This window comes from Magnolia sinica, chromosome 7 (assembly GCF_029962835.1).
Source record: "Magnolia sinica isolate HGM2019 chromosome 7, MsV1, whole genome shotgun sequence".
Classification (NCBI taxonomy): Eukaryota; Viridiplantae; Streptophyta; class Magnoliopsida; order Magnoliales; family Magnoliaceae; genus Magnolia; species Magnolia sinica.
The window spans coordinates 22,097,345-22,169,433 of record NC_080579.1 but is presented as its reverse complement, the minus strand read 5'-3'; positions in this window follow the sequence as shown (position 1 = coordinate 22,169,433).

The window sequence follows — 72,089 nt, the reverse complement described above, 5'->3', positions numbered from 1 at the left end:
AGTTTGGATACGCTTGAGTACCCTTTTCACTTCATCGAGAGTTTCAGATTTCTTTCTCATGAAAACTACCTATGTATACCTGGTAAAATCATCTATTATTACTAGAATATATTTCTTACCGCCTTAACTCTCCATTCTAGTCGATCTAACCAGATCCATGTGGAGGAGATCAAGGGGTTTGGATGTTGCATCACTTTCTTGTAAGCACTCCTAGTTTGTTTTCCAATCTGACATTCATCATAAATTTTATTCATTTTCTTTAACTTGGGTAGACCTCTTATTACTTTAGCTTTGCTCAGTCCATAAAGATTACGGTAGTGTACATGTCCTAGGTGTTTATGTTATAGTTCTGTCTCATTGGTTTGGACCATGTAACAAGATAACTTAGACGAGCTTGAATCACTGACTATATAGCAGTTCTCAGATGTTCTATAACAAGTTAATATCACAGAACCATTCTCATTAGAAATCTCAGACTCTTGGTTGGTGAATTTGATGCTATGTTTATTATCACAAATTTGAGCAATGCTTAAGGCCCTCTACAAACAAAATATTCTCAAATGGAGGAAGATTAAAGAGTTGAACCATACCTTGGCCAACAATTCTGCAGTTGTTACCATCACCGAATGTGACTGAGCCATCGGTCATATCTTTAAGATTGGTGAACAAATATTTGTCACCTGTCATGTGTCTAGAATAACTACTGTCTAGGTACCACTTTGATTGACTCGAAGCCTTAAAAGCGGTGTGGGCAACCAGACAAGCAACCTTAGGGACCCATTTCATTACTATTTTGGGTTTTGGAGCATAGTTGGTTTTTCTACACTTGAAGTTATTATATATTCTACCATTCGAGTTAGATTTTAGAAGCTCTTTGAGTAAATCTATAATTTTCTCAGCTACGGGGTTATGATTCTGATTTCTATAATTGATATGGTTGCTTTTAGGTTTCATAGCCTGAAAAGTTTTCTGATTTTTGAAACTATTTTGATTAGACTTTTCCCTTTCGAGTTAGAGGACTCCCCTTTAATAAACTTAGGTCGAGTGGACTTACTTTTAGGAGGTGTATTCTTATCGTATCCCAAACCAGATCTATCGCCACATTTCCTTGATCCGATAAGCAATCTTTCTAGTTTAGGATCACCTTGGGCATACCTCCAAGTATCCTTCAAACTCAAGAGAGAAGAGACTTCCGGTTTTAGTTTTTCATTTTCTGATTTAAGGTTTTTAACTTGGGATGTTTTAAAATCTAAATCACACTTAGCTTTTTCAAAACAACTAGAAAAATGCAATTTTTCTAAAACTAAGTTATCAAAATCTTCTTTTAACTTTCAAAAATTTTCTTTTTGAGGTTTTAGTTTTACAGCTATCTTGCAACTTTCCTTGTATAGGGCATTAATGGCAACTTGTAAATCATCATCATTTCAAGGTTGCTTCTCAGATTTTCATCATAAGTTGAATTACAATTGTCTGAGGAAGTGACCCTGGTTAGAGTCATTAAGGACTTGACCTCATTAGTAGATTCGGGTTCAGAATCATCAGACTCAAAAGAAGCTTCAAAGCAAGATGACTCATCCCATGTGGCCAACATACCTTTCTTCTTAGGTTTGTCCCTGTTTGGACATTTGTTTGTCAGATGCCCATATTCATGGCAATTAAAACATTGGCTGTCTTTAATAGATTTTCAATTTTTAGATCTAGTCCTTTTCTTTTTGGAAGGTTTTTAAAAATCTACCCTCTTTTTACTTTTGAAAATTTTATAAAACTTCTTGGCTAATAATGTCATATCATCTTCAGAATTTTCACAATCAGAATTACTAGCTTTATCATGAGAAATATTTTTAAAAGACTTAAGGGATATGGACTTACCTTTAGGAGCCTTAAAATTTAACTCGTAGGTTTGTAAAGAACCAACAAGCTCTTCAACCCTCATATTATCTGTATCATGAAGTTCATGAATGGCAATGACCTTAAAATTGAACCTATCAGGTAATGAGCGCAATATCTTTACACAGACTTTACTTTCTGGGATATTATCAGCTAGACCCCACATAGAGTTGACTATGTCATTTAACTTAGTATAGAAGTCCATGAAAGTTTTGCTTTGATGATTTGAAGTTTAGATTTCTTGACTATAGTCGTACCGTTATGTGTCATTTCTAGAATCTCTCAGGCCTGCTTTGCAGTATCACAAGATATAATTCTTTTGAATTCATCAAGTGATAATGCGTAAGTGATTGTATTTAAAGCCTTTGCATTAGTACTACTCTCATTTTTCTGAAGTGTGGTCCATAAAAAATAAGGTGTAACTATAAAAAATTTAGTTCTATCAGTGCCTAGAACTTCAGTTGTGGGTGGGTTCCATCTAGTCACTGTTGCTTGCTACATGCTCTCATCTATGGACCTTAAAAATATTCTCATTCTGACTTTCCAATAGGCATAATTGGAGCCATCAAAAGGTGGAGGCCTAGCAATTGAGAGGTTATCAAAATTTGACATCTTATAAGCTCAGATCGGTTAGCTCAGGAAGTGAATCCAAATAATAAAAAAGAGCTATTAGGCTCTAATACCACTTGAAAAGGCCAAGCTTAACGTCCTAGAGAGGGGGGGAGGGTGAATAGGACTATGCTAAATTAAAAATTAAATACGGAATACAAAGATAGATAGCACAATCAAATAATAAAGTAGCACAAGTAAATAGCAACCTCAAATGCACTAGTCTTGAGAGGTTGATACAAATTTAGTTTTAAGGACAACCTAACATCAAAAACCAAAGGCTTATGGCAGGACAATCTTACTAGAACGTTTATAAGTATCAAAAACCCAAACTAATAAAGAGGCAAAGGAAATAAACTAAGTTATTACAACATTCACCACAAATGCATAAAGTAAATTACAACATTCACACACATAAGAAAATCCAACTATCCACCACAACTCAAGGAATTATAGTGGTTCATTTGTGTGTACACTAACTGTTAAAAAATAGCCACACAACTACTCCACTCCCAATATCCACACCCATGGGATATTGGCATTGACAATAAAAAAGGTTTTCTAAGGTTCATCTTAAAACCTTCACAATTGTGTCTTTAGATGGACTTACACAATTACGAAAACCCCACACTCTTGGATTTTCTAGATTACCTCAGACAAAACCAAAAATGAGATTTTCTGGCACAACCTCACAAACCACAAAAGATATACAAAGATTAAATGATCCTAATCTAGAGATTCTCCTTCTAAAGAAGCCTAGTAGAACCAATCCGCTGTAGATGAAGATGTTCAATGTCCAGTCTCACAAAAGAAAAGTTCTAGATCTAAATGATTTTTAGATTAATTCAGCCTGGGCTAGCATGATTTGATTTTGATCTTAAAGAGGGTAAAATCACAATTCCCTTCTTTAATGAAATTGAGTTGAATGGAGATCACAAAATCAAATGCAGAAAGATATTTAAGAGAATTTAAAATGAACACAATATAGCTTAAGAAGTATAGGAATGTATCTCTCAGAGTGATGGTTTGTTATAGTTTGGAATGAATGAAAAACTCTAAGATTCGTCCTCTATTTATATGTGAAAATACAATTCTCTCGACTGGTCTAAGGGTCGGTTCGACTGGTTGAAGGACTAACCAAATTTTAAAATTTCTAGTGCGATAAGATAAGGTCGTTACTCGACTAGTCGAGTGGCCTGCTCGACTAGTCGAGTGGGACCAAAAAACCTTACTGGACTTTGAGTCGAGCCTGCACGACTGGTCAAGTACTGTTCACTCGACTGGTCGAGGGTCTAACAGAAAATTTTAAAAATTTGCTACAACTCTTGGACTGGTCGAAAAACTCTTGGATTGGTCGAGCCAGAGCGTGGACTAGTCGAACAAAGACTATGACTGGTCGAGCCAGAGCGTGGACTAGTCGAACAAAGACTATGACTGGTCGAAGAAATGACCCATAAACTTATGAAATTACCCACATATCATATGCAATGAATATGACCTAACCTATGGTCAATCTAGGGTCATCCATACCTTGTTTGTGAGTTTGAATAATTGAAACATAATTCGCTCTGCTAATTCACACACTTGAAATACTTAAAGCATATCTTCAAATCTTAAACTTGAGCTTGAGTAAAGACTTGAGTTCTTGAGTCTTTAAAGTACTGAGCTTGAAGATTAGACTTGAACTTGAGCCTTGAACTTGTACTTGTACTTGAGCTTGAAATCTTGAACTTTAACAACGCTTCTTCAACTTGAATACGTAGAGAAGTTTGATGAAGACTTGGACAATTTTAAAATGCATGAAGTTGATCTATACATCTCATCAATACATGATATGAATTCTAAATGATTTGGCACAACAAAATTTGACAAGCCTGTGTGCTAGATTTACAATATAACATTTACAAGCTCTCCTCTGGGCTCAGCTACGAACTAGAACTACGGCAAGCCGGGTATACAAAATGTGACAGTCTTCACGGAGCAGTCCAAAACAGCGTGGTACTCAGCAAGCTAATCCATACACAAGATGACGTCGAACTCAGACATCGGCAACACAAACAAGTCGGCAGGCAAGAAAGTCTCCCCTACCAAAATGGGGCAGGATGAACAGAAGTGGCCTAACACAGCGGTCTTCCCTAAGGGTGTCAACACTGACAATCTCTCATAGGAAGACTCTGATGGTAATATAGTTGAACAGCAGAAGTCCTTGGACATAAAAGAATGAGATGCACTAGAATCGAACAGAACTCGAGCAATGCAAGCGGAAACAGGAAGAATACCCTTGACAACTCCTCCTGATGACTGCGGGTCCTGCTAAGCTGCGTATAATCTAGCTTAATTTGGCTGGGGAGGTGCTTGTCCCCTCTGAGGTCTCTAATGCTTTTGCTACTAATGCAGTCGGAACTGCTGCCTCGGCTGCTATGGTGCTCTTGACGGCTGCTGTGAGGGCCTTGGTGGTAGGAACTGTTGTCGCTGTTGCTGTGGTGGAGGTTGTTATGGTGCTCTCGGCTGCTGCTAAGGGTAGGGATACTCCCACCTACGATATCTTATCCCACTGCATCCATAACAGACACTGGGAGCTACCTCGGAGGTGATAATGGAGGAGCCGCTGGTGCTCGACAGGTCGCATGCCTCTGCTGCTGTCAATGCTACTATTGCTGGGAACCACCGGAGGAGCCTGCCTCTTTTGGTCTCTCCTCCGACCACGATCACCCTGTGAACCGGCCCACTCGGCCTCATAAACCTAGGCCCTCTGTACAACCTCCTCGAAGGTCTGAAGCATATGGCCAATAACACAGCCTTTGAGTCCATAATGCAAGACGTTCAAAAAACAGCGGGCCTTCCGCCCCTCATCATCAACTAAACAGCGCGACAAAATGAGCCTTGTACTGAGCCATGGTCATATCTCCCTGTACTAAAGTCTCGAACTCCAGCGCACGCTGCTGACGAATGTGGTCAGGGAAATACTACTGGTCAAACCACTCCACGAAGTCCTCCCAAGTCCAAATGAAATCAGGCCTTTCAATATGAGCTACAAAGGCCCACCAATGTTCAGCAGCACCCTCGAGCAAATAAATTGCCAATGGGACCCACTGCTGGGTTGAACATCTCATGGTCTCAAACATCTTCTCCACTTGGGAGCGCCATCTCTCTGCCACTGATGGATCGGGCTCTCCTTAGAATCGCGGGGGATTGAGCTGAAGAGAATCTCACAATAGGGTGCTAGCGCGTTCTTACTCTACCTGTTCCGGGGTCTTAGCGGGATGCCTGCCCTGCCCATGGAGGGCAGTTGTCATAGTCTGAAGCATCTGCTACAACTGGTCGGCACTAACCAATACGATAGGAGTTGCGCTTGTCTCAGACAAAGGCGAAGGATTTGAAGGAGTCTTAAGTGGGGGAACAGGAGGCTTAGGTGGGGGAACGGGAACTGCGGGTGGTGGAGTGGGAGTCGCTCGGGTCGCTCGGGCGCCTTGGGTGCATCGGGTGCCTCGCCTAGGCGGCATGACTTACGGAAAAGAATAAAGGTGCCTATTATCCTTGGGAACCCATGAAGGCTCAGACGTTAGAGAACTAAATCAGAGGGTTACTCACCGGGGACCTAATCATCCTAAGGTCATAGTAAATATGCGATATGGTTCTCAGTTATTCCCAAGTTATGCTCTAATACCAACTCTTATCACGCCCCAGACTTGGAAATTGAGCTCACAAAATTCTCGATCACTGAATCCAGCTCCGACAGCCTCCATAGTACCCCATTCTCGGCTCCTTGCACCCATATACCAGGTTCCGATCCTAGGATCCTACAAGGAGGATTTTCAACGTACATTTATCTCATAAGAAGCATAACTATAAGCATAACCTACAACAAACATCAAACACCATCACAAAATCTACTATGATAAAAAAACTTTAAGTACAATGCATAAAGGGAAATACAATGTCAATATCAAAAGCTCTAGAAATCAGATGCACGCTCCAAGCTTAGTGCTGATGTGGCGTCCTAGCGTCACTTGCACGCAACGATCGTGCATAAGCTTATAGAAAGCTTATAGGGTGGTGTAAGTGTGTGTAGGGTATATGCCAAGTATGCTATATCAGAGTATGCGGAAGAATGCTGGCAAGTCCATGAATGCTATCAGCCGTACTGAGGTTATACGATGTAAGGCATGAATGTTGTCGGCCATACCAAGGCTATGTGATGTAAGGCATGAATGCTATCAGTCATATCAATGCTATGCATTGTAAGGCCTACGTAACCAATGTCATATGCAAGGTGCAATCACAAGCACACCAGTCCTCAACTGAATCCACATAACAATACGGCTAATCTTCAAAATATCACCAGGGTCTAGTACACTCAACACCAGCTTGTCCCCTCATCTAAGTGCACAAGTAGGTAAGTGGCAGAGACCTCACTATCCGCCTGGCAATATCAGGCTTAGCTGGTCGATAGCGGACCCATTCCTCAAGCTAGGTCAGACCCAACCTAGTCATTGCCCCCTCACTCAGGTGGGTAAGGCCACACCCCCTTCCAACCAACTACAACACAATGGGAGGCGTAGCTTACTAGTGTACGACTCTCATGCGCTCATGTATCCACTCGGTCTTGATGTTGGAGCATCCTCCTGGTATCATAAGGATTTGAGGACTTTCACCCTGGGCCTCTATGGTGCCCCCGTGCTAGTAACAAGTGTTTCTGGTATCCAATCCTGCCATCCATGCTATGCCTGCGGAGGCTACAGCCCCGATGTCATTAGGGCGTATAGTAATCATGTCACACAAATGCGAGATGCATGAGTCACACTATCCAGTCATGCAGTAATCCTGCGCATGCCGCGTGCTCATATGGGGCAACTCCGTCTCTCAGGGAGTCCTATAACAATCCACCCAATGCATATGCTATGAGCAATCACTCCTCATACCAAGCACACATGATACACATGGGCATGAATCATGAAGTTATACTAAGTATGATCTATGGTAATGATGTAGTCTCCTCATAACAAGCATGTGCCTAGTCGGCCTACTCATCTCAAGTATGGGCTTAAGAACAAGGGATGGGCTTCCTCACCCGCTCCATCCCGTAGTAAACTGGGCTTCCCTAAGGGGCCTGATAAGCATAAGGTGGGCCCTACAATGCATCGTGGAAGTATAATCCAAAATGGGGGCCCAACAATTTGGGTTAGCCCAATAAAGTGTAATGAGAATGGACCTAACAATGGGCACTATAGAGGATTACAATGTGGACATTTAACTATCATTGCTCTTACAATGTGGACATTTAGCCACCATTGCTCTCAAGGTGATGCCCATTTAGATCGTATCATATAATGGGGTCCAAGGTCTTTATACTAACTAGAAAAATGGATGGGCATCATAAACATCATCACATACATCAAGGTGGAATCACACATCATAATTAGGCTTCATCACATAGGCCTCATATGCACCACAATGAGCCTCATCACAAGGGTCTCATACACATCACAATGGGCCTCACATAAGGGCCTCATATGCATACATTGGGCCTCACACAAGGGCCTCATACACACCACATTGGGCCTCATTGAAGGGCTTCATACACATCACAATGAGCCTCACACAAGGGTCTCATGTACATTACATTGGGCCTCACAGAAGGGCCTCATATACATTACATTGGGCCTCATGCAAGGGCATCATATACATCACATTGGGCCTCATATAAGGGCCTCAAATACATCACATTGGGCCTCACACAAGGGCCTCATATACACCACCATGGCCTCATACAAGGGCCTCACATACATCATATTGGGTGTCATGAAATAGCCCATGATCTAGGCACAATGGGAGGAGGGTGTGTGTAGCACATGCATCAAAGTGGGGCTAATGGGGCAGCCATGGTTCAGCAAAACAGATGGGAAACATGAATAACATATATATCAAGGTTAGCCTCACAGGCCAGCCCTATGGTCCAGAAAAATAGATGGACAGTGTGCTTACAACACACACATCAAGGTGGGCCTTATGCATCATAAAATGAGCCCCATTATCTGGACAAGGAGGACATCAATGTGGGTTGTCTTGCTAAATGATCAGCCCACTGCTGCTGGCCCTATTGGGCATTAAACAGATGGACAGTCTGGATGAGACACATACATATGGTAGGTCCCACCGTCTGTTGGACTGCATGGATAAAACACTTATATTAGGTGGGGTCCACGTCCTGGAATGGACGACGTGGATAGAAAACCTGCATCATGGTGGGGTCCACGTCCAATGGACTAGACAGCATGGATATACATATCAAGGTGTGTCCCACCATCCCGAAATGCTGGATGCTGTGGATATAGAACACATTCATCAAGGTTGGCTCCACCGTCAAGTGACGGTGGATGGCATGGATGAAATCATACATGGTGGGTCCACACATGTGGCCCACCAGCTTTAAAATCAAAGCTGATATTTGTGTTTTTTGTTCCATCCAAGCGTGCTGGACGTCCAGCTGACGGATGGCCTGGATGGACACATCCTCAAGGTGACCCCAATTCCAGCAAAATGGATAAACGATGTGAATACAACACTTACATCATGTGGGTCCCACTGTCCAGGGACTGGACGGTAGACGGTGTGGATATAAAACACATACATCATGTGGGCTCCACCGTCCCTTGTTGGATGGTGGACAGCATGGATGAAACGCATACATCAAGTGGGGTCCATGTCGGTGTGGCCCACCAAAGTTTGGGATTGAGCTGATACTTATGTTTTCCTTCCTCCAGGCCTGTCCCAATGAACAGGCAGCAAGCCTGCCCACTGGACAGGCAACACGGTTGGCCCAACACGTGGACGACGTGGATATATAATACATATATCATAGTAGAGTCCATCAGGGTGGGCCACATGGACCTAGGATCAAGCCATTATTTGTGTTTTTTCCTCATCATAGCTGACCCGAAATGGACAGCAAGGTGGGCTCCACCAACTAGACGTCTAGTCCATCTGACACTTGTTGGACGTCTAGAAAATTCTGGACGGTGGATTCCCATACATGCATCATCAGGTGAGTCACACATCACCATTTAAAGAAAGGGAGAGAGAGAGAGAGAGAGAGAGAGAGAGAGAGAGAGAGAGAGAGAGAGAGAGAAGACGATGGTGGTGGGTGGAGCTCCGCCATTATGAGCTCCTCACGTGCATGCACATATACATAAAGTGGGCCTGACATAGATGGGTCATACCTCAAAAATTCTGGTGGGGAAATCACATTTCCACCACATGTATCAGGGCATAGGTGGCCATAATAAGTTACATAACATAGAAACTTATGGTGGGATCCATGCAGAATGGTCCCACCATGGATACATACATGCAAGATTTGGTGGGCCATTGGCCACACCTAGGGACCAAGACAGGATCCCCACCATTGATTGGTGGGTCCCACTGGCCCAATGCTAAAAAGGATGAAGATCTATGCAAAGATATAAAGGAAACAAGTGCTAAGAAGTACCCACCCATGATCTTCTCCTTCTTCTTACACCTATAGGTTCTAGAGCTCCAAGAGGGTTGATTTAATGGTTGAGATGGGCTTGGGATGGTTGGATTGAGAGATCTTGGGCTGCAATGAGGGCTGGATTTTCTCTCTAATGGTGGGACATCCAAGCTCTTGATAATTGAGAAATGAAGAAGAAGATAGGGAGGGAGAGAGATAAGAGAGAGAGGGAAATATGTAATCATTGCTAGGCTAGACAATGATTGCACATGTGGTAAAGAGAAACATGCTCTCATCATTACATGTAAGAGGCATGGGGCTAGGGTGACTTCATCCTACCCTAGGTAGGCTAGGGTGATGTCACCATCATGATTACTTGTAAAGATATTTTTCTACCTAGACACCTCGGGTCCCACAACATGTGATCAATGATTGGGATAATGCATAGGCCAGATATCTCAATCTAAGCATCGGATTAGCGCACGAGACGCGACGTTGGAATTGCAGCGACAATACAGTCGCAATGTCATAGGTCTCGAGTTGAGTCAACTCAGGTTTACAGGGTGTGACTTAAGGTCGCGCATAAATACTATATATAGGTTGCGGGTCACCAGAATTCAACAGGAAGGATCGCGAGATCCTAAGGAATGGAATGGTACTAGGATACAGGCCTGACAACATGTCTAACCACCCATCTATTCATATATCCATCTAACCCTTCATTCATTCAACTGTTCACCCATCCCTCCATCCATCGCTCTAATAGTCCATCCGTCCATCCATTCATTTACCCATCAATTCACCCATTCATTTACATTCATCCATCCACATCACACACACAACCCACACACACAACGTACATAAATAGAAATCTGGAGAGGGGGCATGCACAAGTGCATAAAGGGGGGTAGAGGCTATTGTAGTTCAATTAGACACAAGACTAGATGTGTTAACGAATTTCCTGTTCATTCAAACGTGTGTGATTAGGATAACATCGGGTGCTAGAGCCGTACTCAACTCGAGTTTGATTGAATGGTCACAACCCCAGGTGCCAAATCATCCATAGGATCAAACTTGTGAAGGTTGACATGATTGTCCAACCACTAATGTGTAGTGATCGAGTGATTTAAAAGGAGAGGGTTAGTCCTTCAATGCGATTTTTTTGCCTTGAGCTAAGGGCTTTTCTTTCAATGGTGATCGTGGTCCTCATGTTTCTCAGTAATGTAATAATGGATCAAAAGAATTAAAAATAAAGGTTAGATCATTGATTTTATTGATTTTAAATTAAAATCAGTATAATTGGCAGGAATAAACTAAAATAAGCAAAGAAAATAGAATATAAATACCTATGATCGTTTATGCGAACAAACAATTAAGGTGAATAGCCAATAGGATGTGATTGGTGTGATCTTCTATACATGGATTCGGTTGTTGGAGATTCAACGACTAATGTTGTAGCTATTTAAACTACTCTAGGCATACTACAATGATGGCATTGGAGAATAACAAATCTAAACTATGCTACAAGAATAAGATATTTTAGTGATTGAAGCTGTAGATATTTAAAAGATTGACACTTTAATTCTTTTAAAGTGTCAATCTTTCCATCTTACTTATATTAAATCTTTAGAATAGGATATTTATTAAATCTTTCATGATTATTCACTTTTTCAATTTATTAATTAAATTTTAAGAAAACTGAAATTTTAAGGCTTTATTTCTAAAACTTTGAAATTATTTAAGATTTATTGTAGAAATTTGAAAATTATAGATATATACAAGAAACCCTCTCCATAGTAGATTTTTTATATGCATCTCTGAACTTTCAAATTAAATTCCAGAGATTTCAGCGTTTTTGGTATAATTTTTAGGATTCTAACACTATTTTAAATCTCAATTTTCAACTCTAATATGTACAGTTTCTGCAATTTAGCCTCCGATCTACACTTTTTCATAAATTTCAGGACTTCATACGCAATATTCCAAATTTTTAGATTTAACTATATGCATTATATATTCATACTCTTCTTAGATTTTATTATTATTATTATTATTATTATTATTATTATTATTTTAGGATGAAAAAATTATTTGAGTTGATTAAAACATTTTAAAAATCATAATTGCATGGATTTATGAACACGTCATGTCTAATGTTGTTTAGTTTAATCCTGCGATTTTATTTTAGAATTATTTTGATTATAGAAAAATCATGTATCATTTGCATTGTGCGGCATCTAGGTCGAGTGAATTCAAGTGCCAGATACAGGGCATGATGATTTACTTGAGGTTTGACAAATCAAATTTGTTTTATAGTCTAATGGGAAAGTTTTATGTCATGTATGTTAGAAGGAGACTAAAAATTATTATTTGTAGGAGTGCCCTGTAGTGACTGAAACTATTGTTCATATAGGCACTACTGTGACGCTCTGAAAGTGTAGTCCTACTAGTGTACTATCACTAGGGTGTCGGGAATGCATGCTGCCCATCACTATAAAGTGCCAGGCCTCGTTACTATGGCTCAGTTGGGCCACCCCATCACAACATTACTTCACACTCCTACTATTGTGCGCAGCTGCCAAATGTTAGGTGCGAAAGTAACCTTAGAATGAATCAAATGCACAAATAGAGAAACAAAAATCGAGTAATCACAGATAAACACAAAAATTTTATGTGGAAAAACCCTTATGGAAAAAACCCAAGGCACCAAGCGATAAACAATTCACTATGAATCGAGAATTACAAGAGATGGATCACTTATGGATTCAAGACCTTAGCCTATAAAAATGAATTGCCCTTATCAAAACCCTAGTTCTCCCTAGTACAACATTAAGATGCCCTAATCCAATATATAACAAGGCTTAATATAACCCAAATCTAAAATTAGAAACAAAACTGTGCATGTATGCAAAAGTTGCAGGCTACGTCGATCGGACCTTTGATCGATAGTCCGATAGATGACGCAGGGGAGGATGTGAGGTCGAGCACCGTCTTCCTCAAGAGGATAACTATTCCGAATCCACGGAACTTCTCTGGACTCCTCACAGAGACTTCTCGAATCCACGAGGAAAGAAAGCAGAAAATAGAAATAAATTCTAATAAATTCGAAATTGATTGATGAATGATTAAAGCCGAGTTTACAACCCTTTAAATAAGGGTATCAAGCAATGGGAAAGAAATCATAATCAAACTACAACTCAAACTCCTAGAATCCGCGACTTACTATAAATAGTAAACTTACTATTTATAGACGGTCGTGATGTCTACTAGTGCGCAAGGTTTTCGGCCAAAAATAGTAAGTGTCCTATTTGGCTTCACCAAACCGTTCCCCTAATTATTCTAAGCTCTTTTCACGTTGGGCGCAACTCCTAAAGCCCAACGGATGAAGAGTTACAATCAAACTAAAACTTACTATTTATAGTAAAAACGAAATTAAAACAGGGAAACGACCGTCAATCAAGGGGTTTTTCGCAATTCCGGGCGGCGCAACCCGGCGTAGCTGGGTTGGTTGGCTAAAGTAGCTCGTTCTACCCCAAAATCATATATTTTACGTCAGCTAACTCCTTCCGGATTGCGAGATACGCCCGATCTAAGGTCCGATGGTCCGGATTACTTCTGTCGTCGACCGGGCCTTTTCTGATCCATCTTGGCCATGAAACTGTCTGCGACCCGCTCTACATCAGTCCCCTCCACTTCAAAAGAACTCGTCCTCGAGTTCTCATCATGCGCTGGTTCATGATACTCGAACAAGTCCGCGACGTTAAAAGTCCGTGAGATCGCCATGTCATCTGGAAGATCAACAACATAAGCGTTGTCATTGATCTTTCGGATGATTGGTACCGGTCCAATCTTTTTATTCTTCAACTTGTTGTACGTTCCGGTCGGAAATCGTTCTTTGCGCAGATGGACCATTACTTGGTCACCCACTTCGAACACTTTTTGTCGCCGATGCTTGTCGGCTTGCTCCTTGTATTTTTCGTTCGAGGCATGTAACTTGGTTTGTACTTCCACATGAATGCCCATGATCTTGTCAGCCATATGTTCCGCTGCAATGCTCATGCCTGGGAGCTTGGGCAGAGGGACCAAGTCTAGTGTGTGGCGAGGGACTCGTCCATAAATAACTTGGAACGGGGATTTTCCTGTCGAGCGGTTCACCATGTTGTTGAATGCAAACTCCGCTTGAGACAAAGCCAAATCCCACTGCTTCGGTTTTTCTCCTGAAATACATCGAAGGAGGTTTCCCAACGTGCGATTCACAACCTCAGTTTGACCGTCAGTCTGTGGGTGGTAGGCGCTGCTGAACTGAAGTCGTGTATCGAATCGAGTCCACAAAGTCCGCCAAAAGTGGCTTATGAACTTCGTGTCACGGTCGAAAGTAATAGTCTTATGAACCCCATGTAGCCGCACAATTTCTCTGAAGAATAGATTCGCCACGTGTGTTGCATCGAGAGTCTTCTTGCATGGAATAAAGTGCGCCATCTTGGAGAAACGATCTACTACCACGAACACCGAATCCATGCCACGTTGTGTTCGTGGGAGACCAAGCACGAAGTCCATAGATAAATCCTCCCAAGGGCCGTCAGGCACGGGTAACGGAGTGTAAAGGCCTGTATTATGAGATTGCCCCTTAGAGGTCTGACAAATATAACAACGTTGGACTGCCTTTCCCACATCACGTACCAATTGCGGCCAGTAGTACCGTTCTTCCACAAGAGCTCGCGTCTTGTCTCGACGAAGGTTTGATCTGAGGCCACCTCCATGTAGCTCTTGGATTATCTGTTCCCTTAGCGAACTGTTTGGGATGCACAATCGATTTCCCTTGAAAAGGAACCCGTCTTGCATATGTAAGTCATCGGGGTGACCTTCTTGGCATCTAACCCATGCGTCCTTGAAGTCGTCGTCATCGGCATATATGTCTTTGAGGCGCTCGAACCCGACAACCTCATTGCTCATGGTGACTAACAAAGTTGCGCGGCGACTCAGTGCATCAGCTACCTTGTTCTGTTGCCCTGACTTATGTTTTAGTACGAACGTGAATTCCTGCAAAAACGAGATCCATCTAGCATGCACACGGTTAATGTTAGCTTGACTATTAATAAATTTGAGAGCTTGATGGTCCGTATAAAGTATGAATTCCCTTTGAATCAAATAATGTCGTCAATGTCGCAGTGCCTGGACCACCGCGTATAACTCGATCTCATATGTAGACCACTTCTTACGTGCATCGCTAAGTTTCTCGCTGTAGAAGGCTACCGGCCTACCTTCTTGAGACAAAACTCCCCCAATTCCGACATATGAGGCATCACATTCGACTTCAAACAGTTTGTCGAAGTTGGGAAGTACAAGAATCGGGGTCGTGGATAATCTGCGCTTGATTTCGGCAAAGCTCCTGTCGGCTTCGTCAGTCCACTGAAACTGCCCTTTCTTCATGCAATCTGTGATTGGTGACACAATGGTACTGAAATTTTTCACGAACCGACGATAGAATGTCGCCAGTCCATGAAAACTTCGCACTTCGTGAATATTTGTAGGAACCGGCCATTCTCTGATTGCCTTCACCTTTTCCTCATCCACCCGAATGCCCGTGGATGTGACGACAAAACCCAGAAACAATAGGCTATCAGTCATGAAGCTGCACTTTTTAAAATTGAGATACAGTTTATTTTTAGTGAGCACTTGAAGGACCTTCTTGAGGTGTTCCATATGGGTGGTTTCGTCTTGACTGTATATCAAAATATCATCGAAGTAAACCACAACGAACCGCCCAATGAAAGGTTTCAGAACTTGGTTCATCAATCTCATAAATGTGCTAGGCGCATTCGAAAGACCGAAGGGCATGACCATCCATTCGTATAATCCTTCCTTGGTTTTAAAGGCTGTTTTCCACTCATCACCCGACCGTATTCGAATCTGATGGTAGCCGCTCCTTAGGTCCAATTTAGAGAATATTTTTGCACCCTCTAGCATGTCCAGCATATCGTCCAACCGTGGTATAGGAAACCTGTATTTTATGGTGATTTTGTTGATGGCTCGGCTGTTGACACACATGCGCCAACTCCCATCTTTCTTTGGAGTTAATAGAGCTGGTACAGCACATGGACTTATGCTCTCTCGAATAAGACCCTTACGGATAAACTCCTCCACTTGTCCCTGCAGAATCTCGTACTCATTCGATAATGGGGACGATTAGGTAAACTAGACCCAGGGACAGTCGATATGGTGTTGGAAATCCTGCATGGGGGGTAACTCATCGGGCCAGATTTCTTTGAATTCATGTAGCAGGGGCTTTAGTCTTTCAGAGATGTTGGTAGGCTCGAGTTCTTCTCCTTTTATAATTAATGCATAAGTCTGTACTATTTCTTTGGATTCTTCCACGAAGTCCCGTATGGTTAAGAGAAAACGACCCTCCACTTTAGAAGTTTCAAGTGGTCTTTTTAGATCCATAGAGACTAATATGGTCTTCTGGCCGTCCTTGATGAAGATATATATATTATCTCGCCCTTTATGAGTGGCATCACGGTCGGATTGCCAGGGCGACGAGTAGTATGTGACATGCTTCCATGTCAACCACATCGCATACTACTTCATCCTTATAATATTTACCAACTGAAAAGGATATGGTGCATCGTTCAGTTACCTTTGTTTCGCTGACCTTTTTGATCTAACCGATTGTATATGGAGAGGGATGACGCTCCGTTTTCAATTGCAATTTTTCCACCATGACCTTGGAGACGATGTTCTCGCTACTCCCACTATCAATGATCACGTCTACAAACCTTTCGATTCACCGTACACCTAGTGCGGAAGATGTTATGCCGCCGTGGATGCACTTCTTTTCTTGGCGCATATAATAGTCGCCTCACGACAAGCGACTCGCCGTGATCTTCCTGAATTCAACCTGAATCATCTGCCTCGTCCTCGGTGGTATGCTCCTGTTCTTCAATATCCGGATCTTCATAAGCGTTATCAGCACTACCATCATTGATGGCAAGGTTTGCCACTTTTCGCTGGGGACAAGTATTTGATAGGTGGCCCGGTTGGCCACAACGATAGCAATTATCGGGCCTTGGCCGAGCATAGGGGTTCGGGATTCTACTTGGACCAGCAGTCGATACGCCCCTTTGGGGTCTAGCTTGCCCACTTCCATGATCTCGGTTCTCAAACGTAGGAGGTTGAGTGCGTGCTCCTACGGGCTCCTTCCCCTTAGGTTGTGCAGTTCCCTGGGGCAGACCTGCCACAGGGATAGGTCCGTGTGTTAGGACGTTCAAGTTGCACTTCTGCACGAGTAGCCAACTTGATCGCATCATTCATCGTCCAGACGGATTGCATCTGGACCCGATCCTGGATAGCCATACGCAATCCACCGTTGAATCGGGCGACTTCTGCGATTCGGTCTCGACCAAATCGTTACGCCCCAAGCGGTAAAATTCTTCTGCGTATTCTCTCACCGACCGACTACCCTGCGACAATTTTGGTATTGTTGGAATAATACCGATCGTAATCGCTAGGGAGGAATCGGGCACGTAGTACCTGCTTCTCCGTTGCCAGTGCGGATTGGTGCTTTCGTCTGCCTGGTTCGCGCGAGTTGCAGTTGTTCCCACCAAGCCGAAGCTCCTCCTTTCAACTTGTAGGCCACAAGCTTGACCTTCTTTACTTCAGGGATGTCCATGTAGTCAAAAAATCGCTCAACTTCAGAAAGCCAATCGAGGAAGTCCTCAATGTGTAATTGGCCATTGAAGCTAGGAATATCAACCCTCATCTTGAATTCTCGATCCGTTCGATCTACTCGATCGCCGCCATGTCTGGGGTGTTGGAAGAGTATATCGTCGATTTCCTCCTCACTGGAGCCCCCTTCCTCAGGAATGACCCTTGGATGCACTGTCGGTACTATCCTGCGATCAAGGCGATTAATTTGGGGTGGAGGATTGACACCAGGAACACGGAGTTGCCTTAGGTTTTCCGCCAAGAGATCCGCTATGCGGTCGATGGAAGCCTGCAGCCCTTGCATGGCTTGCTTATTCTCTCGTTGCGCTACTTCGAAAGCTGCCGCCGTTAAAGGTAAATTCCCTGGAGCACCGCCCATGGGATTGTTGCCCGACCCGTCGTTAGAAGCCATCAATCCGAGGAGAAACCTCGCTTTGATACCAAACTGACGCAGGGGAGGACGTGAGGTCGAGCACCGTCTTCCTCAAGAGGATAACTATTCCGAATCCACGGAACTTCTCTGGACTCCTCACAGAGACTTCTCGAATCCACGAGGAAAGAAAGCAGAAAATAGAAATAAATTCTAATAAATTCGAAATTGATTGATGAATGATTAAAGCCGAGTTTACAACCCTTTAAATAAGGGTATCAAGCAATGGGAAAGAAATCATAATCAAACTACAACTCAAACTCCTAGAATCCGCGACTTACTATAAATAGTAAACTTACTATTTATAGACGGTCGTGATGTCTACTAGTGCGCAAGGTTTTCGGCCAAAAATAGTAAGTGTCCTATTTGGCTTCACCAAACCGTTCCCCTAATTATTCTAAGCTCTTTTCACGTTGGGCGCAACTCCTAAAGCCCAACGGATGAAGAGTTACAATCAAACTAAAACTTACTATTTATAGTAAAAACGAAATTAAAACAGGGAAACGACCGTCAATCAAGGGGTTTTTCGCAATTCCGGGCGGCGCAACCCGGCGTAGCGGGTTGGTTGGCTAAAGTAGCTCGTTCTACCCCAAAATCATATATTTTACGTCAGCTAACTCCTTCCGGATTGCGAGATACGCCCGATCTAAGGTCCGATGGTCCGGATCACTTCTGTCGTCGACCGGGCCTTTTCTGATCCATCTTGGCCATGAAACTGTCTGCGACCCGCTCTACATCAATAGATGACCTTCAATCAATCGATGCCACATGTTTGATCCGATCGAACATGCACGAAAGTGTCCAAATACCTAAGTTGGGTTTTCCGAATTATTTCGATCGACTAAGCCCTAATGTTCAATTGATCGAACATGACCAAAATTGTCCAGATACTAAACTGATTTATTCGGTTTTTTTGTTTTTTCGATCAACCAAGTTATCGATCAATCGAAGATAGTGAATTTCACCATATTAAAGGCACCTTTGATCAACACCTGCCAGTATGCATTTTGAAAATTTCGTGTTTCTTGTCAACTCTTTGATTTAAAAGCTATGGGGTGAATCTTGGCTGACAGTAATAATGCCAGTGGAGTTTTAGAAGCGGAGCTCATCTCGATTCGTAGGAGTTTCTTCAGTCCATAGTCAGTCTAGTGGTACTCGACTATTCGTATTGGCGATTCACATCTTTCTCCATCGTAGTCAATCTCGGATGTTGTTGGCTCAGATGATGCATAGGCAATATACATGTGCCTTGTGAGGTGTCGCATTTTGGTTGATGATATCAGGTGTATTGCCACATACTACATTAGGGAAATCCCCTTTCATGACAACTTGTTGATGGTTTTCTGAAAATGTTCAAAGACTTGAAAAGTTGTTAATATCCTAACTAATATCTTTTGTCTACATGTTTTAGCTTCTCAGCCTCTATTCCCACATTACATTACTTCGTTTCAACTAAACTATAATAGAACTTCTCCACCACCGACAAATGTCTAGGCCCATTGCAATTATAAATGGTCCACCAAATGTCCGAACGAGCGTGCAGTATTAATTGCTTCCATTTGAATTGAATCTCAGGGAGGTTATTTTGGCTGAATACTTTTTCATGTACCACAACCAATTATAAATTTGAATGGGCAACATCCAAACAAATGGATTTGTAGTGTGTGGGAGTATGGTAGTTGAGTTTTTGCTTGATAAACTGCTTTAAGATGTTGAATGCAAAGGTCACCCAAATGCTTGATTTTTCTTATTGATGTAGAGCATGTCATGGACAGTTTCATGGCCAAGATGAACCAGAAAAGGTCCAGTTGACGACAGAAGTGATCCGGACTGTCAAACCTTAAATCAGACGTATCTCACAATCCAGAATGAGTTATTCGATGTACCATATATGATTTTGGGGTAGGACAAGCTACTTTAGCCACCCAACCTCCTATGTTGGATTGCGCTCGCCGAATTTGTGAAACGCCATCAGATCGATGGTCAAATTCCCGTTTTATTTTCGTTTTTACTATTTATAGTAAATTTTAGTTTGAATATAACTCTTCATCCATTGGGCTTTAGGATTTGCACCCAACATGAAAAGTGCTTAATTAGAATAATTAGGAGAACATCATGGTAAAGCAAAATAGGACACTTACTATTTTTGGCCGAAAACCATGCGCACTAGTAGACATCACGACCGTCTATAAATAATAGGTTTACTATTTATAGTACATCATGATTTTCTAGGAGTTTTAGTTGTAGTTTGATTCCAAAACTTCTTTCATGGCTTAGTACCCCTATTTAAAGGGGTGCAAACTCGTTTATTGAGATCATCAATTAATTTCGAATTTTATAGAAATTATTTTCTATTTTCCTTATTCTTTTCCTTGTGGATTCGAGAAGTCTCTATGAGGAGTCTAGAGAAGTTCCGTGGATTCAAATAGCTATCCCCTCTGAGGAAGACAGTGCTCAACCTCATGTCTTTCCCCGCGTCACTTATCATAAGAAAAAGCATGGTATATTATTCCATCATTCAAACTAGATGCTGTGTAGTCAAGGTTCACTAACATTATAAATAATGATGGCTCATTTTCATTACTTACTGGGATACATATGTATCCAAATAGGCCCTTATTGAGAAGTAGCTTATTTGCTACCATAAGTTAAAAAAGCTACTCATCAGAATTTATTCAAATAAGCACCAATGCAACCAAACTAGCTTGAAACTAATACTAACATGCACTATATAACCACATGATTTGTGGCCGCTTGTGCGTAATTTTGACTATTCACCATCGACTGTCGTCTTGCCTAATACCAATTTGATTCGTTTTTGTTGAGACCATGATTTATCAAATAAACATTGGGTGGGTCACAAGCTAGATATTGCTATTACGACCCAAACATGCGGCAAAATAATGAGGGTTTCGATCCAGACGACAGTTTCATCTCCGAACTCAGCTTTGTCTGTGTGTCCAAACAAGGACTTGTTTGAGTCATTCAACAGTGAGAGGGGAGTTTTAACTTATTATGGATTCATTCTACTTTGATTTTTTTTTACTTTGATGGTATGGTATATCTTCCTAAGGCAGTGTATTTGCGACCAATTCAAGTGTATGAAACCATTTTTTGTTACTTTTTTACTTTTTTCCTTTTTTTCTGAAATGAAATGATTCCCCATGATTTTCAATTTGAATTGCTGAATATTCCATTCTTCATCAAAATCTTGCCTCGTTCTCCTTACTAGATCCAACCATAACTTTAACCATTTCCAAACAATTGATCTTGGGATTATCCATACTTTTACCTAGTGGGGTCCATCCCCATCATGAAGGACCATGCACAAAATCTCACTGTTAGCCCATCCTTATTGGGATATTGTAATCCACTGCAACATTGTTTTATGAGTGTAAATCATCTGAGCTCTGTAGGCCCACCGGTTGTTTGTGTGACACCAACTTCATACTTCATGTGGATTCCTCAATGTCAGGGCATGGGGCCAAGCATCAGCACTATCCATAACTAAAGGAGGCCACACTACAGGAGCAATAGGGAAGAATCACCAGCAATTGCCTTGTGTGTGGGATCCACCATGGGAGCATACATCCCATGGGGGTGAATTAGGTGTGGCCAGGTCTCACACACGATTGTGCAGCCCTTGCCAAGGGGACCCATCTTGATGTATGTATTCTATATCCAATCGTCCATCCATTTTGCCTGATCATTTTAGGGCATGAGCCTGAAAAATGAAGCAATCCAAATCTTAGGTGGATTATATTATATAGGAAATAGTGGTGATTGAATGCCCCCTTTAAAAACTTCCTAGGGCCCACCATAATGTTTATTTGTCATCCAATCTGCTGATAAGGTTATAGGAAAATGAATGAATGATTATATATATATATATATATCAGCTTGATCCAAAACTTCTGGCCCACAATAAATTTTTAATGGTCAATCACTGTTGTTTCCTATGGTATGGTCTACTTGAGATCTGAATCTATTTTATTTTTGGGCCCATGCGCTAAAATGATCCCACAATGATGGACGGCATGGATGCATACATGCATCAAGGTGGGCTCTATGGTGAAGCAGTATCATGTTGCATGTGTATAGGGTCGCACCTAATCCACTCCTATATCCCATCATCTTGGTCATCAGGCGAGCCTGAATAAGATTAACAGACGCTCAAAATATCTGCAGGAGGGTGTGGGTTTGGTGGATCAGATCCACTGAAGTGGGTGGATCAGATCCACCGACTATGGGGCCACCTTGACGTATATTCCTTACATCCATCCGGTTTGAAAGCTCATTTTAGGGTATGGTCCCAAAAATGAAGAAGATCCAAATCTCAGGTGGACCACACCACATGAAACAGTGTTGATTGAATACCCACCATTAAGAACTTCTTCGGTGCCACCTGAATGTTTATTATCCATCCAACCCGTTGATAATGTTACAAAGACCTAGATGAAGGGACCTAAAAAATATCAACTTGATCCAAAAATTTTCTGGCCCACATTAGGTTTTTAATGGTCAATCACTACTATTCCATGTGTTGTTGTCCACTTGAGATTTGGATGTGCTTCATTTTTGTATCATGCCTTAAAATTAGATGTCAAAATGGATAGATATTGTTGATGCAAGGAACATACGTCACATCATGGTAGGCTCCATAGGAGACGATGCACCAGGTGGACGTAGTTGATTTCACACACATACGAAGGCACACACAATCCTCTTGACTGGCTGATTGCCAGTCTCCAAATTTACAGTTAAATAAGGGTAGAAAAAATCCCTGTTTAATGAAAATGTCCAGTGATCAAACAGTCGGGATCATCCCATGAGAGAATATTTCAGACCATGGCCCACTCATCACTGGTGGGCTTCTCACTTTTCTAACATTTCCTTTCTTTTAAAGATTTTTAAATATGTTTGATAATTTTAAAGACATTACTACTACTCATGAAATGAATATTGTGGCCGTGGGTCTACCTTCAATTAACATAAAGAAGAAAATAAAAAAAAATTAACAGTACTTTGAGATAAAAAATATTATAATTTCAAATATTTTATCATTTCTTTATCCACACTATCAGAAACAGCAGATACCCTGTTTCCACCTCTGCCCCATGATGTTTTGAAATTGTTTTCAAATCCACCCATGTAGCCGAAAGATTTCAAATTGCCTCTGTCGCGACTGAAAAGCTAGCACGTTTATCCACACTGTGGGGCCCGCATGCTGAGATGGTCCAACGATGTGAACTGTCCGTGCTCTTGTTATTACCATAAATAATCAAATCTGTAATAATCACGCTTCAGTGATGATCCTAAACTCTGATTTTCAGTGTTGAATATGAGCCGTTGGAAATCTTCTTTTCATTGTTCTAAATTCATCTGCAATTAGTTATGGCCACAATCATCTGTTTAGAGAAATATTCTAATGGTGGATCATGAAGAGTAGAGATCGAAATATGGTTGGTTTCGATCATAGGATCACTTAACATGTGGGCTTCAATAGGGTTGTCAAGGGATGGGATTTGGGTGTACCGTGGACACTGTTATACACACATCCGGATCCGATTAAAGGAAATGGATTTGGTCCTAATCATTCAAGTATCCGACGGGTCATCTAAGGCCTTTTTCCTCCAATTCTTGAGATCGGATCTAGAATCATACCCCAGTGTGGAGGTGGATCCAGATTCTGATCTACGTAATTATAGCTTTTGTAAGATTTTAAATAGAGGAATGCTAACGTTAACCTTTATGGTGACGTCACAATGTTTCCAGAGCTTTTTAATTGACTTTTGGATGGCCCACCATAGATCAAAATTAATTACGTTGGTTGGATGATCCCTACCGTTGGATATCGCCCTTTTTATCATTGTCTCTCAAAATAAGATTGGATGGTTGGTATCATCTAACCATAGAGCTTTTTTTTTGTGGAGTTTCATACAATTCACGGGGTGTAGCAGAAAGTTCCTGCCATCGGAAGTTAGGTGGGAGTGATATTTGTGAGAAATTTACTTTTTTTTCATCTATTTCTCGGGCTCATTTTAGGACATGAGAGTAAATCAAAGCAGATTGGAAACTCAAGTGAGTCGCATCAGAAAAAACAATGGAGAATGAATATTATAATTGAAATATTTTGTGTTTTCCCTGAGATCTAATAGGAATGATCTTATGAACATTTTAGATGACATATAAACATCAAAGTGAATCCTAATAAGGTTTCAAAAGTAGGCATTTGCACCTGGTTGCAGCTCACTTAAGTCTTCTGTTTTAAAATGAGCTGACAAAAAGGATAGATAAGACAAATTTCTCACAAATATCAAGATGACCCTCAATAACTTCTGAGTGTAGGACATTCAACTACAGTCACGTCCTATTCAGTAGATGCTTTTGGACTTATTTTGCTTTCCTATAGATCTTGATTGTCCAATTTTCATGCTAAAGCCAAGAGAGTGGACAGGATGATCTGACTGGGGTGTCTTTTGCACTCTGACATGCTCCCAATGGATTAATTGACCAGACCCTTCCCATTGATTATTGACCATCCCACGTGTGTCACTTAAAAACACTGCGTACGTAGATAGCACAATCAGAGGTCAGAGCATTCCCCTTGGAAGACAGTACAATTAAATAATGTGGCGCTCTGGTGGTCTTGCTAACACCATAGCTTACGATTGGGAAAATGTGTGGCCCGTGCCATGCATGTATGACATCGAACCCATCCATCTAATGCATCACTACATGTTACCTTCAGGATTTAAAAATCAGATTGCTCCATGAATCCGGTGGGCCACACCATTCACAACAAGTTGAGAGGGATGCCTACCTTTGATTTGTGTTGAGAGCTTACCATATTGTTTTGGTAAAATCTGGGCCATTCAGAAGTTTCGTCTACCAGAGATGATGGGTGGACATTTCCTTGCAACTTGTTCCCCCGTTTTCACACACACCTCATGGGTTCTCAAACTCAGGACCTCAGCGTTGAAACATGCTGTGCCTACCACTGAGCCATGGGTAGGGACCCAGTTTTAGATAGGTCTAATGATTACACAAGGTTACAAATGAGATGGACAGGTTGGATGTGCTGCATGAATCACATGGGCCTCACATCATCTAGGTACCACCATAAATAAAAGTATAAGGAATTGGGTCATGCAATCATGCATATTGCATCGTGACCGAGCCGGGACAGACATGTGGTGATCGGATGTGGCCTGATCTGATTGGGTTATTTACGACTCCCAGAGATGAAGTCCAGGTATCCTAAGCATGTTTGAAAGTTGTTAGTTACAACATATACTCTTTATTTCACCATGTAAGCATCATCTCATTTGGGAGTGCAGCTTGGGTGAGACTGGAACCAGCTATCTGGGTGATACCCTGACGATAGGGGCTCACATTGTTGTATGCATTGTATATCCACATCATTCATCTATTTATCTAACTTACACATGGTGATGTAGAGTGGGTGGCGGGCAAATTCATGGCCAAGATGGTTTAGAAAAGGCTTAGTTAACAACAGAAGTGATCTGGACTGTCAGACTTTAAATAAGGCATATCTCATGATTTAGAATGAGTTATCAGACCTAAAATATATGATTTTACGGTAGAATGAGCTAATTTAGCCACCCAACCCTGTCACACTAGGTTGCACAAGCAGGATTTGCGAAATATCATCAGATTGATGATCATTTTCCTATTTTAATTCTGCTTTTAATACAAATAGTAAGTTTTAGTTTGATTATAACTCTTCGTCCATTGGGCTTTAGGAGTTGCGCCCAATGCAAAAAGTGCTTAGAATAATTAGGAGAACAGCGTAGTGAAGCCAAATAGGGCACTTACTATTTTTGGCCGAAAACCTTGCACACTAGTAGACATCACAACCGTTAGAAATAGTAAGTTTATTATTTATAGTAAGTTACGAATTCTAGGAGTTTTAGTTGTAGTTTGCTTATGAAATCTCTCCCATTACTTAGTATCTCTATTTAAAGGGTTGTGAATTCGTTCATTTCATTAATAAATCAAATTACGAATTTTAGAGAATTTATTTTCTATTTTCTTTGCTTTTTTCTCGTGGATTCGAAAAGTCTCTGTGAGGAATCTAGAGAAGCTCCATGGATTCGGAGTAGTTATCCTTGAGGAAGACGATGATCGACCTCATCACATTCATACCTGCATCACATGGTCCCCTAAAAAAAAAAAAAAAACAAACAGATATTAATTTCAGGTAGACCACATTATAGGAAACAATGATTAATGACCATTAAAAACCTTTTATGGGCCACAAAAGTTTTAGATCAAGATAATATTTGTTTATTCGTTTCATCTATATCCTTATAACCTTATCAATAAGTTGGATGGTCAATAAATATTCCCTTAGATGTCGGGAAGCTTAAATGGTGGGAGTTCAATGACAACTATTTCTTTGTGTAAAGAGGCATCTCCTGTTAGAGTGTTAAGTCACTTTACATAAACAGATATACTGATGTACTCCTTGAGGATTGGTACTTAAGTGGGTACCCAACCAGACTTCTAACCTGACATGGCTTGCTTGGCAATTACTAGTACTTAGTTAAAATTAAAAAATAAAAATCCAAATATGAAGAAATGATACGGGCCATCTGGAGTATCAACGGATCCGGTTACCCACTCCTGGGCACGTGTAGGTCACATGACAATGATATATTATTTGAAGCGCTCCTCTCTCTCTTAATGATAAAATATAAATGATAATTTCTCTTTCATGAATATTTATTTGAAGAAGGAAAAGAAAAGGGGTGCAGGCACATGACTCCTTGGGTGGAGCTCATCATCAATGACAGCGTACTTTTGTCATATGCGGGGACAGTGTCTCGCTCATCTTGAAAATAAATACGGTTGCTGGGCCCACCACTTGGGCACAATCAAATTGCCTCCATGATTGGCCTTTCTCTCTTCTTTGTTTTTTTTTTTTTTCATCTTCCCAGAAAGACTCCAGTCCCACACCTCTCAAAAGCCACTTCCTTCTCCCTCAATAAATGCTCACATCCAACTAGTTAGACAATAGGTTACAATCCATCCAATGAATAACTTTTAACTTATCATGCGCATGTGATATCTAAACCGTTAATATAGTTTGGTCCCACCATAAGTCAGAGCTATTCACTTATAAGGATGGCCAGATTTGTGTTTTGTAAATGATTAGCGGCTATGAATTATTTCCTACAGTATGTGCACCTGATTAGTGGATGGCGCTGATTTTTGGATGAGGTGATGATGGTTTTGTTGTGGAAAACTAATGGACGGCTTGGATGTCGCATGCATATGATGTGTTCGAAGTTGTCAGCTGAGTGGTGGTAACTTATAGATGGACCAGTTTGATGTGAGCATCTCTCCACTCGCTGCTCCTTTTCACTTCATGGTAAATCTCAACTGACCGCGACTTGCCTCTTTCCTTTTCTCTCTCTCATCTCTCTCTCTCTCTGTTTTTTTTTTTTTTTTTTTTTCTTAAAAATATCTTTAGCTTACTTTACATGCGTGTATAAAGGTGGGGAGAAAAAGTAGCAAATGCTCTCTCCTGCCCACCCAAATTAAACTAACGTCTCACTATCTCGCTTCCCGTCTCTGATTCATCTTCGTTGGAAAGTTTGCAGCTTGCATGTGACTGTCAGACTCTGTCCTCCCTCCCTCTCTTTCTCTCTTTCTCTCGATTGATTTAGTTACTACTCTCTGTGTTTTTACTGCACTACTGCAACTAAACGCTCCTCCAAACCGACCATATCCTCGGGTATTCAACTTGCACAATTGTACTTAGTGATGTGGCCGTTGATATGGTGGACCCCACTCATAATGGACAATTAACTTAAATCTCCAGCTTAAAAGATCCTACCCATCTAAAAATTACCACGTTTCTAGGTGGAATTTTTAGGGCATGGACCGCCTATGGCCCAACGTTTCCTTGGTCTTAATCACCAAACCAGTGACTCAGTTTGGGCGGGAATTGGTTGGGTCAAACTGGTAGCTCATTGGACCTGACCCAAAATTAAATGAATTTTGGTCGAAAATTCGGACACATGAAGTGTTAGTGGTCCAAAAGTACAGCACAATTTTCTGAAAAAAAAAAAAGGCCAAAAATATTTTAAATGAGTCCGATTTGAGTCATATTAAAATGGACCTCATCTAAACCTGACTCTGATACATAACTGATCAGACTATTTTTTTTATAGAGGAGTGTGAATTAGGAAGCTGTGTTACTAAGGTCTAAAAGTTCTAACCAAATAATCCTATGGCCGGACGTATCCTTGGTCTTAATCACCGAACCAGTGGCTCAGTTCGGGTGGGAATTGGTTGGGTCAAACTGGTGGCTCATTGGACTGGCTCAAAATTAAATGATTTTTGGTCCAAAATTTGGACACATGGAGTGTTAGTGGTCCAAAAGTATAACACAATTTTCTGAAAAATAAAGGCCAACAATATTTTAAATTATGAGTTCGATTTGAGTCATACTAAAAATGGGCCTCATCTAAACCTGACTCGATACATAACTGACCCATACTATTTTTATAAAGGAGTGTGAATTAGGAAACTATGTATAATTACTAAGGTCTAAAAGTTCCATCCAAATAATCCTATGGCCGGACGTATCCTTGGTTTTAATCACCAAAACAATGGCTCAGTTCAAGTGGAAATTGGTTGGGTCAAGCTGGTGGCTCATTGGACCTAGCTCAAAATTAAATGATTTTTGGTTCAAAATTTGGACACATAGAGTGTAAGGCCCGTATCATAGACTGTACTATTCCGTAGGCTTTTAAGGTCCTCTTGATTGAATTCTGGCAACCCGCGACCTGTAATCGGCGTTTGCACGCGATCCTAAGTCGCATCGTATATATGTGTGTGTGTGTGTGTGTGTGTGTGTGTTGGCTCGACCCGAGACTTATACTCTTGCGACCGCGCCATCGCTGCGGTTCCAACGCCGCATCTCACGAGGTGATGCGATACCTAGGCCAGGAGTTGTGGGCCCGAGTTTATTTCGAGGAAAACGCCGTGCGTTGTGAATACCGAGGGAATCCCTACAACACATCACATCAAGCCATCAATCAATGTCAAATACACAACCCTACCTAGCCTATCCCTCTCCCATTCCCCGAGTCAACTCTCTCTTACATAACCTATACTCATCCCATTCATTTCTTACCACAAGTCAACAAGCACCATGCCCTCTCATCCCATTACTCCATCTCACCACTCCTCTCTCTTCCATTTTCTCACTCCATTCCATGCTACCAAAGAGTGGAATCGTCCAAGCTTCCCATGAGAAGAACTAGTGTGGCCCACCTTCCTATCATCCAATCCCACCCTCTATGATCAATCTCAACCGTTGAATCATATTTCATTGGAGCTAAAGATGAGGAAAAGTCTAAGAAGAAGCAAACGGTGGGTGTTCATACCATTAAATTTTTTATTTTGATGATTTGAGGGCCCACATATGGTGGGACCCATTTGATGTATGGTTTTTATCGCATAGAGGGGCCCATAGTGGCGGGGTCCCTCCATCACCATCCGATCTCTCTCTCTCTCTCTCTCTCTCTCTCTCTCTCTCTCTCTCTATTTATTTTTTCTTTGATGATAATGATGAATGTGTGTGGCCCACTTGATTTGATCAAAATCCTAACTATCTAGAATTTTATTTTGATATCTCATTGGTGGAACCCACCTTGCTGTCCACCATGAGAGATACCTGGTCGAAGAGAAAATACAAATATCAGGCTGATCCAAAGTTGGTGGGCCACACTGGCGTGGACCCACCTTGATGTATTATATTCTAAACCATCCATCTTCTGGACGAGCAGCGCACAACTGCTGTATTTAATGCCAGCAAGTTCTATGCGTCTGACCATGAGGCACGTGTTATATCTAAACCGATTCGTATGGTGGGCCAGCTGTTGTATCAGCGTTATATCTAAACCGTTCGTACAGTGGGCCAGCTGCTGTATCAGCTACTAGATTGTGACATCAACAGGCCCGTCCCTCCAAATGTCTAGTACCTACACGTTAGACATTTCAAAAAAGAAAGAAATATATAATAATAATAATAATAATAATAATATTTATATTTTATATATATAATGTTATGATGGGCCCCACATGGGACGCACCTGATGGGGATGGATTGGCTGGTCTACCACATGCAGCCATCAGCTGCTGTAGTGACGTTACTTCTGTGGGTCCCACACGATGTATGTGGTTCATCTATACCGTCCAAACGGTGGGGCCCGCCTGCTATGATGTAAATCCAGACCGTCCAGGGGACGGTGGGTCCCAGCAACCTTAGCTGCATTGACGTCAGCAGCCCTGTGGGCTACCATGGTGTATGTCTTTTATCCGCACTGTCCAATCCATTGACGGTAGAAGCTGATTGGCTGGGGTACTTCACACCACCTATGTTGCTGAGGTATTGACGTCAGCAAGTTGGTGGGACCCACACCGTGATGTATGTGATGGCCCACACCGTACAGATGGTTGGACAGTGGGTCACGCCATGAGGTATGTATTGTGTCCTCAACGTGCATCCATCTGGGGACGTGGACCCCACCTTGATGTATTTATTCTATATCCACTCTATCCATTTGTCCAGGGTGGTGTGGGGCCCATGTTGATGTATGTATTGTATGTCCCTGCCACTCCTCTGCCGGGCCACAATGTGATGTATGTGTTACATCCAAACTGTCCATCCAGATGATGAGTTTGTCTTAAGGCTTGAGATTAAAAAATAAGACAGATCTATTTATCAAGTGGACCACACAGCAAATATCAGTGCGGGATTAAATGGCTACCATTGAAACCTGTTTGGGAGCACCGAAGTTTTGGATCAATATGAAATTTGTTTTTCCTCCTAATTCAGGTCCATGTGACCTTATGAATAGATTAGATGGAAAATAAATGTTATAATGGGCCCGATGAATGGTTAATAGTGAAAATCATTATCTCCACTGCTGTTTGTGTATGCTCAGATGATCTTTTAATATGATTGGATAATGCTCTAAAATGATCTATAAAAATAGATGAATGGTGTAGATATAATATAGTGTATGGGTCCCACCTTGATGTGATGTGTATTTGGCTCATGAGAGAGGCCCATTGTGTTGTTGTGATGGATTCGGGGCCCATGGGTTGTTACCCATTGTAATGTATTTGGGGCCCATGTATTGTGGCCCATTGTGATGTATTCGGGGCCCATGTATTGTGGCCCATTATGATGTATTTGAGGCCCATGTATTGCGGGCCTGACTTGATGTATATGAGGCTCAATGAGACGTAGGTGACACCTTTGTGTGGGGCTAAGGCTCATGTTTGAGGCCCAATATGATGTATACCGGACCCATGTGCGAGGCCCACTTGTTGTGTATTTGAAGTCCTTGTGATGAGGCCCATCGTGAGGTATGTTAGGCCCTTGTATGAGGCCTAATGCAATGTAATTACGGCCGTTGTGATGTATTTATGGCCCACGTGAGAGGCCTATTGTTGTAGGGCCCATTGCGATGTACATTAGGCCTTTGTGCGAGGCCATGGGCCCACTTTACATTTGACTCTATGTGAGCCACTCCTTGGGAGCAATGTTGGTTAAATGTCCACATTGATGGGCAATGATGGTTGATTGTCCACATTGTGACCTTCCCTTAGACCCTTTGTTAGGCCGATTGACGAGACCGATTCCGATTATCGAGGTCGACTCCGATTGTCGAGGTCGATTCCGATTATCGAGGCTGATTATCGATTCCGATTATCGAGGCCGATTCCGATTGTCGAGGCCGATTCTGATTATCGAGCCCGATTCTGATTGTTAAGGCTGATTATTGAGGCCGATTTCGATTGTCGAGGCCAATTTTAATGGCCGAGGCCGCTTGTCCAGACCCATATGATGTATATGTGGCCCGTAGTTGAGGCCCATTGTAATGTATATACAGCCTGTGTTTAAGGCCCAATGTGATGCATATGCGGCCCGTAGTTGAGTCCTATTGTGATGTGTATTCGACATCTGTTTGTGGCCCAATGTGATGTATATGCGGCCTGTGTTTAAGGCCTAATGTGATGTATATGCAGCCCATATTTAAGGCCCGTTGTGATGTATATTCAACCCGTGTTTAAGGCCTAATGTGATGTATATGAGACCTATGTGATGAGGCCCATTATGATGCATTTAAGGGTCAGACAATGGAGCCCATTGTGATGTAGGTTAGGCCCATGTGAAAGGCCCATCGTGATGTGTATTAAGCTCTCGAGTGAGGCCCAAGGTGTTGTAGATTTGGCCCTTTTGTGAGGTCATGGGTCCACTATATGTTAAACTCTATGTGGGTCATTCCTTGGGGGCAATGTTGGTTAAATGTCCACATTGTCGAGGTCGATTGTCGATGTCAGTTATTGATACCGATTATGAATATGTGACAGCATAGCATTATGATACATGCTCATACGCATCATCTGCATGTTTGTTGTGAGATGTGGTTGACTATTGCATATGTCATTGGGCAAGTTGTTATAAGACTCCCTGATAGGCGGAAGTTATCCCACATGAGCACACGTTATACACAGGATTGATGCATGATTGGATTGTATAACTTATGTACCTTGCATTATGTGTTGTGATTACTATACGCCCTAGTGACATCAGGGTTGTAGCCTCCACAGACATATTGTGGATGGCTAGATGCGACACCGGAAATCTGTTATTAGCATCGGGCTGCCATAAATGGCCCTGCGTGAAAATCTCTAAACCCTCTTGGTACCAGATGACGCTCCAACGTTGAGACCGAGTGGATATATATGAGCGCATAAGGGCAGCATACCAGTAGGTCGCGTCTCCCACTGTATCGTGGTCGGTTGGGAGGGGGTGTGGCCTTACCCACCTGAGGGAGTAGGCATAGCTAGGCTGAGTTTGACCAGCTCGTGAATGGGTCCTTATCGACGTGCTAGGTAGATATTGGATGACTACTGACCAGGCGAATAGTGAGGTCTCTTCCACTTACCCAGTTGTGAGCTTGATGGGGCGGCAAGCTGGTGTAGAATGTACTAGACCCCGGTATGATCTCAGAGATGAACAATACTGATATGTGGACTTATTGAGCAGGAGTTGCATACTCATTCATTCATTCACTATCCACTCGAGTTGGTGGTGCGCAACTATTTGTTATGTGTACCTTCACAATGGCCAGGATTTCAGTTGGGACGCGCAACTAACTTGAGATCAAGAGTTTACCACATTAGTCTGACTATTCAAATTAGGTATGGGACTGGTTTGGATAGAAGTCCCTTGTGATAGCCCTCGTGATGGACCCCATAGCCTGCGATACTACGTACTATCATCCCGACTTCACACTCCAGCCTAGTCATTCCATTCGCACCGCATATTGCATTACATCCGCGGCATATGACATTTTGGGTTACTATGTTTCTGCACTTATATGGTCTAGATACGGCTGACGGTATTCGTGAACTCATCAGGAATTGTATATTGCATTGCATCATCGGCATCTGATATTTGGCTCTTTATGACTCCTCATTTGCATAATTAATCTGTATTGCATATTCTGATATTGATTGACTCATGGACTTGTCAGTATTTTCGCTTACTTTGATATCGTATGATTCATGATCTTATCAGTATTTCCAATATTGTATGATTATGTCATTGTATTGAATACTTGACACTTACCTTGTGCACACACTTACACCACCCTCTAAGCTTTCTATAAGCTTATGCACGATAAATGCGTGCATGTGATGTTAGGTTGCAGCAGCGTGGAGCTTGGAGCATGTAGCTAACTTCTGGAGCTTTGATTTTGACATATGTATTTTCCTTTCAACATTGTATTCAAATGTTTATATTAATAGATATATGATGATGATGATGTTGCCTTTGTGATTTGGGTAAACTTGTGGTTATACTTTTTACGAGATAAATGTACATTAACAAAAATCCTCCTTGTAGGATCCTGGGATTGGAATTTGGCGTATGTGCGCTAGATTATGTTGTATATGACGCCCATTATGTTGTATATGAGGCCCTTATGTGAGGCCATGGGCCTCACTATATATTTGGCTCTATGTGGGCCACTCATTGGAAGCAATGTTGGTTAAATGTCCACATTATGACCTTCCCTTAGGCCTTTGTTAGGCCCATTCTCATCCTTCTCTAAGTGGGCTGATCCAAATCATTAGGCCCCATTGATATTACATGATCCATCTATTCATATTGGGCTAACCCAAACTATTGTGTCCCCATTGGTTGTTAGTAGGATTATTTTAATCTTGGAGTCCATCTAAGACTTATATGGGCATCCTAAGGAATCTAGCGGGCTATATGATAGTATGGAGAAGGAAGCTCGTTCCGGATCCTTAGGAATATAGGTATGTCACCTAGGCCCAACCTTGATATGAGGGCAGTATATCATTACCATAGATGATAGGATCTGTGATGTCAGATTTGGTATATCCACAATTGATGACTGATTTTTATGTTATGGTTTAGATATGTTGTCCTTCTATGGACCTCGCCTTGTGTATAAGCCGATTATCATGCCGACTATGAGTACGTGATAGTATAACATCATGATACAAGCCCATTGAGATGGTATAAGGCCCATTGTGATTGTATTAGGTCCATTCTCATCTTCCCTTAGTGGGCTAACCCAAATCATTGGACCCCTACTGTTATTAGTATGACTCATCTCACCTTATTGGGCTAACCCCAAACTGTTAGGCCCCCATTATGGATTGTACTTCCACCATGACTTGTAGAGCTCATATTGTGCTTATTGGGCCCTTAGGAAGCCCAGATTGCTACATGATAGGGCGGGCAAGGAAGCCCACTCCTTAATCATAGGCCCATTCTTGATATGAGTAGGCCATTTAGGCTAATCCTTGATATGAGGAGAGTACATCATCACCGTAGATGGAAGGATCGCACTGAGTATGTGTTAGCATAGCATTATGATTGTATAAGGTCATTCTGAGGTTTATTATGACCATATGAGGCCCATTGTGATTGTATGAGGCCCATTATGATTGTATGAGACCCATTGTGATGGTATGAGGCCCATTGTGATTGTATGTGTTTCGACAAGAAATGAATGCGTTTTATTTGAGGAATTATCTTATTCACTTAATTATGAACAAAAGAAAATAAGAAAGATAATTATATCATTTATTCATTCCAAGTTCTTTTACATTCTTCTTTCCTTTGATTCCAAATAGTATATTTATGAATTATAATGTAAAACAAACATTTAGCCATAACATGATGTGTAAACGTATTAAGCATTAAGACACTATGCCAAATGCTATGCTAGAAGCTATTGTGCATTATTAGAAGCCATTGTGCCACTGTTAGAAGCCATTGTGCCACTGTGAAAAGCCATTGTGCGCAAATACTATGGTGCGTTAGCTCTTGTTGTGAGCTGGCTCTTGTTGTGTGCCGCACAACGCCTGTTCTGCACAATGAGTACGGGCTCTACCTCTCCTCTTTCACAATCTTCTCATTCTCTGTGATTGGGTGCCAATGACCCCTTACTGACAGGTCGAGGGTATTTATAGCCTTCTCACACGTGCGAATCATGCCACGTAATCACTGTGCGGAATCCTTTGCGCGACCTTCATTGTGTGAAGTCCTTTGTGCGACCATCTTTATGCGGATCCCTGTGTGCAGTCTCCTCTGTGCGGACCCCTGTGTGCAGACTCTTCTGTGCAGACCCCTGTGTGCGGACTTCTCTATGCGAATCGCCGTGTGCGGATTTCATTGTGCGGTCATCTGTGTTTCAAGGCTTATTTCCGCACAACGATTATTTTCGCACAACACTCATTTCCGCACAACGATCTTTTCCGCACAACGATATGCGCACAATGATCTGCGTACAACGAACTTTCTGCTGTCTTTTTCTCTCTTTTTTTATGCCTTAACAGATGCCCCCTTAATCCTGCATTCTTTTATTTTTATATCTACAAAATAATGTATGATCAATAATAAATAAAGATTCATTCTAACTACTACTTTTTTCTTCATTTCTTTTGTTGTGCGCATCATCAAGCCCTTTAGCGCATAGTCATTTTTTCTATTGTGCGTGCACATCATATTCCACACAACACTTATCGCACAGCGTTCACCGCACAACAGGCCACACTTCGCCTATAAATATAGCACACTGTTTTTTTCCTCACTTCACTTTCCACCTACTGCACACTGTTTCTTCGTTAAGTTAATCTTTACACAAACATCGTTGTACGCTGAAAACATTGTGCGCCACACAACACCTCTCTGCACACAGCAGGACTTCGCGCATAACACCTCTCCTCGCACAACCAATTTTTTAGCGCAAGGACAGGTAGTGCTTAATGACCTTACTGCACAACGAACTTGTGTACAATGCTTTGCGCACATTGTATTGTGCAAATGCTTACATTGCGCAAACGGTCTGCGCGCATTACATTGCGCACACTATATTGCGCACAACGCTTTGCGCACACTATATTGTGCACAACGCTCTGTGCATACTGACTTATAATAAAATGTGGACTTTAGACTTTAAATTTATTTTCTCACTCCTTTTTAGCAATCTTCTATACTTCCCCCTTTTGACTTAATGAACTTCTCTTCCTAATTTTTAACTTGTTCACTAACTCCTGTATAGGTATCTGATGGCTAGCTCAAAAAGACCTCTCACCTACCCAAGTACCGCTGGGCCTTCTGACTTGCAATCAACTGAGACCTGCGGTCAAAAAAGACCCCGATCTGCTAAAAACTACACTTCCTTCTTTAAAGAGCCGGCCCCTGTCATTACTAACTTTGCTAATCATATCCGACACCAATTTGAACTTATCCTCATGGCCGTACTGATGAAGGAGATAGAGGGACCCCCCACCTTAAGACAAGAGTCTGATTGGGAGGATTGGTTGAAATGCACAGCCAATTTTCACACAGACGACACCTGTCCTTCTGCTGTAGAGGCTTCTCCGGCTTCGACCTTTTCGAAGCAAACAAGAGAAAAGAGCAAAGATGAAGCTTTTCAGGAAAAATTCGAGAACACAATCGGTAGCGTTTCCAAAATGCCTGGGATTCAATCAAACTAAATACCGAGGTAATTAAATTTTGCAACCCTTATAAGGATGAAACCATTGCTCTTCCTCTGCAACTTCAATATCACCAGTCCATTCTTCAGAGCGAACCAACTGATTATATGACACAAAACAGACTTCTGTATGTGTCAAATTGGGTGATCAAAGAGCCGCAAATCCTCAAAGGCTATCTCACAGATAAAGGCTTATCTCAGAAGACCGGGCAAATAAGATATATGCGCTTCCTCACACCATGTTGCAACCCTCATTCCTTATATTCCACTCATTTCTTCAAAACAATTCAACAATGTTTCCGTCATCACGACTCCCTGTGGGGCAAAGAAGAATTTAGGACACGGGGTCTTTGGACTGATCATCCGTACTACAACGTGTGGACCAAAGTAATCTTGAAGAAGTATGAAGATGTCCTGGTGGCAGCAAATATATATTATGCCATAGAAGCCACCTCAGAGTTCTTTCACAAGGACACGATGATTTACAAGGGTTTTCTGAAATACTGGTTTTCCACTACAAATTCTTTCCATCTTCCAGTAGGGGAAGTAAGTATCACCTTATGGGATCTGTATAGGATGGTCGGCCTTCCTATCTCTGGATCTTTCCTCGATGAATGCATTCCTTCAAATGAAGAATTTGCCTATGTTACTCCCAATAGAGTACCCAAAATTACAGCATCAACCATCGAGCTTTTCCTTGAAACATCTTATTTTGCCGATGTTCATAAGATTTCTCCTCTTTAATGGCTCGCACATTTTTCCCGATACTTGGTGTAAGTGTTTTAATATCTTCCTTCCCTTTCAGACAATATTTACTTATAGATATGAATTGCTCACTCCTTCCCTTTTTTTTTTAGGTTCCCCAGCAGCCATTGTGCTGAACTAGAAGCTACTCACAAAAAAGATAAGGCGCCCGGCTGAATTCACTGTTGAAATTGAATTGACTACTTTTTTGGCCTATTGGTTGAGCTTAGTCGTGCTTCCTAGCTCAAAAAGCTCAGACTTTATTTGGCCAACTTTATTTGTGGCAGCGGGTGTAATGACAAAAGGTAAAAAAGATATTCTCTGGCCCCTCCTGTCTTATGCTCATTGTATAGAGCTTTCAGTCATGCCACGGCACACTGCTCATGCTCGGCACTAGGAATTACATCGTCTTTTAGTCCACGACATTATTTCTCTGGATGGCATGGCATTTATTTCCCTTGAACCTATAATAACCCGGAGAAGGCTTATGTCCATCCCAACCATTTACCTCTGTGGCATTTCTTGAAGCGGAAGATGATAAAGAAGGGATATGAATGGATAGTAGATAAAATTGACAAAATGGAATCTATCGACTTCTTCCCTTTTTACTTAGATCACTAAGCTAAAGACAGAAGTTGAGGACAACAATGACTTGGAACCCATTGAGAGGACCTTCTTTCTTTGTATTCGTTCTTGTAGTCTTCCTATATGAGAAGGAGTAGAATTCTGGCGAGAACCATACTACTCAGGTCGATTTGCCAGGCAATTAGGGTATGATCAAGCTATGCCTCAGGCAAGTGAGGAGGTTACACGAATAATGAGAATTTATGGAGTCAGCCCCTACAATTGAGCTTTAATATGGAAGTAGCTCCTAATGAGAAATTATGGTTCTCGATTTATTCTCCCAGAGTATAATCATCGAGTAATGGCTTCATATTCCTGGATGTGATGGTGGGCTCATCATTACTACTTAGTACGGAACTATTTTTTGGTAGATCGACCTATCTGGGTTCCTCCTCCACATTTGAGGAATTACAGGCCGGAGCAAGGGATTAGATATTTTTATGAGAAAGATCAAGCCGTTGTTCCGAGACAACTTCGTCATAAAATTTATGTGAAAGAGCCCATCAGAGAAATAAAGCCTCCAAACACTCTGGAAGGATGGATTGCTTTTGGTTCTCCTCTGGATTTGATAAAACAGGGAGAAAGATTAGCCACTCCTCATAACGAATTTGAAACTGCAGGCGGTATTCTGCCTTCTCCTACTCTTAAAGAAGGAGATCAGCCTGCACACACTGCTCCCGTCATTCCTCCTGCTACAGAGCCCATCTCCTATACAATTCCTCAAACTGCTAAACATAAAGCTGCCAAAGTTATCCCTGTCGTGGATCTTACAGAAACTACAGCCAATCGTGCTACAGCTATAACTTCTCCGATCGCGCGTTGAATTGTTATTACTACGTCTCCTATGACCCGCTCCCATACTAAGTCATTGTCTCCTGAAGTTTTGGCACAACCGGTTCCTTCTCCTGCCCAAAGTGCACATCTTCTCCCTGTGAAGACTGCCTATAAAGGAAAACAAACCATATGGGAAGAAGACAGCTCATCAGAATATTCAGTGAATACTGCAAGCGACGATACGTCTTCACCCACGAGCTTAACTGATGAAGGAGATGTTTTACTAAACGCAGATACTGATGCTGAGGTAGATGTTGGAGAAGAAGGCAATGTTGGAGTTAAGTCCCCTCTTCCTAATGCTCCAATCACTCATCTTGATACCTCTCATCCAATTCCGGCGACCTCCCTAGATAATGAAGAGCCACTCGATTATGGAGAATATGGTTGTTCTGCTAGTGCGAATATCTTTCTTTCTTTTGATGCTTCGTATTCTCCCTGTATCATGGAAGCTGCTGATGTGGTTGCTCGCGGAACATCAACTTTAAGGGATGCAGAGGCTCAATCATCAGAAATTCAGGCAACGATGGGAAATGTACTTCTTCTCCCCAGCACAGAAGAACCCTTGCCACCAATCCCCCCAACATCCGATGCCCCCATTCAGACTGATAAGTTCCCTACCGTGCGTCCTTCTCCTATTCAGCCAGTGGCTCGAAGTTTAGAATTTCTTTCTGATCCAACTGACGTCTTAACTCCAAGTACTCTCAACTCAAGTACTGTAGGAGCTCAGGAGCTTTCTTTTAATGATGTTATGATTATAGAAATCCCTAGCTCTATAGCACCCACAACCCATTCTGTTCAAGCTACCTCTGTTATTGCCCTTAATCCGGGTATATATTTTCTTTTCTTATTTTATATCACCATTAGATACGCATATGTTTTCTTTTGAACTTAGCATCCCTACTTCTTATCTTTTAGTTCTAGTTGTACCAACTTCAAGTGGATCTAAAGGGTCTAACTCAGTAACTGTAGCTTTTGATAAACTCTCTTTGGAAAAGGTGCTACCTCTTATGTTGGGACTCTTCAAGAACACAATTTCTGTTATTATCGATGCTTTTAAAGATCCAACCCAGTGGCCTTTTTTGGATAGAGCTCTAGCAGTTCTCACTCATTCGGCTCGTCTCGTGCATGTTGATGTCCAGTCTCTTTACACTTCCTTGTCATAGTTCTATGATTCATCGAAAAACTTAGAAGCAGCGGGGAGTATAGTCATTGCTCCCAAAATTCTAAGTCGTCAGAAGGAATTGGCATTACTTAAAGAGAAACTCTCTCATTCGGATGATGTTCTTGCTAATTACAACACTATTACTCAATCTCTCCATGAGAAATTAAAGGTTTCTGATAGAAATAAGGCAATCATTGATGATCAAATTGCTCTTCTTGGGAGGGAGATTCTATTACTCAAGAGTCAGAGGGAAGCAGAAGACTCAACTATTCGTCAGATTAAAGCAGAGCTTGAAACGAAAACTCAAGTAATCGACATCGTAGAAGCTGAATGAACAAGGAATAGGGAAGCTACTTCTTCTTTGGAATCAGAACTGATTGGCGTTCCTGATCAGGCCAGCATGATCCTTGAAGCTGAACGCATAACTGCTGTGGCACAATCTCAATTAAAAGAAGAGTTACAACGTTACTTAGAAATATTAAACATAACGAAAGATCTATAGGCATTATATGTAAATATTCCTTTTGTGTTATAATACATAAATACCTTACAATGTTTTATTCAGAGCAAAATTCATCTTTGATAATACAATCATTGATTTTGGTACTTGTTGATGCTTTCATCTTTATTACTTCTAATATTTATATTTATGCATTGTATGGCGACCCTATGTGATGTTTTATTTCAATGGGCGGGACTATTTTATCTCAAAGTTAGTTAGTTAGCTTTGCACACAGTTTAAGATCTTGAGTAGTGGAGCAACCACAGTTTTTTAGATTCATAAGTAGTTGGATTCAGGTTTTATGCAAATGGTCTCTCTAACTCTCGTGAGTTCTCTGGACTTATCACGGCCGGGGATTTCACAAACTGTGATCCATCAGAGGGGCCCAATGAAGCTACTGGAGCCGTGAACTCAATGGCATTTACGTGCATGGTTGGCCACAGTAACTCTCTAGAGTTCGTGGGGCACGCAAGGCTACCTTTGATACCAAATCCAAGGCCGCCAGTCCATCAGTGAGGGGGTACTTTGAGACCCTGTCCTCATGAGTTAATACTGAAATCAAGCCAAGGACCTGAGGGGTCTTATTCTTCTCCCTATTTTTCTTCGTCTGTAAGTTCGGACCCATTGATAGGAGGGTATTTTCATCCTCATCCATGACGCTGTAAGAGAGTTTACAGATGGCATTGGTCTCATGCATGACTGGCCGTTGAGGACTTTTTGACCTTTTAGGGCTTTTAGTCGCTGGCTCCATCCACTGCTTACATGGGTATGCATGTGATGTGGCCTATATGGGCTTTTTACGGCCGCTGGCTCCACACTGCTATCCCAAATAAATATAGGTCTTATGCGTAGTTGGCTGTATAGGGCTTGGCTAGGCTGCCTTAGACTGCGAATCAATAATTGATATATCGTCGTTGCTTGCTGTTGCCTGTATGATAATCCAATGATATTTATTTCTTTATGTCTAGCCAGCTTGGCGATAATAATCAATTTTGATAAGTAACCAGTAATAATGGCGACAGCGAAGATTTTGCCAAGGATGAACAACAAATAATGGCAGCAATGGTTGGGACTTCGATGATAGTGATATGCTTGAAAATTTGCCTCTTATTCATCATTCATGAAGACAGAATACAAGGCTACGCCTTTAAAGGCTATTTCACCATTTCATCTGTGATTGCCTCCTTTTGATATAGAAGAATTATCTTGATTACTTCTAAATTAAAGTCTCTCCTACTGTTAGGAGTAATATTTCTTGATAAAGCGAGTATTAATTAGTAAACTGATGCTACGTCTATCTTGATCTGTTACTCTGTACGCTCCATTGGAGTAGACTTCAGTTATGATATACGGTCCATCCCACTTAGGGTCAAACTTGCCCCTTGCTCTCCGAGTAACTACTATCAGCCTTTTCAACATCAAAACCAAATCCCCTTTCTTGAAAGATCAGTGTTTAACCTTTTTATCAAAGGCAACAGAAATTCTGGCTTGATATAATTGCAAGCGCTGCTGTGCTGCCAGTCTTTTTTCATCAAGCAGATCCAACTCTTTCAACCGTATTCTTGCATTCTCATCATCTGTAATTAACTGATGCACTGCTACCCTTAGTGAAGCGACTTGTATCTCGATTGGCACGACAACTTCTACACCATAAACTAATGAATACAGGGTAGCTTGTGTCACCGTGCGATGAGTTGTTCTATAGGCCCATAGAGTCTCCTGCAAGTTTTCATCCCAGTCACGCTTATTCCCATTCACCGTTTTCTTTAGTATTTTTACAATTGTCTTATTGAATGCTTCTACCAACCCATTGGCTGGTGGATAATAGGGTGTTGAGAATGACTGATGACTTTTGAACTTAAGATATAACTTCTCCATTCCCCTATTCTTGAAAGGAGTGTCGTTGTCTGTGATTATTTTCTTTGGGATACCATGGCGATATATTATCGCATGCCAAATGAAATTAACAACATCTTTCTCTTTAACGCTTCGCAGTGTAATTACTTCCATCCAATTGGAGAAATAGTCCGTTGCTGCCAGTATATACTGTTTTCCTCTGGATGACGGTGGATTTATGTGGCCAATGACATTGAGTCCCCACGCAGCAAAAGGCCAAGAAGTAGCTGACTGATGAAGGTCTTCAAGAGGTATATGTATGATGTCCCCATGGATTTGACACTCGTGGCACCGCTTTGCATAATCTATTGCATCTTTAAACATTGTTGGCCAGTAATATCCCATCCGGTGCACTTGGTGGAACAAATTCCTCCCAGCCTGATGCGCCCCACATTCCCTAGAATGCGCCTCTTGCAGTACTTGACCTGCCTCTTCTTCATTTAGACATCGCAATAGTATTTCATTATATGATTTTTTGTATAATTCCTCATTACACAAAATAAATCTTTTTGCTTTCTGCTTAATCTGCAGCTTTGCCTCTAAGTCTTCTGGAAGGATATCATATTTGAGATAATCAATGAAAGGTTGACGCCAATCTTTTACTGTCACTTCTAGGCATGATATAGGGAGTGCTTCCCTTGTGTCACCGATTATATCTACTGAGGGTAAAAATCTCCTTTCTTTGATTATCACTTGTTGGGGACTCCGATCTAGGTGTGACAGTGCTGCTGCTAGACTGGCCAAAGCATCGGCCTTCGCGTTCTCGTACAGCGGTATATGCTTGATTTCAACATTCAGAAATTGCTCCAATAAATGCTACGCCCTTCGACAGTATGGTAGAAGTTCCAGTTTCCTCGTTTTAAATTCAGTCGTCAACTAATTTATAACTAGCATAGAATCCCTGTAAATTTGCAGTGCTTTTATTTTCAATTCGTTGTCTATCTCCATCCCAATGATAAGGGCATTATATTTAACTTCATTATTTGTACATGCAGTACCTATCGTGAAAGAATAAGATAATAAATTGCCCTGGGGGGTAATGAATATTACTCTGGCACCTGCCCCTATTGCCCGAGCCGCTCCATCAAAGAACATTTGCCACACTTTTGGCAATTCTATCATCATAACCTGTTTGTCAGGAAACTCATCGAAGATGGTTTCGTAGTCCGTCATAGGATGAGCTGGTAAAAAATTTGCCACTGCCTATCCTTTTACTTCTTTCACTGGTTCATACGTGATCGCATATTCTGACAACAACACATCCACTTTGCCAACCTTCTTGACAACATTGGTCTTGTCATCAAAAACTTGATGGGGTCTACTCGAGATATCAAAGTTATGTTATGGGACAAACAATAATGCCTCAATTTCTGAACTGCAAATACCAATGCCAAGCATATTTTTTCGATGGGTGTATAATTGCATTCAGCGTCGATCAATGTTCGACTTAAATAGTAAAGTGCCACTTCTTTTCCATTTTCATTCACTTTTGCTAACAAGGCTCCTAGTGAATTCTCGGTTGCTAATATATGCAAAATGAGGGGTCTTCCTTTCACTGGGGCTGTTAATACTAGAGGTTGTTTCAACAGTTCTTTTATCGAATCAAAGGCGTTCTAGCAGGATTTATCCCATATGAATTCTGCTCCTTTCTTCATCAGATGAGAAAACGGCTGGCATCTTCCTGCCAAGTTCGAGATGAAACAGCGGATATATGATAACTTGCCCTGCAAGCTTTTTAGCTCTTTCAACATTTTCGGAGGTGGCATATCTTGAATAATTCTAACTTTCTCCAGATCTATTTCGATACCCCTGTGTCTCACCACGAAACTAAGGAATTTTCCTGACGATACTCCAAATGCACATTTGGCCAGGTTCATCTTTAACTATTTCTTTCTAATACGGCAGAACACTGAAACCAAATGTTCGCGATGATCCTCATGATGATTTGACCTGACCACCAAGTCGTCCACATAACACTCAACATGCATGTGCATCATGTCTTGAAATATATTTTATATTGCCCTTTGATACGTCACCCCTGCGTTCTTAAGACTGGACGGCATGACCTTATAATAATATATCCCCAATGGAGTTCTGAAAGTTGTCGCTTCCTCATCTTCAGGTGCCATTCGTATTTGATTGTAACCGACATAGCCATCTATGAAGGACATGATAGCATATTGCATAGTACTATCTACCAACATTTCAGTTATCGGTAGTGGAAAGTCATCTTTCGGACATGCTTCATTCAAATCTCTAAAGTCGACGCAAACCCTGATCTGCCCATTCTTCTTCTTTACTAGGACTATATTCGATATCCACTTGGGATATTTAACTTCTCTGATGAATCTGACCTTTATCAGTTTGCTTATTTCTTCTTCTATCTTGGGAACCAAATTTGGGTGAAACGGCCGTTGTGTTTGCTTGATGGGCCTTTTATCTTTAGAGATATTTAACCAATGCATCGCCACTGTCAGCTCTAAACCTGGCATTTTCGCGTACGTCCAAGCAAAGACATCTTTATTTTCCTTCAGGAGACTAACATATTGATTAGCCTCTTCCTCTGATAAACTAACACTTATGAACGTATTCCACGGTTCCTCCTCCGTTCCCAAATTTATCTCTTTCAAATTGTCAATTGTTGGCTGACCCCCGTCCTCCATCTGCTTTGGGGTTATATCAGGCTTGCTGATAATATCAAGGTCCATTTCTTTTATCTGGCCAGCTGTTACTATATTCACTGAAGATTCTACCCCTAATCCTCGAAATTTTTCTCGCTTCTTTTGATTCACCCCTATTGGAATCTGAATTCCTTTCCCATAATTTAGGCCAACAGGTTCTTCGTGGTCGAAGCCCATTTTCTTCATGATTTTTCAACTCGCCAAGCTATATCTTTCTGGCTCTTTGGGTGTCAATCTTCCATTTCCCACACCACTGTCAATTGCTTCATCTTTCTTCATTTCTGAGGGAGCATAGAATTTTATTGGCTCTGGATATCTTGCACTGGACTTAACATGAAATCTTTTCGAAACGAGGGGAAATGGCTTACTCTGTTCAGCATTCAGGAGTGGTACTGTGTAATTTCACAGCAGAATTTTCAATTGTTCTGGCGATAGTAATGTTAGTGGCGGTTGTCCTGGTTGTCGTAGATGTTTCGGGACAAAATAGAACTTCTTTTTCGCATTTTCTATTACGGACGACTTCGCTTCCTTTTCTTTTATTATTTTCATGTAAGCATTCTCTAGAGCCTTGTCCTCATTATTCTTCTTTCCTTCCTCGCTAGCGAATGCATTATAATAACTCGTGTCTGTGAAAAAAGCCTCAGCTTCTGTATATGGTCTTGCATCAGCTAATACTTTGTGCTACACCCCGTCTTTGCAGTATTTGAAACACTGGTGTAGGGTAGAAGGTACGATGCCATACTGATGCATCCACGGTCTTCCCAGAAGAAGATTATATGTAGTCACTACATTTATAATGTGGCAGACGACGTTTGTAGTCAATTCTCCTATCTCCAGCGTTATTGTGATCTTTCCAAGTGTAAGATGTCCGTCTTAATTAAAGCCATGTATCATCATTCCATTAGGGCGTAGATTCGAGCATCGATAACCCAATTCATTCAGCATTGTCAATGGCAACAGGTTTACAGCAGACCCGTTATCGAGTATTATTCTCTTTACTTGCTTACCACGAATATGGCCCATTATCCTCAACGGTCTATTATGTTCCCCCTCACAAACCAAGTCTTCATCAGAGAAGAAGATAACTGACATATAATCTTCTCATTTTTCATTCTCCATCTCAGTCAGCAACATTCCCCTTATGCCTTCATCAGATAAGGCTTTAATCAGGCTTTGTTGGGAGTCTTCTGACAGTTTCAGAGCATCATAGACACTCAATCGAGCTAGAATGCCTTTCAAGTGGCTTATAATATCATAAGTCACTATCCCTTTCTCCTTCCCCTTTTCTTTTTCGCCACTGTTATCGTGTTGGTGTGATTCTTGGCTGCTTCTATTTTTAGTTTTTCACTTTTCAAATTTGGTAGATTGGTCATCTTCTTCCCTGATCACAAGGTAATCATCGCAACTTTCCCCATTGTTTTCTAATTATCCACCCTTGTCCTTTCCTAATAATCTTCTCACAAAGTAAGCACATTTGTTATCGTTCTTCTGTCTCTTTCTTTCTCTTTCCTAACTATTATCTCACCCCTATTTATCATCCTTTGTATAATACACTTTAATGTATAACAGTTTTCCGTTGAATGCCCTATTATGCGATGATAGTGACAGAAGTCTATTTCCTTTGTTTTAGACGCTTCTTCCGGATGTTTCAACAGGGGCAATTCAATTATTTCGGCTTTTAATAACTGATTCATCATAGGGAGTACGTCCTCTCTTTCTAATGCAAAACCCTCATGAGAATTCAATGATTGGGATTTTTTATCGTAAAACCTTCCTCTAGGGCGATTTAACTCTTCCTTCCTTTCTGTCCTTTTGCCCTTCATTTCTCTCGTGTCCTAGCTTCGCTTTTCAAGCTCAACCACATTTGTGATCAAATTCTGGGATCCTCTTCCAATCATTTCATAATTGAATGCCAGCATTTTCCGAGTCATCAATTTTAGAGCGTGCACTTTCATAGCCAAGTCGCGGAAGGTTCTGATATCAGCACTGGTGAGTCCAAATGCTACTCCAGTTCCATAGAGTTTAGACACATTTTTACTTATTCCTTTTCTTCTAGAAATTGTTTGCAAGAAGCCCCCAAGTTCTTTCTTCTGTCTATAAATTTTTCCACTGGCTCTCCCTCTCTTTATCATACCGAAGCTAGTTCTGTGATACTGACATCACGTTTTGATGAGAAGAAGTTTGACATGAACACGTCTTGCATTTGTTCCCATGTTCTTATCGACCCAGGCGCTAAGCTAGAATACCACCTGAATGCTTTGTTCGTCAGAGAAGACCCAAATAATTGGAGGCAATACTAGGGCACTATGGAGAAATTCCCCATACTGGTGATAAAGTGCATCAGGTGTTCTTCTGGTGACCCATCCCCGTTGAATTTCTGGAAATCAGGCTGCTTGAAATTGTTCAGAAATGGGACATCTTCTACTTCTCTCGGGTACGACGTTCGATATCTGAATCTTCCTGTGCCCTCACACTCTCTTTCTGATCTGACTGCTTCTTTGATAACTTGTCGTATTTCTTCCTATGTCACTGCTCTCATCGTGGGAGCAGATCCATGTGACTCGATCCTCGGCAACTGCGACCCTTCGGGGTGCTGTTCTCGTTCATTCGCATTATTAGTCACTAGAGGTGCTACCATTTGAGCTACATTGTGTGCAAGAGTTCCCAAGGCTTTCAGAGGTTTCTACATTCCTCCATCAGTGCTTTTTGTGCCTCTGCCATTTCAGCGATTCGATCCTTTGTAGTTGGAGAAGACCCTCGGTTTGTTTCGACCATGTGAACGGAAGCATCTCCATTCCCTGACGAGGCAGTGGTTAACGCTGAATGGGAGTGTATTGAAGTTATAGGAGTTGCCGAAAGAGGAGACTCATATGATCTTTGTGCATCTCTAGAGTAACCGGTCAATCGGGAAGATGTAGAGATTGGTGACGTGGATCTTGACAGACTTGTTAGTAAAGCCTTTCCTTTATACTCTCTCGTCCACCGAGAGCTCTTGGTAGGCAAGGCAGGAAAATCTTGCACGGTTGGAGGAGTTATTGCTTGCGTGGGGTACATTACTGGCAGAGTAAGTTCAAGATGTTTCTTGGTAGTATTTTGCATTATCGGTCCCCTATCTCTTCTCAGTGATGTATTTGCCTCTGTCACAGCGATATTCTGATTCCCTGTCCTTCTCCGAGTGACAACAATCTAGTCATTTCTTTCTTCCTGGGCAATTGGTGAAGCAGTTATACCATAAGTTTGGTTGATGCTGTTTTCTCAGCATACTCTACGATGAAACCTATCGCAATGAATTAGAAGACTGTGTTCTTCTGAATGGTTCCCATTGATTAGTTGGTTGAAATATCTTTTTCTCCCGAGTCCATCATATCATAAAATAACATAAGTTAGTAACTAAGATCAAGTTATATTCTAATTTGGAGATGAAAGGTAGGATGTTTCCCCAGCGTTTGATTTGGGGAATTATCTTATTCACTTAATTATGAACAAAAGAAAATAAGGAAGATAATCACATCATTTATTCATTCCAAGTTCTTTTACATCCTTCTCTCCTTTGATTCAAAAATAGAATATTTATGAATTATAATGTAAAACAAACATTTAGCAACAACATGATACGTAAACGTATCAAGCATTAGGACACTATGCCAAATGCTGTGCTAGAAGCTATTGTGCATTATCAGCAGCCATTGTGCCATTGTCAAAATCCATTGTGCGCAAATTCTGTGGTGCGTTAGCTCTTGTTGTGCACAAGCACTGTTGTATGCCGCACAACGCCCGTTCCACACAATGAGTACGGGCTCTACCTCTCCTCTTTAGTAATCTTCTCCTTCTCTGTGATTGGGTGCCAATGACCCCTTACTGATGGGTTGGGGGTATTTATAGCCTTCTCACACGTGCGAATCATGCCACGTAGTCACTGTGCGGAATCCTTTGCATGACGTTCATTGTGCAAAGTCCTTTATGCGGACCGCTGTGTGCAGTCTCCTCTGTGCAGACCCCTTTTTGTGGACCCCTGTGTGTGGACTTCTCTGTGCGGACCACTGTGTGCGGATTTCATTTTGTGGTCATCTGTGTTTCAAGGCTTATTTTCGCACAACACTCATTTCCGCACAATAATCTTTTTCGCACAACGATCTTTTCCACACAATGATCTTTTTCGTACAATGATATGCCCACAACAAACTTTCTACTATCTTTTTCTCTCTCTTTTTTTATGCCTCAATAGTATGAGGCTCATTGTGATTGTATGAGGCTTATTATGATTGTACGAGACCCAATTGTGATGTATGAGGCCCATGATATGTGTGAGGACCATTATATGCGTGAGACCCATTGTATGTGTGAGGCCCAATTGTGATGTGTGAGGCCCACCATGTGTAGGTGATTATGTGCACACCACCCATTCACTTATACGGGCCATGGGCCGTCTTATACCGGCCCACCATGATGTATGTGATTATAATTATACTTGGAATACTTCATGATACATGCCCATACGCATCATCTGTATAATTGTTATGAGGAGTGATTGAGCATAGCATGTGCCATTAGGCTGATTGTTTATAGGACTCCCTGAGAGATGGAGTTTCTCCACATGAGCATGCGGTGTGCACGGGTTTGATACATGACTGGATGGTATAACTCATGCATCTCACATTTTGTGATATGATCACCGTACTCCATAGCAACATCAGGGTCTGGCCTCTACAAGTATATCATGGATGGCTAGATGGGACACTAAAAATGTTTTGAGACATGGGGCGCCATAGATGTCCCTGGGTGAAATTCCCTAAACCCCTGAGGCTAGCGGATGCTCCAACTTCTAGACCGAGTGGATATATATGAGCGCATGAGGGCCGTATACCAGTAGGCCGCGTCTCCCACTGTGTTGTGGTTGGTTGGGAGGCGGTGTAGCCTTACTCGCTTAAGGGAGTAGGCAATGTTAGGCTGAGTTTGACCAGCTCATAAATGGGTTCGCTATCGATGAGTCGGGCCGATATTGGTAGGCGAATAGTAAGGTCCCTTCCACTTACCCAGTTGTGTGCTTGATGGGGCGGCAAGATGGCGTAAAGTGTACTAAATCCCAGTGAAAATCTCATAGATGTACGGTATGATATGTGGACTTACTGAGCAGGAGTTGCATACTCAGTGGTTTTCTCATTCATTCATTCATTCACTATCCACTTGGGCTAGTGGTGTGCAACTAATTTGTTATGTGTACCTTCGCAATGGGCAGGATTTCAGTTGGGGCGCGTGACCAACCTGAGATCAGGAGTTTACCACATTGAGTTTAGCTATCTAAATTTAGGTATGGGACTGGTTTGGATAGAAGTCCCTTGTGATGGACCCCACAACCTGCGATACCACGTACTATCATCCCAACTTCACATTTTAACTTTTATCATTTCTTTCTCACCGCATATTGCACTGCATCCCCAGCACATAGCATTTTATTTACCACAACCCTACATTGCATAACCGATCTTTATTGCATTCTCTGATATTGTACGACTCATGGATTTGTTAGTATTTCTGCTTACTCTGACCTTGTATGACTCAGGAACTTGCTAGTATTTTCGACGTTGTATGATTTATAGACTTGTATTGTACATTTGGCACCTGCATTGCGCACACACTTACACAACTTTCTAAGCTTTCTATAAGCTTATGCACGATAAATGCATACAGGTGATGATAGGACATAGTCGAGTTGAGTTAGGAGCGTGTAGTAGAGCTTTTGGAGCTTTTGACATTTATCTTGTATTTTCCCTTCATGTTTTATACTCAAAGTTTTTATTTATAGTGGATATATGGTAGTGATGTTCTGGTTATTATTTGTGGGTTATGTTTATGGTTATGCTTCTTATGAAAAAAATTTACACTGAACATTCTCATTATAGGATCCCATGATCGGAATCTGGCGTATGGGCACTGGGTGCCGAGAATGGGGTATTACAAAGGCTGACAGCACCGGATTCGGGGATTGAAAATTTTATGAGCACGGTTTTCAAGTTTAGGGCGTGATAGGAGTCGTCAGCACCGGATTCAGCAATCAAAAATTTTATGAGCCCGGTTTCCAAGTTTGGGGCGTGACACTTAGGCTCCCGTGATCCTGCTCGTTGAATTCCATCAACACGCAACCTATAGAAAGCATTTAGGCATGACCCTAAGTCGTATCTCATAGATCGAGTTGGCTCGACTCAAAACTTATACTTTATCAACCGTGCCGCCACCACGGTTCCAACCCGGTAACTTACGCACCGATGCGATACCCAGGCCAGGAGTTGTGGGCCCGCATATATTGTAACGCCCCGGATTTTGAGGGTCGAGCAAAGCTCAACTCCCGAGATCCAGCACATCACTTATGCAACATGGATAATGATGTTTAAAAATTATCCATATCAATGTATTAAACATGAGTGAGATTATACTAAAACAACATATCATACTCCAGATATAATTAAATTTAGCAAGCAAAAGATTGAAAACGTATATATATCAGAAAGGTAAATGTTTTACAACCTCTAGAGTATGATGATGAAACAGGGTTTAATATATAAGAGGGTTGTTTCAAAATATACAAAATGTCAAAATGTAAGTGTCCAACTAATCCGTGTGTCCTTGTAATCCTATCGAGTCAGAATAAGGTTTACGTAGAATCGCCTAATAGCTGAACATAGGAGTATTCCTCCTCATCATTTATGAAGTCCAACTCAGCTACATAGACTCCGTCCTCACCTGCATCTACAACAAAGTTTGGTTGGTGTTTTAAAACACCGTCCTAGGGTGGGAGTGAGTGATCAACTCAGTGGTACTATAAGGCAAAGGTTAACATGTTATCAAGTCAATCAAGCAGTAATGATAAAGTAATACAACAATCACTTTCTAATTACTCTTGTTAATGTAATAATGGAGTGCAGTAATGATGCATGCCCTCACACAAAGCTCACTCACAAGTGACTCCGACAGCCAAGTTTGCACATGACAACCGTTCTAAAGTGCAACTTCCATGCCAAAGCACATGCAATGCGGTGCATGGTCGTGTTAACAAAGTTCTTAATTTAGCTTATTCATAGAACAGGTTTGGGAAGCTAAGGTACCTCCCTTTATATCATTACCCCAAATGAATGATCCATCTAGGGTCGTCAATCCTAGTTAACCACATACGATAGGCAAGTTGTAGGGCATCACTCCTAATGAAATAACAGTCGATAGGCAAATTCAAAAGTTTATACTCGCGGTCACTACGGGAAGGCTCGTCACCTTAGCGTAGGCTGACAGCTCAAACATGGTGTCCCATACTACTATGTCTGGCTCACGAGTTTGGGTTGCTCACTAGTCACTACGGGGAGGCTCGTCAACCTAGCGTAGGCCGACAGCTTGACCACGGTGTCCAATACAACCATGCCTAGCTCATGAGTCTTAGCAGATCGTGGTACTATGGTTGAAACCAGCTTTTACATTGGTAAGTAGTACCTTAGATTCAAGCAGTGATGTTCATACGTGGTAAACACACAATAGGTCAATCGGTTTGTTTAGTAAGTTTGATTAGTACAAGCACACGTTAACTTAATCGATATGGAGCGCATGAGCACCCCTTGTGGCCTAACCATTGTCGACAATCGCCGTGCGACATAGATTCATCGAGTTACCCAATGTGGCAAGACTAATTCAGCCACCTGTACAAGGATTGTTACCGATTGCCAAGGCCACGTTGTAGCCCCAATCTTACTCAGATAAAATAGGTAGACACACGTGATAATCATATCAACATTTAACAAACAATCCAAATACAACCCTCATTTGAGCATTTTATCAAACACATTGAACATGTCACCAAGCACTTGCATTTTATTCATAAATTGCGTAGCGGCAAATATAATTACATGAAAGAAACTATATATATAATTAAGGTAATTAAGAATCCTATCTTAATATACTTAATAAATACAAATCATTAACATTTTCTCATTCAGACATTTTATCAAACACTTAAGCTACACTTCACTAAATACTAGATTAGTTACGACATATATTGTAGCAATTCCTTACACAAAGAGATCATTATGAATACAACAAACATGAATCCTAGATTAACGTCATGGAAAGCACAAATCACATTTATATATTCATTCAAACATTTCAACAAACACATAGAATGCATATTTGGTGCAACATAGTTCATACATGTAAATTACATTGAAATCGACGTGTCTAAAACGATATGGTAGCAATTAATTCAGATATAAATCATTAGCTGACATTAAAAGTATTGAAAACCACAACCTAAATATTTATAGTCCCCACCTTCCGTCGGAATACTCGATTCAGACTCAATTCGAATCTTACATTCCCAAAATGGACTGACGGGCATCTAAGCAATGAAATAGGTTAGTTATTTCATCAATTACTCTATTTGGATCCCTAAATCAAGATTAGGGTTAGGATTTCTTACCCAAATCGTAGTTGAGACGGATCGTGTAGCGTAACAGGAAGGTGATTCAGTGCATGGAGTTGTGGGAAGGAATCTCAGCAATGATCTCTCGAACTCTCGCTTCTCTCCTCACTCTTTTCTCTTTTTTTTCTCTCTTCTCACTCCTAGGGTTGGTGAAATTCGTATGGCATGAGAATGGGGTGGTTTAAGGGCTTTATATAGGCCCAGAACTCATGCAAATGGCCCTAGGGCCATGGTATACTTAGTTTGTATCCAAAGGACATTTGTTTCGGGTAGACGGGGCTCATCTAGAGGTCCACTACTCACTTACACCGTAGGGTAAGTTTCCTAACAATGGATCTATGTCAGGATGTGTTTTTGGTGCGATCGGATATGCTGATCAACTGTGAAGGACCTGTGTCAAATCAACAGTCGTAGTTATTCGATCGGGGCCAGAAGTATACAGATATGTGCAGGAAAATTTCCCTGATCCATGGTTGAAGTTTGGTTAGAAACTGACGGTCTGAAATCCCCAATTTTGCCTGTGAGCGGATGACCCAATTCATTTAAGTTTCAATACCTTTTCTAAGGGTATTCATGTTTCTCACACACTTCACTCAGCATTCAAATTAAACGTTTCTAGACACCATCTGGGCTTGATTCCCGCGATGGTTGTCAAGCCTAGTAAGGCAGATGTGACCCTATGGTTTCGCGGTCATCAGACTTTCGACGAGTGGTCCAGGTCCGATACGGAGTTTCAATGTGCTCCCAAGAGCAACAGACTTTTGAGATTTTTCCTAGGTTCTCAAGCAACGTTGAGTTAGCGATTTTGATGGTTTTGGGTCTTGCCATTCGTATAAATAGTGGTTCGAGCTAAATCCACCGATTAATATAGTTCAGTACTTAATTAATTTTCGCCTAAATTTCTACAAGGTATGATCCTTAGGTATTTCAGCCTAAGGTGGTACTCGAGCCTTTGTACGGATTTTTCCAAGACGTTACAATCTACCCCCCTTAAAGAAAAATTTTATCCCTGAAATTAGTACCTTTTCATACTCCTCGATGATCTGAGGGTAGTTCTTATGGAATTCGGCTTCTGTTTCCCAAGTAGCCCCTTCCTCAATGTGGTGTGTCCATAGTACCTTCACAAGTGAGATCACTTTGCTGTGTAGTAATTGTTCCTTCCTATCGAGAACATGTGTTAGTTGCAGTACATAGGTAGCATCATCACTTAACTGTACTTTCTCCCATTTGATAATGTGGATAAGGTCAGGAATATATTCCTTCAACATTGATATGTGAAATACGTTATGCAAGCCTGAGAGTGGTGGGGGCAAAGCAAGGCGATATGTTACCACACCCACTCGGTCTAGAATCTGAAATGGGCCAATGAATCTCGATGTGAGTTTCCCTTTCTTGTCAAATCGAAGGACTCCCTTCATTGGGAAAACTTTCAGGAATACGTGGTCTCCAACTTCAAATTCCAACTGTTGTCGTCTAGTATCGGCGTAACTCTTATGTCTACTCTGGCGGTAAGAAGTCGATGCCTGATAATGTCGATATTCTCTAAGGTTGCCTATACTAAATCTGGGCCAACCAAGCTCTTCTCGCCAACTTCTACCCAATAATGTGGTGCTCGACATGGGCGTCCGTATAGGGCTTCGTAAGGAGCCATGCCAATGCTCACTTGGAAGCTGTTTTTATAAGCAAACTCGACATAGGGGAGACAGTCATCCCAACTGTCCCTGAAATCAAGCACATATACTTATAACATTTCTTCTAATATCTCATTTACTCGTTCTGTCTGCCCATCAGTCTGAGGGTGGAATGCAGTACTGAATTTCAGTTTCACTCCCATTGCTTCTTGGATTTGAGTCCAGAAATAGATGTGAATTGTGTGTCCTGATCCGACAAAATCTCCATAGGAACTCCATGCAGCCGTATAATCTCCTTAATGTACAGCTTGGCTAAATCATCTGTTGAGTTTGAAACTCTAATTGGGATGAAATAAGATGATTTCGTCAATCAGTCCACAATCACCCAAATGTTGTCATGCCCCTTTATTGTCTTCGGTAACCCGAAAATGAAATCCATAGATATGAAATCTCATTTCCATTCAACTATGGGCATGGGCTGAAGTAAACCAAGGGGTCGGCGATGTTCGACCTTAACTTACTGGCACGTGAGACAATAGGACACAAAGTCTGCTATGTGGGCCTTCATGTTGTCCCACTAGTACAAATGTTTCATATCTCTATACATCTTTGTACTGCCCGGATGCATCGCCATCCTTGAATTGTGAGCGGCTTCTAGGACTTCCATTCTCAGGTCATGGAGATTTGGGATGCATAGGCGGCCATGATATCGTAAACCTCCATCCAAGCCAACTCTCTATTCAGATTCTTTGCTGTCACTTGTTCGTTCTCTCATTTTCATCAGCAGTTCATCTTCTTTCTGAGCCATAATGATTCGGTCATCAATAAGTGGTTGTACGTGGATATGTGCGACGCTCTCGAACGGATCTTCTACTATAAGCTTTTGTTCGAAGTCTCACACAAACTCTATCATATTCCACTCTTCTATTATCAGCGGAGCTAAAAATTCTATTATTTTCTTGCGACTCAACGCATCGACCACAAGGTTGGCCTTTCCAGGCGGTGGGAGGCCTCAAACTTGAAGTCTTTCAAGGTTTCCATCCAACATCGTTGCCTCATATTCAAATCTCTCTGAGTAAAGATTCTCTGAGTAAAGATGTACTTGAGGCTTTTGTGATCGCAAAAGAACTCGAACTCCTCTCCATAGAGGTAGTGTCTCCAAAGCTTTAATGCGAAAATGACCACCGCTAATTTCAGGTCATGCGTGGGGTAGTTTTCTTCATATTTCCTCAACTGTCATGATGCATAGGCAATCACTCTATCTTTTTGCATAAGTACACAACCCAAACTGACTCGAGACGCGTCGATGTATATAGTATATCTGATCCCTTGCTCTGGCAATACTAGCATGGGTGCGGACGTCAGCTTGTCCTTCAATTCCTGAAAGGCTGCTTCTGCTTTCTCGTTCCAAACAAACTTAAGATCCTTTCGAGTGAGTTGAGACAACGGTCTGTGTAAGACCCATGTCTTAGTCCATACCGTTCCATTAGCTTTCACGGTCCTTCTGGTCGAATTTCGGTAACCTTCGCACCGTATCCGACATTTATGCGTGATCCTAAACTGAGTCCCACATACCTAAGTCGGTTCAAACCAAAACTTATACCTTAGCGATCACGTCATCGTCGCGGTTCCAATGTCGTGACTCATGCACCAACCTGATACTCAGGCTAGAAGATGTTGGTCTGCGTTTATTCTGAAGAAACGCCGCGTGTTGCGAATCTCGAGGGAATCTCTACAACAAGTCTCATCAATCAACCATAAATGCATCCCTTATCCAAGTACAACCACCCCACTCCTCCTTTTCCTACAAGTCAAACCTCTCCCTCCCTCACCATTCCTTCTTTAAAAAATTTCAAACTAAACCATCCCTCTTTTACCCATTTTTCAAACCACCCCATACCATCCATTCTTTTTCTTATTTTATTCCTTTATTCCATTTTCTTAAGCTCTCTCCCAAGCAACCCAAGACACTCCATACGTCCAAGCTTCCCTCTCCCTCCCAAGTGTGGTCCACCTTCTCATCTTCCATCTACACCTTCTCATCTTCCATCTCAACCATCCAAACACCACCAACCTCCATCAAAGTTGAAGGCAAGGAGCTTAGGAGCCTAAGGGAGCAAGGAGAAGGCCTAAAGGTGGGTGATCTACCATTGTTTTCAATTTTAAGGGCCACTTGTTGTGGGACCCACTTGATGTATGTGTTGTATCAATGGAGGGCCCATAGTGGCGGGGTCCCTCCTCTCTATCACCGTATTTCTCTCTCTCTCTCTCTTTCCTCTCCCTAGAATGAAGTGGGCCCCACCAAATCATGTTAAATCCATTCCATTCATCAATGGTGTGGCCCACCACATTTTAGGCAAATCCACCATCCGGTGGGAAGTCCCACATGCTACATCTAATATATTATAATCATTTTATATTAATACTATATATATATATGCGTGGAGGTGGGCCATGTACATGTGGGACCCACCATGGTGCATGTGTTGTATCAACACTATCCAGCGTCCAGGGACGCTGGACGTGCAACCATGGACAGGGAGTGGCTATAATGGAGTGCGTGTAGAGACATGGGTGTGTACTTTCAAGCTAACAAAATATATATATATATATATATATATTAAAAGGGTACTTTTGGGGTGGGCCACTTATGCAGGCCCCACCTTGATGTTTTCATATAATCCAAGCCGTCCATTTCGTTCTCCAGCTCATTTTAGGCGTTGAGCTGAAAAATGAAGCTGATCCCTTTTTTTGGCAGGCTATACCATAGGAAACAGTGGTGTTTACCGTTGAAAACCACCTGGATCTTTTTACTCGCCAAAAATAGGCCGTATATTGGACTCATTTGGACGGTCTTGGACCGTGGAATCCAATGGATGGAGTGGATTTATCTAATGTGGGCCTTACGAGGGAAAAACTGCAGAATTTCAATTTTTCAAAAAAAAAAAAAAACAAAGAGAACGAGCAGCAGCGCTGCTACTGCTGTCAGTGCACACATAGGCGTTGCCTACGCCTGGCGGACGGACGACCGAGCTGGGCCTCACAGCCCCAGCTGTGGGCCCCACTGTGATGCGTTTCGACCATCAACGTTTTGTATTGGGTGGGCCCCTAGGGCAGTGGACCCCCTGCCAAAAATCAGCGGTACACGGAACTTAGGTGGGCCACACCATCTAAAATCATGTGAAGACATGTCTAAACATATAAAAACACTTGGTGGGGCCTACTTGAAATTTGGATGCGGCTGAAACTTGGTCTGTACCCTCAGCCAAGTGGGACACACATAATGAGCGGGCTGGATTTGTGGACCATATCATGGTGGGCTCCTTGTCCATGTGATATATATAAAAATAAAAATAAAAATAAATAAAAATAAAAATCATCACGGTGGGCTCCCTGACCGTGTGACAGATTAGATGTAAATAAACATTATGGTGGGCCCTACCCACGGTCCATGTGACCTTATAAATAGTTTGGGTGGAAAATAAACATTCCAGTGGGCCCCAGTCCAGTGGGCCCTACCCTGGTCCATGTGACCTTATGAACAGTTGGATGGAAAATAAACAGTACAATGGGCCCAAGGTCCAAGTGATCTTATGAACAGTTTGGATGGCGCATAAACGTTATGGTGGGCCTAGGTTGGATAGAAAATAAACATTTTTGCGGGCCCTAGGTCCTTGTGACCTCATCAGCAGGTTGGATGGAAAATAAACATTATGGTAGGCCCCACATGGGACCCACTTATGTATGTATTGTAATCCACACCCTCCATTAGTGTGGGCCCCACCATGATGCGTGTGTTTCATCCAAATCATCTAATCATTTTGAAAATTATTTTAAGGCCCATTGTCGAGGCCCACCTTAAATTGTATAAGCCCATTGTAATGTATGCAAGGCCCATGTGACTAGGCCCATCTTGATGCATTTGTGGCCCGTCGTTGAGGCCCACCTTGATATGTATATACGAGACCCATGTATGAGGCCCATTTGATGTACTGGAGGCCCATGGGTCAAGCCCTATAAGACGTACATAAGGCCCATTGTAGTATGATTCCACCATGGTATATGTGTTGATTTTATAGCGGGCTACACCTTGGGAGCAATGATGGTTTGATGTCCACATTGTAAGGATGATGTTGGTTAAATGTCCGCATTGTCACTCTCTCCCTAGGGCCCTTTGATAGGCCCATACTTGCAGTGTGTAGGCCGTCTAGCTCCATCTTCATTTTGATCAGAGCCCATCACCACATAACATGTATAGCATAGATCCATGATTCATGATCATATGCATCATATGTATGCCTGATATGAGAAGTGACTGATCATAGCATATGCCTTCGAGCAGATCGTTTATGGGCTTCCTGATAGGCGGAGTCGCCCCACATGAGCGCTCGGTACGCGCATGATTGTTGCATGTCTGATAGTATGATTCATGCACTTGCATTTGTGTAATTGTGATTATTATATGCCCTAGCGACATCAGGGCCATAGCCTCCACAGACACATCATGGGTGGCTGGATTAGATATCAAAAATATTTGGTTCTAGCATACGGGCATCATAGATGTCCCTGGGTGAAAATTCCTAAATCCGATGGTACCAGAGGATGACTCCAACGTCGAGACCGAGTGGATATATGAGCGTACGAGGGCCGAATACCAGGAGGCTGCGTCTCCCACTGTGTCATGGTCGGTTAGAAAGGGGTGTGGCCTTACTCGCTCGAGGGTAGGGGGCAATACTAGGCTGAGTTTGACCAGCTCGTGAATGGGTCTACTATCGATGTGCCGGATAGGTATTGGCAGACTATTGGCCAGGTGGATAGTGAGGTTTCTTACGCTCACTTGGACTGTGCTGCTTGGAGAGCGGCAGTGCCTCTTAGAGTGTACTAAATCCTGGTGATTATCTAGAATGAGAACTGTACTGATATATGATGAGGATTGGCATGCTTGAGTTGCATCTTGCATCGCATGGCCGTGTTATGGCCGATAGCATTCATATCTTGCACCGCATAGCCTTGGTACGGCTGATTGCATTCATGTACTCATCACCATGATTCCGCATTACTCTGACCTTGCATTCTGAGCACGCTTATATTGCGCACACACTTACACCACCCTCTAAGCTTTCTATAAGCTTATGCAAGATTGATGCGTGCAGGTGACGCCAATCGTAGCCATAGTCTCACCGTAGTTGGAGCGTGCAGCCGAGCTTCTGGAGTTTTGTTACTTTCGTTACATTGTATTTTTCCTTTCAGATGCATTGTACTCAAAAGTTTTTTTATCATAGTAGATTTCGTGGTGGTGTTCATGTGGTTATTGTTCGTGGGTTATGCTTTTGGTTATGCTCATTATGAATCAGACTGATGATTATAAATCCTCCTTGTAGTATCCCAGGACCGGAACCTGGTGAATGGGTCCTAGAAGTCGAGAATGGGGTTCTACGGAGGCTGTCGGTGCCGGATTCGGTGATCGGGAATTTTGTGAGCTCGGTTTCTTAGTTCGGGGCATGACAGTCTGGCTATCTTGGAAAAGTCTTTGATAAATCGACGATAGTAGCCAGCAAGTCCGAGGAAACTCCTCACTTCTTTAACTGAGCTGGGTGGTTCCCAGTCCTGTATCGCGACTACCTTGGCAAGGTCCACTACAATTCCTTCCTTGGACATCACGTGTCTCAGAAACTTGACTTCTTCTTTCCAAAAGTCGCATTTTCAGTATTATGCAAACAACTGATTCTTCCTGAGAGTATCGAAGACTCCTCGCAGGTGTTCTTTGTGATCCTTCCAACTCGCGGAGTATATCAAAATGTCATTTATAAACACAATGATGAATGGTACATATGGCCGAAACACCTGGTTCATGAGGTCCATGAACATGGCCGGTGCATTTGTAAGCCTAAATGATATCACGAGGAACTCATAGTGCCCAAAACTAGTTCTGAAAGCTATTTTCTGCACGTCTTCATTTTTGACACGCAACTGATGATACCCGGACTGTAGGTCAATTTTTGAGAAATACTGTGCCCCTTTCAACTGGTTGAACAGGTCATCTATCTTAGGTAGAGGATACTTGTTCTTGACGGTGATGTGATTCAGTTTGTGATAATCAATACACAATCGCAACGATCCATCTTTCTTCTTTACAAACAACACAGGTGCTCCCAAGGGGATACGCTCGGTCGTACAAAACCTGAATTCAACAGATCATCAATCTGTCTCCTGAACTCCTCTATTTCACATGGAGGCATGTGATACGTCGGTAAAGAGATAGGTGTCGCACCCGGCACTAGGTCGATGGTAAAATCGATTTCGCACTGAGGAAGTAACCCAGGGATCTTTCTAAACACGTCTGTGAAGTCTTGGATTACTGGTGTGTTCCCAAGTGTCGGACCCCCAACATTTTTCAATAAGGAAGCGTAACAATGGACGCGGAAGGGGCAACTGACCTGAACTGGGAAAGTGAAGGTTGTGCCCTCGGGCCCATGTGCTATCACTAATTTGGTTTCACAATCGATCTCTACCTTCATTTCAGTGAGCAAATCCATGCCGAGGATGATGCTGTAATGATATATCGTGGTGACAATCAGGTCAATGCACACCACCCTGCTTCCTAAGTCTACCAAGTAACTCTTACATAGCTTAGTGATGTTAGTAAAAGTTACTGCTGCTGCGATAACTCTCACCCCAACCATAGGGGTAGTTCTTAACCCCAAACGCTTAACTGTAGAGTATGATATCATCGAAATAGTCGACACGATATCCACCAACAGAAATACAGGTGTTCCTTGAATATGGGTAGCGACTTCAAAGGCTAAAGGCACTGCAGTTGCTGACTCAGATGCTTCAGTTGCAAGTGAATATACACGCGCTTATTGAGAATGATTGGGTTGTGCTGTCATAGGTCGTTGAGGTGGCCCATTTCGAGATACGGGAGGTCGGTTGTACGACTGTGCTAGTGGCGCAAATTGTAGAGGCAGAGCAGAAATGACTTGTGGTAGCTGGCGGTTGATCTTCTGAGGTGGCATAAAGTCGTTGTCCCTCATCTTAGTAAAGAAAAAGGGCTCATTATGGCCCATCTTCTTATAGTAGGTGCACTAAAGATCTGATCACCTCTGCTGGGTCGGTGCCTGGGAGACGAATCCACATGTGGCCTCTTACTGAGGAATGGTCAGTTCGGCAATTTAGGCCGAGGCCTTGGGCCCACTGATATAATTGTCTGAGCCACTCTATCTCCATCTTGCTCAGCTCGCAGGGACATGTTCACTAGTTCAGCATAGTTGGGAATGCTAACGCAGCACATCTTAGTGAGGATATCAGGCCGTAGACCTTTTGAAAATCATTGCATTCTCATCGGTTCGTCTGCTAGGATTAATGGAGCATATCTAGCTAGCTCCATACAATGGTTCTTGTATTCAGCTACGGTTATCCTCCCTTGTCGAAGGAGAAGAAATTCACCCTCCTTTTCATTACGGTAAGTGAGGGGGAAGTATTTTCCATGAAAACGGGTCTCAAATACGCCCCATGTCCACACATATCTTACGGGGACGGTCCGTAGGATGCTATCCCACCAAAGACTAGCCTCCTTCTCAAACATAAAAATACCCAGCTGCACTTACTCTGCCTCAGTACAGTGCAACAGCTTCAGCATCTTAGATATATGATCCAACCAATACTCCGCCTCCTCGAGTCAGTGAGTACCCGCAAAAGTAGGAGGGCGGAAGCACTGAAAGTGATCAAACAAGCCACTTGTGTTCATAGCTTTAGTAGGCTGCACAGGTGGCATAGGTGGGACCATGTTCATGTTTTGGGCAATGGCCCTGTAATGACCCAAAAAATTTTTTGCTAATCTTTCCCTAAGTAGTTGTTTTTTGGGTAATCAGCGCTATACTCGATTGCTTGTGAAATTCGCATCAATCACTTTAAATTCGATCTGCATGACTCAAAACTTGTAGATTAGTTAGCGCTATGTTACTCTGAAATCTGGGATCCATCGCTAAATCCAGGTGTTCTGGAGAATTTTTGGAAGTTCTGGATCGGACCTGGACCGCGCGTCGAAAGTCCGATAGCGATGATCTTAGGCTATTGCGGTCACCATGTTGGACTTGACCATCACCTCAAAAATCAAGTCCAGATGTTGTTCTGGGTCGATTTGATTGAGTTCAGAGTGAAGAGCGTGAGAACGGTTGGAAATTTATTAAGCTTTTATGAAATCTGAGTCGTGTCGCTTGCACGACAATTTTAAGCAATCTGACCGTTGGATTCTGACCCAATTTCACCCTCTGCTCAGGGAAGGTGGCCCAAGCATGTCCTTGTGCTTGTGGACCTGATCGAGATTTTGTGACCGTTGAATTGAGTGTGGTCTGCCATGGCTGATCTGAAGAGCCGGTCGGTACGAAAACTCAGCCTGACCAAGATCCATGGTCAGTGAGCTTAAGTCCGACCTTTCGTGGTATTTGGCCCACCAGAAGTGCTTCGTTGGATCGCGAGAGTCAGGTTTTGGTTATACCCTAAGTATACCTTGGCCCTGGGGTTGTTTTCATCAATTTGAGGCCTATTTATAGGCTTTAACCCTAGCTCTCTTTTCCATACGAATTTTCTAACCCTAGCTTGGAGAGAGAGTGGAAAAGAGAGAGATAGTGAGAGAGAAGTTGGTGAATCATCTTGGATTCTTTCCGGTTCTTCTACATCCTTGAACCTTCACTTTGAATCGTTATTCTGACGATTCTGAGTTCATCTTTGGGTAAGTTAACCTAACCCTAATCTGTGTTAGAGCTTAGAATAGTCTTGGTGTTGTTGTATCTCATTTCCATTCTTGCTTTAGGGTATTCTATCGCCGTTGACGAAGACAACTCGTCTGAAATCAGTTCGGTATTCTTTTCTAGCTTAAGGTGCGGACTTTAAGTGTATAGGTTATGATTTTCAAGGCTTTCAATGCCAGTTAATGGTTTATTCTTGTTATGGATGAGATTTCACATGCCAAATGTTATGTTTATATTGCGTTCCTGATATGCATGTGTTATATTAAGATTTCTGTATTCTATGTGTATGTATAAAGTACCATATGCGTATAAAATATGAACATGTGATTGCCATGATTATTTGTCATGTACTTATGCTAGATATATGTGCGACAACTCCTTGGTAAAGGGATTTGTCCAAATGTGTGTATTTCAACATACGTCATGTATGTTGAACTATGTATTCTAAGTGTTTGTAGAAATGCCTGAATGATCTAAAGTGTAACTTATTACACTATTTACGGACATTGAGAAGTGATTCTCAACACTCCTATTGATGCGTATGATTTCCTTCATGTAAGTTACATTCCTTGTTGTTTAAATTCAAGCATTACTTATGCTTACATTTATGTTAAGTTGATATTCTTCAAATGCTTGATTACCACATGATTGAAGTTGTTGTTCCATTACTGTTCTACATTTAATATGAATATCTGTTGTAGTGTAATGTGTGTGGAACTATGCATTAGTCCAGGAAATCGGTAATCGGCCTTAAGATCGTGGCTGAGGTTGCTTTCACCACGTAGGACGTATTAGACGAACCCGAGTTGTATTAGAGTTGTCGGCAGTGGTTTGGCCACGCGGAGTGTTTGCGCACTCTATGTCGCTCAACTCAACGTGTGCTCTTGCTAGTCGAGTTCGTCAAGTAACTCGATTGTCCGATGTATGTTCACCTTGTATTAGACGCTACTGTTTGAATCTAGGGTACCGAACTTACCAATGAAATCCTATTAACCTTGATACCTTGATACGCTAAGACTCATGAGCCAGACATGGTGGTATGGGACACCGTGGTCGAGCTGTCGGCCTACGCTGGGGTGACGAGCCTCCCCGTAGTGACCAGTGAGTAACCAAACTCGTGAGCCGATTATGGTGGTATGGGACACTATATTCGTGCTGTCGGCCTATATTGATTGGTGACGAACCCTTTGTAGTGACCTCGAGCATACCTGGATACCGCATTGAGGTGACGAGCCTTATTGTAGTAACGAAGGTATGATAGGCGTGCATTGATTGGTGATGAGCCCTTTGCAGCGACCTAAAATCATATGATCGTATGAGATGTCTAGGATTGACGACCTTATAATGGATCACTGTTTGGATGGTGATATGAGGAAGGTACTTTAGCTTCCCAATCCTGCTGTATGAAAGGACTAATAACAACTTGGTAATCATATTCATGCACCGCATTTGCATGTGCTTTGTAGATGTGGCACACTTTGAGGTGGTGTCATGCGTAACGTAAGATGAAGACGCTGAGGGTGTACGCGTGAGGGCACGCATCATTTTGCATACATCCTTGCATTAACAAAAGTACTTAGGACTTGTTTAATTGTTCTGCTTTATCATTACTACTTGATTGAACTGATAACATGTTAACCAGTGCCTTATTGTTTCACTGAGTTGATCACTCACTCCCACATTCTGGGGCGGTGTTAAACACCCACCAGACTCTGCCTTAGCTGATGTTGTTGCAGATGTTAATGCGACTTCTGAGGCAGAGCGGGAGATGGATGATGATGAGGCTGCTTTCTCTTATATGCAGTTTTCAGATGGGTTCTAGCGAGCCTTGTTCTGATACGCGGGATGCTGGGATTTATTTTGGGAATTAAATGATGTAATTTTGATACTTGTAATTTTGATAATAACACTTACATTATGACCTAGTATGTATATGTACTTCAGGGATTCACACTTGTTCACATATATTTCTATAAGTCTTCCGCTTGCTTCTTCACTTATCCTTGAATTATATTTGCTATTTGGCTTAATCTATTCCATGTTTTATGCACTAATACAGACAACATACATCCATCATTAAATATGTTGCATAAGTGATGTTTTAGAACTCGGGAGCTAAGTTATGCTCGACCCCCGAATTTCAGGGCGTTACAGGCCCCCACAAGAGTGGCCAAAACTTGTTGTTGTTGCTGCATTAGGAGCATCATCTGCTCCAACCTAGCAGGGGGAGATGCCACCTGAGGCATGTGAGGCGTCGATGTAGACGCACGGTTCTGTCTCCGAACCGATGGTGCATTCGGTGTTGGCCCATTTGTAGGGTCAGTGGTCGGCTGTGAATCTGGCATAGTCTCAATATCGGGGCCCAAAATGGGGTCCGTATGACTATCTCTCAGGGGAGGTGCCCCATCAATTGATCTGCCAAGTGCGAGACGTGCTATGTTCCGAGTGTTTTTAGGAGGCATTCCCTATATACAACATAGGGTGCAACATGTGTGAGATTAGGATAATATTAACCACTTTTCTAAACATTCTACACATTCCAAATGAAAAGAAACTTCAAGCACTTCATTTAGCCAAAACTTGTCACAATACATGAGATGTAGTATTATATGAATTATGACAAAAGATGCATGTGAGCTAAGTTAGCAAAAGCTTTAACACTAACTACACTAACATCCGACTAAGTCGTCCAAGGCTATTATAAAGAAAACAAGAAACAAAGAAAACCATAAGACACTGCAACACATGACTAGTCCTCTGAATCTAGCGAGGGTGGAGGCGCACCCTTATCGTGCATATAGCACAGGAGGGTCTTCAAGGTGCAAGACATTCTCTTGAATTTCTGTTTCAAGTAAGCCTGATTCTCTTTGAACTCCTGTTTCAGGGCGGCTTGGTTCTCCTCAATCCTGGCCATGCGGGCTTCTAAGGTGGCCCGATCATGGAAGTCTTCGTGTGTTGCAGGAGGGCCCCCATCTGAGTCGTGGGCCTCCTCTACCTCTTCTTGCTCTTCCTCCTCACTTCCTTCTTCATCCCCACTACTTCCTTCCTCACTGTCTTCTTCCTCTTCATTTCCTTCCTCATCTTCACTTCTATCTCTTCACTTTCTTCTTCTATTTCATCCCCATACTCATCGAGACAGGCTTGGCGTTGCCTAGGGCTAATCTCCATATTGTTGAGTGTAGTCTCACTAATAAAGTGGATGGGCGCAAGATTATTCATGTTTAGTCTAAAACCAAAGTTTCGAGAAATCTCACAGATAAGTCGACCGAGTAGGAGTGAGGAAGTCCCCCCAAGTAGAGCGTGCGGTCCTGATTATCTGTGATAAGGCGAAGGTAGGCAGGCACAACTTGTCTCCCTGTCCAGCTCTATACGGGAAGTCTACCATAAGGCGCGTGCATTCTGTACGGTTACTCCACCTAGGATACACGTTGTACGTGAATATGTGGTGGAGTAGGTGGAAGTCTGCCGTCATCTTAGTCAATGCGAGGCTATTGTCTCGCCTCTAATGAGCTAGTCGGCCACAAAGAAAATGTGTGTAACAATCTTTTTCTCGTCTACTAGTGAGATGAGTTGCACTTGCATGTACCACACCACACTCAATTCCCATAATACGGGCTATCACATCCACATTGACTATGGCTTCTTGCCTCCCCAAAGGGATAGTTAATTGAAGAGGCTCTAGTAGTGAGTTCCGTATGTGGGCATAGAAGGCTCGTACGGTGCCTTCACTTGCATGAGCCTTCCCTTCAAACATGGGACCCCACCCGGTCTCCAACAGGAGGTCAATAACCAGATACAATCCAAATAGTCTCTCATCAACATGAGCTTCAAATACGACTTTACGGTCATGAAACTTACCAAGTCTGGTGCCCGCCGGTAGAGATCTTTTGAGCGGGATTTGAGGATCGAGGTCCCGTTTTGTTCTTCGCTCTCTCTCAACACTTGTGCTAGCCTCGGCGCTCACCTTCTTCCTCGAGCAGGTTGGACGGCTTAGCCTGGCCTCATCCGGGGCCTCCCCTCTCTTTCCCATAAGGGAAAAGAGCATTGAGATGGAAAAAATGGTGGTGACAAGCTCAAAGAGAGCCATGAAAGTGGAAAAGCTTGAGAGTGAAGTGGATTTAGGAAGTTTGAGAGTTATGAGGCACAAAATTGTGGGTTTTATGCTCAAATGTGGGGAAATAAGGGGGATGGAGAGTTGTAAGAGGTGGTTTTAGGGTAATGGTGGTAGATGGGTGCAAGATGTGGAAGAAGATGGGAGATAGAGTGTATGAGAAAGGAAATTTGAGAGGGAAAGAGGGGTTGTAGAGATTTGGGGAGTTAGAAGGGTGAAAATAGGGTGAAATGGGCAAAAGGAAGCAAAAAGGGGTTTTAGATGGTGGCCTCACACGTGGGTGGGCCCCACACGATCGGTCTGTGGGTGGCACGCCGCCCTTGCCACGGTGTCACCGCGGCCAGCTGTGAAATCGGGCGATGGGCTGCCGCGGCCCCCTGGGTTGTCCAGTGGTGGCTCCGCCCTGGGGCGATGGCCACCCCCTCCTAGGGTGCTATACATGGTGTGGGGGACCCCCTGGGTCCCAATAGATTTTGCGATTTGGGCCCCTTTGCCCTTATGATGCGTTTTCTTAGTCTAAGAGGCGCGTATTCACGCCTTTTGGCTTGTTTCAAGTTCGAGATTTGTCGACATATAGTTCAAAACCATTGATTAATGGCCTAAAAAGGGATTAAGATCAATTCACATGATCTCGACGCGTACGGTCTATGCTACAATAGTCAATTTCACCTGTCGGCGAAACTTTAGGATCTTACGATCATTTCTATATTTAATCGCCCCCTTCCTAAGTCAGAGTACGTTTAGAGTGCGTCATGTTACCTATAACCTAGGTCTATTTTAATTCAAATCATGATCGGATACTAACTTGTAATGCCCCGAATTTCAAGGGTCGAACAAAGCTCAACTCCCGAGATCCAGCACATCACTTATGCAACATGGATAATGATGTTTAAATGTTGTCCATATCAATGTATTAAACATGAGTAGGATTACACTAAAATAGCATATCATACTCTAGATATAATTAAATTTAGCAACGGAAGACTGAAAATACATATATATTAGAATGGTAAATGTTTTACAACCTCCAAAGTATGATGATGTAATAGGGTTTAATGTATACAGGGGTTATTTCAAAATATACAAAATGTCAAAATATAAGGTGTCCAACTAATCCATGTATCCCTGTAATCCCGTCAGTCAGAACAAGGTTTACGTAGAGGCGCCTGATAGCTGAACATAGGAGAATTCCTCCTCCTCATCTATGAAGTCCAACTCAGCTACATAAACTCCGTCCTCACCCGCATCTACAATAGAGTCTAGTTGGTGTTTTAAAACACCGTCTCAGGGTGGAAGTGAGTGAGTAACTCAGTGGTACAATAAGGCAAAGGTTAACATGTTATCAAGTCAATCAAGCAGTAATGATAAAGCAATACAACAATCACTTCCTAACTACTCTTGTTAATGCAATAATGGAGTGCAGTAATGATGCATGCCCTCGCACAAAGCTCCCTCACAAGCGACTCCGACAACCAAGTTCACGCATGAAAACCTCCCTAAAGTGTAACTTCCTCGCCAAAGCACATGCAATGCAGTGCATAGTCGAGTTAGCCAAGTTCTTAATTAAGCTTATTCATACATGAGGTTCGGGAAGCTAAGGTATCTCCCTTTATATCATTACCCCAAAAAAAGGATCCATCTAGGGTTGTCAATCCTAGTTAACTGCATACGATAGCCAAGTTCTACGACATCACCCCTAATGAAATAGCAGTCGATAGGTAAATTTAAAAGTTTATACTCACGGTCACTACGGGAAGGCTCGTCACCTTAGCGTAGGCCGACAGCTCAAACATGGTGTCCCATACCACCATGCCCGGCTCAAGAGTTTGGGTTGCTTAATGGTTACTATGGGGAGGCTCGTCACCCCAGCGTAGGCCGACAGCTCGACCTCGATGTCGCATACCACCATGCCCGGCTCATGAGTCTTAACCGATCGTGGTGTCACGGTTAAAAGGGGCTTTTATATTGGTAAGTGGTACCTTAAATTCAAACAGTGATGTCCATACATGGTAAACACACAATAGGTCAATCAGTTCATTTAGTAAGTTCGATTGGTATGAGCACATGTTGACTTAATCGACATGGAGTGCATAAGCACCCCGTGTGGCCTAACCACTGTCGACAATCGTCGTGCGACACAGATTCGTCAAGTTACCCAATGTGGCAAGACTAATTTAGCCACCTATACAAGGATTGTTACCGATTGCTAGGGCCACGTTATAGCCTCAATCTTACTCAGATGCAATAGGTAGACACACGTGACAAACATATCAACATTTAACAAAAAATCCAAATACAACCCTCATTTGAGCATTTTATCAAACATATTGAACATGTCACCAAGAACTTGCATTTTATCTATAAATTGCGTAGCGGTAAATATGATTACATGAAAGAAACTATACATATGATTAAGGTAATTGAGAATCCTATCTTAATACCCTTAATAAATACAAATCATCAACATTTTCTCATTCAGACATTTTATCAAACACTTAAGTTACACTTCACTACATACATAGACTAGATTAGTTACGACATATATTGTGGCAATTCCTTGCATAAAGAGATCATTATGCATACAACAAACATGAATCCTAGATTAACAGTCATGGCAAGCACAAATCACGTTTACATGTTCATTCAAACATTTCAATAAACACATAGGATGCATATTTGGTGCAACATAGTTCATACATGTAAAATACATTGAAATCAACGTGTCTAAAACGATATGGTGGCAATCCAGTCAAACATAAATCATTAACTGACATTGAAAGCATTGAAAACTATAACCTAAATGTTTATAGTTCGCACCTTCTGTCGAAATACTCGATTCAGACTCAATTCGAATCCTACATTCCCAAAAATGGACTGACGGGCACCTAAGCAATGAAATAGGTTAGCTATTTTATTGATTACTCTATTTGGATCCCTAAATCAAGATTAGGGTTACGATTTCTTACCTAAATCGTAGCTGAGATGGATCGTGTGGCATAACAGGAAGGCGATTCAGTGCGTGGAGTTGTCGGAAGGAATCCCAGCAACAATCTCCCGAACTCTCGCTTCTCTCGTCACTCTTTTCTCTTCTTTTTCTCTCTTCTCTCTCCTAGGGTTAGAGAAATCCGTATGGAATGAGAATGAGGTGGTTTAAGGGCTTTATATAGGCTCAGAACTGATGCAAATGGCCCCAGGGCCATGGTATACCTAGTTTGTATCCAAAGGGCATCTGTTTCGGGCAGACGGGGCTTATCTAGAGGTCCATTACACACTTACGGCGTAGGTTAAGTTCCCTAACAATGGATCTATGCTAGGATGTGTTTTCGGTGCGATCGGATAAGCAGATCGACTGTGAAAGACCTGTGTCAGATCAACGGTTGTAATCATTCGATCGGGCCAAAAGTATACAGATATGTGCAGGAAAATTTCCCTGATCTATGGGTGAAGTTTGGTCAGAAATTGATGGTCTGAAATCCTCAATTTTGCCTGTGATCGGATGAC